The sequence below is a fragment of the Urocitellus parryii genome, chromosome 8, assembly GCF_045843805.1.
Source record: "Urocitellus parryii isolate mUroPar1 chromosome 8, mUroPar1.hap1, whole genome shotgun sequence".
Taxonomy (NCBI): domain Eukaryota; kingdom Metazoa; phylum Chordata; class Mammalia; order Rodentia; family Sciuridae; genus Urocitellus; species Urocitellus parryii.
The window spans coordinates 78,067,603-78,139,691 of NC_135538.1; the positions used below are offsets into that span (position 1 = coordinate 78,067,603).

Consider the following 72,089-nt stretch of genomic DNA (forward strand, 5'->3'; position numbering starts at 1 on the left):
TAGTGCTACTTGACCTTTTCCCAAGACCAGATCGAAGACAACTATTTGAGTTCTTTTGAGAATGGGGAGGAAAGAGTGGTTGGAAAACAAGAAGGAAAAAGCTGATCATGATATAATTTCTCAGACCATCATGGGCCCCTGCTTAAAGCATATGTTGCCTTCCTAGTAACTTAGATGGGAAGCCATTTGCCCTACCAAAGTAACTCAGGCACTTTTAAATTCTCTAGGCCCATCTCATTCCACTTTCTCTTTATTCACTAAGCTCTAGCTCACTGGCCTCCACTCAGTTCCTTGAACACAATGAAATTTTTCCTGCCTAAGGGCCCTTCATTTTTGTCATCTCTGCCTGGAACACTCAATGCCAAGTCTTTAGCGGTTGTCTTTTTTCCACTTTTAATAACCTGTTCGAATGTCACCTCTTCAAGGAGGCCTTGCGTAACTACCTTACCTAGGTAATCTCCAATTTCCTTCTATTGTTCTTCATCATATTGCCATGCTTTATTCCCTTCATAGTATTTATCAGTAGTTATTTTGTTCACTTATTTATTTATGTATTTGTTATATGTCTCCCCTTACCATGAGATCCTTGCTTACTTGTTCATTGTTATGCCTAAGACATGGAATGGCATCTAGCATATTGTAGGTAGCTAATACAAATTGTTGAATGAATGAATTAGTTTGTATGTCTGTTCACCAGGCTCTGAGTTCTGTAAGAACTGGCTGAAGTTCTATTTGCTCATTACTACATGGAGGATGTACTAATGAACATGTGAGTAAAAATTAAGGAAAAAATAAGTCAAGTTACAAAGCAAGAAACACTGTAAAAAACTAAAAAGATCAGACCCTTTTGACCAGATAGTAATTAATTTTCTCAACATTGTTCATGTGTGGATTCAATAAGCATTCATCTAACTTTTTTAATGCACATTTTTAAAATATCTTTATTTTATTTATTTATTTATTTATTTATTTTTAATGTGGTGCTGAGGATCTAACCCAGGGCCTCGAACGTGCTAGGTGAGCGCTCTACCGCTGAGAGAGAATCCCAGTCCCGCCTGCATCTAACTTTGAGGGACCTAGGAAACACTAGTAAATTGCAAGTTGTCTGAGATCTCACCAACCTGTAGGTGTGTTCAAGGTCATGTGAAGTCTATTCAGGTTTCAGAACTTATTTTTCCTCTCTTCCCTGAGCCCCGGAGATGTTCCCATTTAGCATATGGGAGAGTCCCTAGGGAGTTACCCTTACTAATGCTTCCACTGCCTTGTAGACATCCCCTTCTCCTCAAGGGTCACCACCGCTCCTCAGGTCTGATTCTTCCAAGCATCTCATTCTTTAGCAAAACCTGTTGCCACTCCACTGTCTATGAAGAACTTTGCCACATTTCACGTGTGTCTTAAGGGTTCATAGTAACAAAGTTTGGTGATCTGTGGTAAATTGGAGGTTACCTCTGTTAAACTAAATTTAACTTAAACATGTCTCCATATTTGGGTGATAAAATTTGCCCCATAGCAGCTTCCACATGCAAGGAACTGAAATGTTGCTTAATGTGCACACAAATGAAATAACTGAGTCTCAGTCAACTGAGCACCAACTGATCACAGGCCAACAGATCATACTGTGTCCAGAGGAGGAAAACATTAAATGCAGCCAATTATGTTGCTTCTCCACATCATATCCTTTTCTCTGAGTGTAAATATGACCTATACATGTGGTAGGGTGGGGCATTCTGAACCATATTTGGTCCAGAATGTTGTACTGTTCTAGAACATTTTCCTTGCTCAATTATACTTTGTTAAGTTGAACTGGTCCGAGTTCTTCTTTTAACACCTCTCTCCCCTTTGCAATCTTAGATCTGAGGGCTTGAAAACAATGCAGGATGCATGTACATGTGTCTTAATGTTTTCTAGAGTGCTCAGTGAATGCTCTTTCCATTTTTACTTGCAGCCCTCACTTTGCCTGGTACTCAGACATGAATATATGGGCTGGGCTGGGAACAGATGGAGTGGCCATCACAAAGTTATACTCAGAAGCTGTTTTTCCTCTGATGGCTAGAGGGTGTTACTGAGGAGCCTATGCCTCCCTCCTTTTGTCCTTGATGAGCTCTCTCCCATCACACTCTTTAATCAACTTGGGTCAGATTATCTCACAATTTATGCAAAATGCCTAGAAGCCCAAGCAGGAGACAAAGCTCAAGCTCTTTCCCATGGGCTCTTCAAGCCTCAGAAAAACATGCTGGTTTCACAAAATTTCCCAGACATGCTGAGACAGGCCTCTACCTGCAGGAGCTTTAGTCTAGACTCAAACTGAAACTGTGCTATCCTGATGCACAAGAAAGTCTTCAAATGAACTCAGCAGTGACAAGCTTCAAATCACATAAAGCCTCCCCACACCCTTAGCAATAAAGACACCAGCGGCAACAGAGGCCATGAGGTGGCAGTATGTGAAACTTAAAGGCCACAGAAGCCAATCACCCCACAGGATATTCTACTAAGATCAGGAAGAAATTTGGACTTCCATCAATTCTGCTGAATTTAAGATACTCCTTGAATTGGGAACACAGGTTAATCATTAATGTAAAAGATAATAGATTAGAAGAATATATACCTCATTAAAATAGTTGCTAAGTTTTGATGATAGGATTGTTACTTTTTCTAAATAAAAATTTATTTATATATTTAATTCACAGTTAAAGGACAAGGGAAAGCAATGAAAATGGCCGTTAAGTATTTGTGATATAATTGTCCTAGGATCATCAGCATAGCAATATTCTCTGCTTCAAACCACAAATTAATAATTAATTCTAATACCTGACTCAGTGAATTGTGTGTTAAAAGTCATTACATAGAAATAGCAGGCTTCCTTGTGTGCTATAGCATGCATCTGTAGTTGTGGCTATGAGGGAGGCAGAAGTAGGAGGATCGCTTGAGGCCAGGAGTTCAGAGCCAGCCTGGTCAACATAGCAAGACTCTGTTCAAAAAAACAAAGAAATAGCAGATCAACAGTTCACAAATTCAAAAGTACAAGAATTATATTTGTTTATAACCTATAAATCACTTGAAATCCAGCTCCCCATTCTAATAAGTTGCTGGGAAATTCAGTAACTCCACCCATGCAAGCTATTCCTTCACTTTGTGATCACTAAGATTTGGGAGGGCCCCAGCCACCAGTTCTTTGCTCACCTTGGTTTAAGTTGAAGTGCCAGGACATCTCCAGGGGCTCTGCTACTGCTGTCTACATTCAGTGCACTGAAATCATCAGTACCTGGAGTGAGGGTATGGCCTTCTAAAAGCCCTCAGAAAGAAAATTATCTTTCATTGTGTCTTCTATGAGAGTCCTGAACTAACTTGATATTTGAAAACATAAGGCCCAAAAAGCCTTTCCTCACTTAGCTATTAAAAAACTATATTCTTTTATTCTAACATATTGGAGCCTGAAGTTTCCTTTTTATATATTGAAATGTGCAGATTTTAATCATAGGAGAACTGTCCTAATGCTTTCATATTTTTTTAAAAATTTTAAAGTTGCATATGGATTTACTTCACTATGAGTACACAGCTACGGGAAGTCATTCCTCTAGGGTGGAGGACAGAAGTTATCCACACACAGCCTCTTGCACAACACAGGTCTGATTAGAGCTCCACTTGCACCACAGAGACCCAGGATAGTGAGTGAGGCACCTGTCAGAGGCTCACTCCCTGCTTTATCTGATAGGGCAAGGTTGTGCAGGGAGTGTCCAGCAGCCTGACTAGTCCTGTCAGAATCCACAGATGCTTCTAAAAACCAAGAGGCTCCTTCCCCACCAACATAATAGATGAGTGCAGGATGGGGGTGTACAGAAGAAAAGCAGGCACCAGTAAAATGCTAACATTTATTTTGACATCATAGTTCTCTTACAGAAATAAAACATTATTTTTGAAAAGCAAAAGAGAAGGGCCAGGTCAGTGGTGCATGCATCAAATCCCAGCGTCTTGGGGGCTGAGGCAGGAGGATCACCAGTTCAAATCCAACCTCAGCAACTTAGTGAGGCCTTAAGTAATTCAGTTTGTCTCTAAATGAAACATAAAAAAGGGTTAGAGATGTGTGGCAGTGGATAAGCATTCTTGGGTTCAATTCCTGGTGCAAAAAAAAAAAACTAAAAAATAAAAACCACAGAGAAGGGTAAGAGGATTTCAAAAGAAAAACACAGCATCCCTATGAATGAGTTAAACTGATGAGATTTCTTTAAAAAGGAAGTTCTCTGGAATAGTACTTTAATTGTTTTGATATATTTGATTTTGGTGATTCAGAATCTGAATTGTAGTCATTTGAAAAAGAAATTTAACATTATATAATCACATCAAATAAACCATGTCAATGCAAAATGATAATAGTAATTTCTGAAAGAAATACTACAGATTGAAACAAAAATGACAATATTTTATATTTCCAAACCACTTGACAGTGTTCAGAGTGTTTTCATGTAAATGGTTTCATTCTATCTTCATACAGGTTTATGAGATAGGCAGTACAGTTCTCCCCGCACCCCCATCGTTTTGCAGGTAGGAGACTGAAACCTAGACCAGTTTAATGACTTGCTTTGGACTGTATAGTGAGGAATAGAGTTCTGGACTTTTGCTTCTCAGTCCATTTTTATTTCTGATAGAAAGATCATCCATAGCTCTTCAGATGCTATCACTGAAAATAGCTGTTAATTTCCAGAGATGAATAAAGCTTGTCCATAGACAGATGTCATTCACAGTACTATCCATGCTGGATTGATGTATTTTATGGCAGTTCTTTTTTTTATGTACTGTTAAAATAATATGTGAATCAATCTAATAAACGACTCAGCTCACAATTTTCTTTTGGATTCTCCAAGATACTTACTCCATAATCATAGTTTAGTTGCCAGATGTACCTTTTGAGAAGCATCATTTCTATCTACTCCACCCTTTGACCCAGTTTCTACCAACAGTTGGCATCACTGCTGTTATATTGCACATACTGCAGAAGCTTTGGGCTTGCTTTAAATCTGCCCTAGCAATTTCCCAACAGATTATGTAGTTCATCCTAGAAAGGGCAGAAGGAGGGAAACATGCAAAGACATTGTCAGGCTTATTCTCTTGCCCACTTATTTCCTAGATTCATGCCTTTATACTGAGGCCCAGGAGTAAATATGCAGATGATCCAGGCTAGAGACTCTGGTTTGGTTTGCATAGACCTTGAAAGGCCATGCAAACATTGTCAGCTCTGAAGTATCCCCAGAAGCCATGGAAGCTTCAAATGTGATGCAACTCCATGAAGAATATCTTATTTAGTTAAGAACTTTCTGGTTATCCTGAGTCTCCTTTATGATCAGGAGCTAATATTTGTGGAGAACCAGGGTGAGATTATAAATAGAGACCCACATACCATTTGTTTCAATGTTTAAATGTCAGACTAACAAGTTGTAAGATAAAATAAAATATGTTCTCCTTTCTTACTGAAACAAGAGTGCATCCAAAATAACAAAATATACATTTAAAGCTATGGTTTTATATTACTGATATATGGTGAAATATAAAAGACATTATTAATTATTATTTTACACTTGTGGGTTTTGTTAATGAGTCAGTGATGTTTGCATGAATAAAAACATGAAAGTACATAAATTATGTTATTTATAAATTGATTTATTCTATAAATTTGTTCTCATTTTCATTAGAAAAAGATCACTTGTTGCTCTAAGGTTTTAACACAATTTACACTCTCTTGGCAGTAACGAACTAATAAATCAAAAAAATCAATCCCAATTATATACAAAGAGCACAAAATTTGAACACATTTTTAGCAAAAATTAAAACATAAAATAATTTTACATGCATGTTTCCTGAGTGATTTTTTCTTTTAAAATATTAAAAATTATCTATTAAAATTAAAAATCAAAATACAAACTCTAATGAAAATGAAAAATTATTGAAATAAACTTTTAAATTCCATTTTTTAAAAATTTAAATAAATCATTAGGTTTATTCATAAAAATAAAACTTGTCATAATTCTAGCAATGAATGTCCATTAGCTATCAATATAAAAATCAGCATCATATATTGTTATGTCTAAATCAGTGATGTTCAATACAAATTTAGTGAAACCCACATTTGTAACTTTTAATTTTTATGTTTAGTCCTATTAGAAAAATTATAAAGTAAGCATTTCAAATATTGTTAAAGTTAATTTTAATCTTTTAGTTATTCCAATATGACTAAAATATCATTTCAACATGTATTCAACATGCAAACAATTAATAAAGGCTTTTATAATATTTTATACTATCTTCAAAATTAATAAATACACAAAAGTGTATTTTACACCATCACACTTCTCAGTTGGACTGAGATGCCCAATTACCACAAGTGGCTAAGGTTAATATATTGTACAGCAATGTGAATTATTTAATATGGCAAGTATTCCTCAGTTGTCATGTGCAACTGATGTAAAAACCACATTAACTGGTGAGGATCTTCAGACCCATAAATTAACACACAAAGAGAACAAGAAAATGAACATTCCATCGTACTGGGAATGACAGTGAGAGGAAGAGCTAGACCTGTTAATTTGTCTTTTCTTTTACCTTGGCACTCTTGCCACTCTAATCTTCTGAAGCACTATCCATCTCTAGATTTAGCAGTGGTACAGTTCATAAGCCTTCACAGATGCAGGTGGTTTTTGTTTCAAAAGACACAAAGTTGTTTGGAAAAGTATTTCAATGGATCCTGAATGGAGTTAGCCATGATAGAGTATATTTAAGAATTTTAGGCCACACTATAGTGCAGCACTGAGCACCAGATAATGAGTAATAGAACTGCCAATGTGTTTGCAATTTATTTGTCAGTATGTTTCTGTTAATCAGGGCCTACAAAAGGGGCTGCACTTTCCCAGGTATGAGGGAGGTCCAAGGGCAGACCCAAGTCTAGACTGATTTTCTAGAAGCTCATTAGAACAGGAAGGGATCAAGATGGGCAGGCCTCACAGAATTATGCTGGATAAGTATAGATGGGCTGGAATGTGAATCTTCAGGAGGAATAATAACATACAAAGAATGAAATAAATGGATAGGCTAGGTCTAAGACCATGAGTATATAACAGCACAGTTAACAAACACTGACGACTTGGAAAGTGCATACTAATCTCCTAATATTTTCAAAGTAGTTAAAATATCCAGTTATAAGATAAAAATTCTTTCAGAGATAACTCTGATTCTACATAAGTCTATTGTGTCCTCGTGTTCACCCATCTACCCATTCATTCAACATCTGTCCTCTATATTGAACATTACCATTAGCAGGCACTGTTCTTAGGACCACAGATATAAAGAGGAATAGGATACAATCTCTACAATCCCTACCCTTCAACAACTCTTACTACTGCATAGGAACTGATCCTCCTCTAAGTCCTATTTTCCTTCCTTACCTAGTAATTTCCTCCAAAATGTGAATACCTGTTTATGTTGTTATTCTTAATGATGGTGCAGACGGATCCTTTGTGGAGGTGTTGTCCATGTCAAATTTTTCTGGGAGCTGAAAATTGTTGTGCCCCCTTGGGCTTTCCTTTTAAGATACTTCTTGTCATTCTTTGAAAAAATAAATAAAGTCAATAAACACTTAGCCAAGATAACAAAGAGAAAAAGGGAGAGAAAACTCAAATTACTAAAATTTGTGATGCAAAAGGAAATATCCCAACTGACACTACTGGAATACAGACAATAATCAGAAAATACTTTGAAAATTTATACTCTAATAAAATAGGAAATCTAGAAGACATTGACAAATTTCTAGAAACATACGACCTACTCAAATTGAATCAGGAGGACATAGAAAATTTATTTATTTATTTATTTAAAATATTTATTCTTAAGTTTTAGATGGACACAATATCCTTATTTTATATTTATGTGGTGCTGAGGATCGAACCCAGTGCCTCGTACATGCTAGGTGAGCGCTCTACCACTGAGCCACAACCCCAGCCCCTGACATAGAAAATTTAAACACATCAAATTCAAGCAATGAAATTGAAGACACCGTCAAAAGCTGACCAACAAAGAAAAGCCCAGGACCAGATGGATTCTCAACAGAGTTCTACCAGACTTTCAAAGAAGAACTAACACCAATCCTCCTCAAATTTTCCCATGTAATAGAAAAGGAGGAAACCCTTCCAAACTCATTCTATGAAGCTAGTATCAATCTGATGCCAAAACCAAAGACACATCAAGGAAAGAAAACTTCAGACTAATAACCCTAATGAACATGGATGCAAAAATCCATAACAAAATACTGGCAAATCACATACAAAAACATATTAAAAAGATAGTGCAAGTGGGGTTCACCCAGGGATGCAAGGTTGGTTCAATAGATGGAAATCAATAACCATAATTCATCACACATCAATAGACTTAAGATACAAGAATCACATGGTTATCTCAACAGATGCAGAAAAAGGATTCAAATATAGCATCCATTCATGCTCAAAAACTAGGGATAGTAGGAACATATCTCAACATTGTAAAAGCTGTATATGCTAAAGCCAACATCATTTTAAATGGAGAAATATTGAAACCATTCCCCCTAAAAATTTTAACAAGACAAGGATGCCCTCTCACCACTTCTATTTAATATAGTACTTAAAACTCTAGCCAGAACAGTTAGAAGAAATTAAAGGGATACAAATAGGAAAAGAAGAACTCAAACTAGCCCTATTTGCCAGAGACATGATTTGATATCTAGAAGGCCCCATAAAACTACACCAGAAACCTTATAGAACTCATAATTGAATTCAGCAAAAATTAATACCCATAAGTCAAATTGCATTCCTACATCAATGATGAATCAACTCAAAGAGAAATTAAAGAAAACTATCCCATTCACCATAGCCTCAAAAAAAAAATATTTGGGAATCAATCTAACAAAAGAGGTGAAGTACCTCTACAATGAAAACCACAGAACACTAAAGACAGAAATTGAAGAAGACCTTAGAAGACAGAAAGATCTCCCATGTTCTCGGATATTGTCAAAATGGCAATATGACTAAAAGCGCTATACAGATTTAATGCAATTCCTATAAAAATTCCAATGGCCTTCTTCATATAAATGTAAAAAGCAGTCACGAAATTCATTTGGAAAAATAAGAGGCCCAGAATAGCCAAAGTAATCCTTAGTGAGAAAAGTGAAGCCAGAATTTCAATATACCAGAACTTAAATTATATTACCGAGTTCTAGGACAAAAACCCTGCATGGTATTGGCACCAAAACAGACATGAAGACCAATGGTACAGAATAAAAGACACAGAGACAAACCCACATAAATATAGTTTTCTCATACTAGACAAAGGCACCCAAAACATACACAGGAGAAAAGAGAGCCTATTCAACAAATGGTGCTGGTAAAACTGTAAATACATATGTAGCAAAATGAAATTAGACTCCTAGCTTTTACATGCACAATACTCAATTCAATGTGGATCAAGGACCTAGGCATTAGATCAGAGACCCTGCACCTACTAGAAGAAAAAGTAGGCCCAACTCTCCATCATGTTGGCTTAGGGATGGTGTTCCTCAACAAGACTCCTATAGTGCAAGAAGTAAAATCAAGAATCAATAAATGATGGTATCAAACTAAAAAGCTTCTTTATAGCAAAGGAAACAATCAATAATGTGAAGTGAGAGCCCACAGAATGGGAGAAAAGCTTTACCACCTGCACTTCAGATAGAACATTAATCTACAGGATATATAAAGAACTCAAAAACCTTAACCCCCCCAAACTAATAGCCCAATTATTAAATGGGCAAAGGAACCAAACAGACACTTCACTGAAGAAAGAATATGATTGGTCAACAAATATATGAAAAAAAATGTTCAACATCTTTAGCAACAAGAGAAATGCAAATTAAAACTACTTTGAGATTCCACCTCACTCCAGTCAGAATGGCAATTATCAAGAATACAATTAATGATAAATGTTAGCAAAGATATGGGGGAAAAGATAGACACATACATTGCTGGTGGGACTGCAAATTGGTGCAACCACTCTGGAAAGCAGTATAGAGATTCCTTAGAAAACTTGTAATGGTACTACCATTTGACCCACTTATAGCACTCCTCAGTATATACCCAAAGGACTTAAAATCAACATAGTATAGTGGATAACAGCCACTTTACTGTTTATAGCAGGTCAATTCACAAAAGCTAAGCTATGGACCAACCTAGGTGCTCTTTGACAGAAGAATGGATAAAGAAAATGTGGTACATATACACATGGAATATTACTCAGCCTTAAAGAAAAATGAAATCATGGCATTTGCCAGTAAATAGATAGAACTGGAGACTATCGTGCCAAATGAAATATGCCAATTCCAAAAAACCAAGGGCTGAATGTTCTCCCTGATATGTCGATGCTATCTCAAAATAAACAGGGATTTGGGGGAGGGAAGAATATAAATTCACTGGATTAGATAAAGGGGAATGAACGGAGGGATGGGGGATGGGAATCGGAAAGATAATAGAATGAATCAGACATAATTTCCTACGTTCTTATATGAATACATGACCAGTATAACTCCACATCATGTTCAACCACAAAAAAGGTAAGTTATATTCCATGTATGTATGATGTGTCCAAATATATTTTACTGTCATGTATAATTAAAAAGAACAAATAAAAAATTTAAAAAGACTACTTGTTGGAGGACCTATACATTTTCCTCACCTGCTCCAAGATGTCTGAATAGAAAACATGATATAGGAACAAGAGGGAGAAGCATTTGTTGTCAAGGGACTGACTAAATTTCTAAGCCAAAGTTATATTCTTCTTTCCCAGTGTACCCCTTGATAACTCTATGTAAGGGAAAAAATGTTAATCCAATATCTAATCAAAGATTAGATAATAGAGCTCAACTTGTTTTTTTGAAGAACCATAAAAACAACAGACAATTCTAAATTATCTAAGTTAAATTTGTGGTGGCCAAATGTATACAATCCCTTTATATTATCTTGGTATTGGGGGAAGTTTTTAAAAAATGAGAATGTATTGTAAAATACATAGATGACTGTTTTTCCCCATGAAAAGAAATAGTTATCAAATAGCTATTTCCCTTTTGTGCTAAGTAAATTTAAAATAGTATATTGTTATTTAATTGAATTGATAACAAAGAGAAATCATATCTTTTAAGGATTTATTGGTAGTGAACTATTTCAGTAATAAAAATACCATGCATTAACTATCCATTATCTCATTGACCCATCCAACAATTCATGAAGTAGACAGGGAATGCATCATCTTCATTTATCAGATAAGGTGATTGAGACTAGTAACTTGCCCATGTCTACATACATTAGGGCCAGAGATAAAAACAAAACTGAGGTCCCTCCTGATTCCTGGCCCAAGATGCTTTCTATTATAATACAGTACTTTTCTAGTTTCTCTTCATAAAAATCTATGATCTGCTTCAGATAAAATGCTAAAGGAAAATCCTATGTGTAAAATAAGGAGCCTACTAAGTAGGGTCTTATAAAATGTGCTCAAAATATGTTGCTTTTTTATTAGCTTTCTGTTGCTGTGGTGAAACATCTAAGAAAACCAACTTCAAAGGATGAAAGATTTATTTTGGCTCACAGTTCAGAGGATTCATCCCATAGGTGCTGGCACCATTGCTTTGGGTCTCTGGCAAAGTTGAATATCATGTTGTGAAGTGTATGGTGGAGCAAAGCTGCTCACATTGTAATTAGAGAGAGAAGAAGGGCCAGGTCCCATCATACCCTTCAAGAACACAACTCCAGTTACCTACTTCCTCCAACAAGACCCAAACTCACAAATTTTCTACCACCTCCCAATAGCACCATCAGCTGGGGACCAAGCCTTCAAGGCATGAGCTTTGGGGGCACATTAACATCCAAAATACAACATTTTCCTTTAGGCTTACTTTTACTTATTCAAATAAAAAGGAATAAATAAATGCACACCACCACCAAAATTTACTAAGAGATCAATTCTTACACAATTTTGTGCCAAACATTAACTCATATGTCATTCCTTATATAGAAATCTTTTTAATTATTCTGGACCCAAATCTTACTTATAACAAAAGAATATTGCTGGATCTAATTCATCCTTGGTAGTAAAAATGTGTGACTGGGATCTCATTACTTACAGAATTGATTACGTTTTTCATTCAGATAGTATTCTCAGTAAGAAATAAGGGCATAATATTTCTTTTGTTTTCTATTTTGGTTTCATAATTAAGAAAAATTTCATGATCATTTAGGTACAATTTCATTGTCAAACCAATGAAATTTAATTCTATGTGTCCCCTGGCCAGGACAACACTTTCCAATCTATAAACAATTTCTTTCCTCCAAAGAATACTCACTGATCTCAGATATAAAATTGACTGATGTCACTGATATCAAACAAAAAGTAAAAGTTGTATAAGTAAGATTTTATTTGTAAAAATAAAAAGACAGCTATGTGGTAGAGAAATCACTCTTGACTAATTTTCAGAAAATGTTGGAGTTGTAGGAAATAGGTAATGATAGGAGCAGGCGTTGTATCTGGGAACTATACATGCAAGTAGAAAAGAGACCTGACTTAGACAGTATATATACTAAGGTATTTCTAGTGAAAAAAATCACTATTAGATCTATAATAGGTTATAAGACATTTAGATCATTTTCTTCCTTTTAATTTCCTTGAATATAGTAATATAGATAGCAACATATATAGAATAAAGCAAATCCTTTCATTGAAATTTTATATTTCAACTTTTGAATATATTTAATGTTCCTTGGACATAATCAAAAGTTTCCACAATTGTTAAAATAGGTTTTTTACCCAAGTAGCTGGTAAGACAGGTTTCAAAATTATTAAGGATATAAGTTTTCAGTACAATATAAAATCTACTTACTAATTTTACAGTGGAAAAATGAAAAAATTCCAATTATATAATTAAATAGTCAAATCTGAAGGATAACCGTACTTATCAGTTCTATCTCTTCCTCCTTTTGTTCTCAGCTCAAAACTATATTTGGCTATCATAAAAATCATGATACTCTCAATTAAAATATCCCTGAGAGACAAAATGTTAGTATATATGATATAGTATATGAAAATTGATATGAATACAAATTTAGTATGATAGACTCTTTACCTGAATAGTCCTAAGAGAATGAAATCTTTGCAAGCTCTAAACTCAGTTGTCTTCTTCCATTCTCTGCTTCAGTTGGTTATATCTCTATCTATCCATCATCCAAGTTACTACCCATAAATATGATTTATTCTTTCATTCTTTAAATGTTTGCTGAGCTCCAATGATGTCTTGGATGGTACTAGGCACAGGAGAACTGGAGGAGTTACAGACAAGGAGATTTCCATTCCAGTTAGATAATTTTTAGCTAATTATAAGTACCATGGAGGAAATAAACTGAGTGATGACAGAGTTCACTCTTAATAGGCCTTTCTGAGTAGACACCTGAGCTGAAACCATAAGAGCTTGGAGCAAAACATTTCAGGAAGAGGGGATGATGAATTAAAGACCCCAAGGAGGGAAAAGCTAAGTGTGTTTGAAGAATATCCTAGGGAGAGACTTTGTATTAACAGGCAAGACCCAATATATGCATGCACAGTCCAGCTGGTAACAGAGAGGATTTTATCCTAAAAATATTGGGAAGTCATCTGCAGCATATAAGTATGGCATTGGCTTGATCTGATTGCTCTGGTGAAGGGAAGCAAGATTGAGCAGAAAGACTCATCCGGGCAAGAGTTGATGATTCTTGTTACAGAAGTGCAAGAGATGTGACACATATTGAAGGTGTAATTGGTAGAACTGAGTAATATACTGGATGGGGTCATATCAGTGCTGTGCTGTAACATACTCTCACTAACTCATGTGGATTGATCGTGAGCATCTCCTTCCAACTCTGCAATCAGAGATGAAAGATCACCAGGCTTAATCAGTCATGGAGGGAGTATTTGCATCATGGAAGTTGGCAAATGCTATATATAAGGGCTTCTATCCCTTCTATCCCCAGACGTATTTAAACATTTGTCAGAACATATATGGAGAATAATTAACAGGGACATTTTGGACACACGTTTGAGCTGCCTGTTGAGTCCTCCTTCTTCCTCCTTCTTCAAATTCTGCCTCTTCCTTATAAAATCTGTCTCTTCTTCATTTCAACATCTGCTGCCACTCTTCTCAAACTCATCATTTTTTTCTTATGCTACTGCAAAACTGGTTTATTTGTGAAGAGCTTTGATCCCTAAAATTCATCTTTCAAACATCAAATCAAGAAAATTATCTAAAATATAATCTGATTACTTCATCTTTATAACCCTTTACACTGATTGCATATAGGAAAACTCCAAGCTCCTTAACATGATGTCCCAAGGCCTTTGTCCTTGAATTCCTTCATCTGAAACTCCCTGTCTTGAACTCAATACTTAAACATCATTCAGTTACTTCTTATTTTGTACATACATCGTGGTATTTCTCATATGTAAGATTTGCTCTGAACCTGTCCACCATGTGAACTACCAATCTGTCCTGAGTTGGTACACACCAATCATCTCTTTGGGGAAGACCTCCATGGTTCCTCCTCCTCCATACACTGGCTAGACTGTGAAGAGTAATGTCTAAGCTCTTAGCTAATCATTGCACTTATTCCATTGTGTTGAAATTATTGTACTATTGTTATGTCTATCTTTCCCCCTAAACTGTGGAAATCTTCAAGACAAAGACAGTGTCTAACAAACACAGAAACTCAATGAATCTTTGTTGAATGAACAGATTCATTAGTTAAGATTTTTTTTCATGACATACACTTTAGCAAATACCTTTTCTAGTAAATCATAGACAGCCCCAAAGTTGGGAGATTCTTTCATTTCATATCATCATACCTCTTCATGCTTCTGTCTTCATCTTGTCATCAGTGTTATTGAGGTTAATATCATCAATATCATCATTATTGCTACATTGGCTGGAGGCTGATACAGCGGGCTTAACTCATTATGCAAGGTCACACATTAAATAAAGAGCTGCTTATCATCAATTACTACATTCTATTATGCTCACCTTTTTACTTATGTCTACTACATTGTCAGTTCTTTGAGGATTGTGCCTAATTCAGTTTTGAATAATTAAAAGAACAGTAGTTACTGACAATTATTGAATACTCATACTACTATGAATGACCTCATTTAAGCAGCATAATATGCTAATACCATAGGTATTATCATCAAACCTGATTTAAAACAAACTGAACTGTAGGTGCTATTATCAAACTTACTTTATATCTTCAATTCCTAAAATTGAAATTACTAAAGAGCTTATAATTTTTTACTTTAAAATTATTATTTATGATTTTTAAAATCTTCATCTATTAGAACAGTTTAAGATATACATAGAATTGGCAAAGATAATACAGAGTTCCCATATCCCACATTAAGTTCCCTTATTAACATCTTTCCCATTAGTATGGTACATTTGTCACAATGACAGAACCAATATGGAGTCTGTACTTTATGAAGATTTCCTTAGTTTTTACCTAATGTTCCTTTTTTTGTTCCAGCACTCCATCCAGGATACCACATTCTTTTAGTTTTCATGTCTTTTAGGTTCTTCTTGAAGCTATGACAGTTTGTCAGACTTTCCTTGTTTTTGATGACCTTGACACTTTTGAGGAGTTCCAGTTAGATATTTTATAGAATGTCACTTGATTGGAACCTGTCTGATATTTTTCACATGTAGAGTTTGGGGGAGCAAGACCATAGAGGTAAACTGTCATTTTCATTGCATTAGAGCAAAGATATATATTATCAACATTTCTTGTCACCATCAATGTTGATCTTGGTTACCTGGTTGAGGAAGTGTTTGTGAGGTTTATCCATTGTGAAGCTATTCTTCTTTTCCTCTATTATGTACTTTTTTTGGAAAGAAGTCACTATGTGTGGCACACATTTAATGAATTGGGTGTTATGCTTTTCTTCCTTAAAGGCAGAGATTTACATAAAATATTTGGGATTTGTCTTCAAAGATTATTTATTTATTTACTTTAGTACAGACTCGTGGTTATTTATTTTATAATTTGGTGATAAATGTATATGTATGTATGTATACACACACACACACACACACACACACACATTTATGTATGTATTTTGTTGCTGTTATTGGTACTGAGAATTAAACCCAGGGATGCTTTACCACTAAACTACATTCAAGCCTTTTTAAATTTTTTTTTTAAATCTTGAGACAGGGTCTCACTAAAGTTGTTTTAGGCCTCACTAAGTGGCTGAGGATGACCTTGAAGCTGCAATTATCCAGCCTTAGCCTCCCATGGTGCTGGGATTATAGGTGTATGTCACTGTAACTGGCTATGCTTTAGTTATAATACAATAGTATTTATCTAACATGTTACTGAAAAATGTTACAGCTTTAGGCACTGGGATCTCTTTCAGTTGGCTCTTGTGTCCCTCTGCCATGCCCATACAAGGATTTTCTTGCTACGGGCTCATCATACACATATTCTATCCCTGTTCTAGAACCAATCTTTTTTTTTTTTTTTTTTTTTTTTTTTTTAAGGATCTTTGGTTACTTTGGAAAATGGCCTTAGAAACCCAAATCTGGGCACTAGATGTGCTTGCTGCTAGAAGAGTGCCACTGTTTCTAAGCCCTCTCAACCCACAGAGCAGGAAATAATGTGAGTATACTAACCTGTGAATACATACATATTTATAAATACATCTATACGAAACCATTAGTATTGACATTAAGCCAAAAATAAGTTCATACTGGTATATCCAACTCTGTCACCACATGGACCATTCTAGCCTCTCCTCTTTTCCTACCTACGAACTTACACTTCCAACAGTAAGAAACTGGCTTCTACCATCTGCCATCTGTTTACTTAATGTTCAATTTCAGCGCACACACATAGCAGTATCAGAACTGTTGATTCATTCCACCGAGGGAAATAATCCTGTGGACCACAGTACATTGCCGATGTATAGTTCATGGTGCCTTAATCTTAGAGATTACTCATTTTCAAATGCATTTAGGTCAGCAAATTTTACCTCAACCCCCTTCCGTGAGGTTTTGTATGTTTTTGAAATACAATTAGATTCTTTAGTGACAGTCTGTATTCTATCTTGGGATCTCCATCCTAAGTTATTTTTAAAAATTTACATATGTCAGTGTTTACTCTTTGCTTGTAAAGTTTTATGCATTGTGAAGAATGCGCAAATGTAATTTATCCACTATTACAGTATCATATGAAATGGTTTCAGTATTCTAAAAAATCATCTTTACTTCACATGTTCAACCTGCTCTCCCTCGGAGAACCTGACAGCCATAGATATTTTTATTATCTTTATAGTTTTGCCTTTCTAGAAATGTCAAATAATTAGAACCATATGGTATGTGGCTTTTTCAGATTGGTTTCTTTCACTTAGAAATATGTATTTGTTTTTAAAATATTTTTAGTTGTAGATGGACACAATAACTAACCCACCCTTCCTTCCTTCCTTCCTTCCTTCCTTCCTTCCTTCCTTCCTTCCTTCCTTCCTTCCTTCCTTGTGTGGTGCTGAGCATTGAACCCAGTGCCTCATACATTCTAGGCAAGATCTCTACCACTGAGCCAAACCCCAACCCAGAATTCTGAATTTATGCTTTTCAATGTCATCCAAGTCTTTTCATGGCTTGATAGTTCAATTTTTAAATTTTGGAATAATTTTCCATTATACAATATGCAACAATATAGTCATCCATTCACCTGATGTAGGACATCTTGGTTGCTTCCAGTTTTGGGTGACTATGAATTAAGATGCTATAAACATCCATGTGCAGTTAAAAGAAATCCAAGAAGATAAATTCATTTTTATTTATTTTTCATTAATTTAAATCCTGGAGAATGCAGTTATCACACAGATTTTGTGTCCAGTGATCTTAGCACAAAGGTTGCTTTGTGATTTGGCACAAATCATGCCACTGTTTTCATGGATACAAGCTAACCTTTCTCCAGATTACTCTAGTTTTATATGGTTTGCTTCCAGGAGGCACTGTGCCACTGTGTCATTCATTGTATACATAACCACATCTCCTACTCATAAGAATGCAGTTTCATCTTGGGAATAAACATCTTCAATTTTAAGAAGAGTTGCGTGCTTCTTTTGGTTCCAGAGACCTTGTTTATCACCAGTAAAAATGACCTTGTACTACAGCCTTCCAGAAACATTTGCCTTTTAGAAGTCTTACTTCTAGCAAGCAATCGCAGGTTCCAAAATGGAAGAAAGAGCCATGTGCTGGTTTGGGTATGGACACAAGTATTTAAGTCAGAGCAAGGTTTTCAAATATCTCCCCTTGCATCTTACTGTATGCATTTAAAAGTATTTGGCCCTTTCACTATTTGTCTTAGAAATTTCTTTTATCAGATATCCTAGTTCCTTGCTCTTAAATTCTGCCTTTCATGAAGCCCTTGGACATGGACACAATTCAGTCAAGTTCTTTGCCACCTTGTAACAAAGGGTGGTCTTTACCCCAGTTGCCAATACTCTGTGCCTCATTTCTATTAGAGGCACAATCAGAATGGACTTCACTGTCCATATTTCTAATAACATTCTGGTTGTGATGACTTAAGCAATCCTTAAGAAGATTTGGATCCTCTCACCCCCCAACTCAATTTTCTCCTGAGCCTTCATCACTCCTGCCTTTATCAATTAATTCAGGGCAATCTAGGCTTTTTATAGTCTATGTTCTGAGACACATTAAGTCTCTACTTATTACCCAGTTCCAAAGCTTCTTCCACATTTTCAAATATTTGTTATAGCAACAGCCCCACTTCTCAATACCCATTTTCCTCTCTTAGTCTGTTTTGTGCTTAGGCATCTTAGGAATGCCCAAGATTGGATGATTTATAAAGAACAGATTTATTTCTTACAGCTCTGAAGGTCAGGAATTCCAGAATCAAGGAGCTACATCTAGTGAGGGCTTTCTTGCTGCATCATCCTCTGGTAAAAAGTGGATAGGTAAAAGAGTGTACACCCATGAGAAGCCAAACTCACAGCTTCATGTTCTTTTATAATTGGCATTAATCTATTCATGAGGGTGGAGCCCTTGTGACCTAAAAAATTCCCATTAGACCCCAACTTCCAACCTGTTGCACTGGGGATTAAGTTTCCAACACATGAACTTTGGGGGGCACATTAAAACCCAGCAGGTGTTGGTTCTGGACTGTCATTAGTATTTGTAAACTACTTGTGAATTGAATACTGGATTGTAGACTTCATGCCAGGTAATATGAACTCTAGAGTTGCTGGGCTCTTTTTCCTTTAAATTTTTTTTTTAATTTTTGGTGCACTTCAATTATACATAATATGTGGTTTCATTGTGGCATATTTGCACATATGTAAACAACACAATTTAATAAATTTTACTCCCCAACGCAACCTTCCCCTTTCCATTCTCCTTCCCCCTTTTCTCCTTCCTCTATGATACTGGCCACCCTTCTAATTTCATGGCATCCCCTCCCCCCATTTTCCCCCTCTAGCTTACACATAAGAGGATAAATATAAAATACTTTTCTCTCTGAGTCTAATTTAATTTGCTCAAAATTATGGTTTCCAGTTCTATCTATTTTCCTGCAGAGGACATAATTTTGTTCTTTATTGCTGAATAAAACCCCCAGAGTGGGTAAATTCTGTGGCCCTGGTTCTTGGTGTATGTTTGGACAGCTCATAAATGTAAATAACAGTACTATGTTTTCAGGTAGAGTGTGCACAAGGAGATACAGGTAGAACTGCCATTCTCTATATTTACCATCTCTTGTCTATGATTTTGTTGTATGTGACTGGCGCCCCCTAGTGAATAAGGAATTTAGACTGGTCCCTACTGCAGAAGACAGGCCAAGTAAAACTGGTTTAACAATTTTACATCGCATTAAATAAGATAAAGAGGTTTTGTTTGTGTGAATGGCCATGAGGGTAGGAATCGGTTCTCCCTAAAAATCATGCAGTGTTCTACAATATAGAAGTAGCAATCAATTTTGTTCAAAAAGTTCAAACTATCCTGTACTTTGTTAAATCATCAAATTAAATGAGTCAATCTTTACTCTCTAAATGGAGAAACTTGACTAGAATTTTTCTATAGCTACTAGAATCAGTCACATAACTTAAGGTTAAGGTCAATCCACAAAACTATATATATTTGACAAATTAATAAATTACATCTTGGATGATTTGGTGAATTTCAAGAATAAAACATTTAAAGAAGACTATGGTTGCTTGAGTTATACAATAAATCAATTACTTTTAATTACCTTATCTCCCTAAAGCTCCTGCCATTTAATCCCCATTATGCTCTGAAAGAAGTGTAAGTTATAATATGTCGTTATCGATATTTTGATACTTACAGCACAGGATTACGGGCTCATCAGGTAACCAAAAAGAACTGTTATCCTTTAGGATGCTTCTAATATGAAATAAAGATGAAAAATATATAATCGGGTCAACTGGGAAATAAATAAAATAAATGTGATAAAAGCTACTATTCACATTATTTTAACAATGTCAGAAGGCTGAAGAAATCACAGTTGACTCAGTGTCCTTTAAACTGACACATCCTAAATCAACAAGTAGAGAAAAGGTTAAACAAAATGTAGGTGACACATTTAAATATCAAGCAGATGAGTTGGTTGTTGCATGATTCTCAAAGATGTTTTTATGTCAGTTACTATCAAATTACTAATTGTAATGTAGTGTATTTTTGCTATGTTTCAGAGGTAGCCTCTTTTATTGACTCCTACTTTCTTAACAAGTTTTAAAAAATAATAATTTGTTTTCCTCTGTTGAATAGATTACCCTGTCTCCTAAGCATTTTCCTTAAGATTCACCTCAATTCCTTAAGATCCCAGAAAACTTCTCTAACCTTAAGTCTCTTCTCCATTCTCCCTCTTCTCTGAACTGCTACTGGCCTAATTTAGCAGGATCCTATTACTTTGATCATTTCAGGTACAATAAAAAAGTATACGGAGCACACGCAAGCATTCATTCAATTGTTTGTTCATTTGCAAATAAGTAGACCATAAAGCCTATAGTCCATCGCTGTAGCATGAAAAACAAATATCCCTTCACTTATTTAGAGGGAAAATTCATGCATTTCCCTTGTCAGGGTGACGAACATGTGCTGGGGAAGGAGAAGGAAACAATAACACAAGTGAAATCGAGGTGAGCGACAGGTACCTCGCCTACCTCACCTTGCTCACAAAACACCCATTTTTTTTCCCGTCCTCTTTGCCAGGACGCATCCGGGGAGGATACGAGGTCACCCGTGGAAAGGCGACATACTCCTCTGCAGGAGCCTGATGCCCTCGAGGTAGGCGGGGGAGGAGGATGGAGACACTGAGGAGGGGTGGGGGTGGGTGCAACAGAAAGCAGGACCCAGGTGTCTCGCTCTGGAGGGCAAGGGAAAAGGAGGGGGGCGAGGCAGAAGGACTGCGCGCGCCTGCGCGAGCGTGACACTCGCCACCCGCCGACCGCAGCACCCCTGCGCAATTGACTCCCAGAGCGCGGGCGGGAGGAGGGGCGCTCCAGCCCCCCGCCCCCGCGCGCGGCCACGTGACGCCCGCGGAGGAGATTGGAGCTGCGGCGACGCGAGGCAGCAGAGTGGTGCAGCACCAGCGCTCGCGGCGGGACCTCCTCCTCCTCCTCCTCCTCCACCTCCTCTTGGGAACCTTGACGACACCTTCTGCTGTGCCCAGCTCGCTGACTCCGCTGTCGCCGCGTCCCTACCGCAGCGGCGCCGGGAGGAGGAGGAGAGACGCAGCTGGGCCCCGCCGTTAGAAGGGTCCCCAGAGCCGCTCGCCCCCTCGGCCTTAGCCTCCGAGGTCAATCCTTTAGCGGGGTCTCCGCTTTTCTCCTGCCGCCTCCAGCTCCCTCTTATCGCCTCGATGGGGCTTCTGGACTCGGAGCCAGGTAGTGTCCTGAACGTGGTGTCCACGGCGCTCAACGACACCGTGGAGTTCTACCGCTGGACCTGGTCCATCGCAGGTAAAAGCACTGTCTTCCCCATCTTCGTTTGGTCTTGCGGGCCGCTGCCTGTCTTGGCTCCTCCCTCTGAGCCGCCAGCCCAGATCTCAGGTCCCTGTTCCTGCAACCCCCACTACCCTGTGGCTGTTAGGGGTGCCCCAGATCAGCGCAGGTGCAGGGGCGCGGGCACTACGGTTGTGCTTTGGTTAATCTGATCCGAACGTTAGGGCCTCCCCCACCCCCCTAACCCTCCCAGACGCTTGCTCGATTTTCTTCAGAGCCTCCACCATCTCTATCAGCTCCTCGGATGCGGGAGCTGACATTAGATGGAGCCTGTGCGTCCAAGAGCTCCTCGCAGGAACCGCCCCACCCTACACTCCCAAATCTCTCAACCTCATCTCACAGTTCTGCCCTATACACAGCATTGTTTTAACCTTTAGGAATATTCGTGTGGAGAGAGGGCTGGAGAGGGAGGAGGGCTCCAACTGTAGCTTTGACAACCCCTTGCAGATATTCTCTTCTATCTAGCTCATCCATTTATAGTATAACTTAGACTTAAAAGTAAAATAGCATTATTTGACTCTTTGAAGAGTGTTTCAGTAGCAAATCTATCTGAAGTGATTGTCTAGAATGGCTTTGCGCACTGCAGTGTTGTCAGGGGGAGGGGGAGGCCGAAACACCGGGAAGGAAATGAGTCTTTAGGAAGAGGGTCTCCACAGCAGCACCTAGAGGTTGTCCCAGACACATACATACACACGGTTTTCTTAGCAAACTTCCTTTAGCTGGTTAGCTTATTTGACAGAAGTGTCATTTGGTTAATTTCTGCTTTCCTAGCAGAAGCTATTGTGATAGTAGGCATTTTTCCATTTCACCGTTTCTTCATTCGCTTTGTTGCTTTTGGTATTAGAGCACTGACTTCTTAGAAAAGTGTTTCTTTTCAGATCTCACTGGAGAAGTGAGCCATTTGGTGAGCTGTTGCAACTATAAATGGTTAAAAGGCAGGTTTTAATGAAGCGTTTCTTGAAATCTTTCTTCAATGTATTATCATATTGACCTTATGTTGTACCTGCCAAAACTGGGGAGGCAGACCCTTTCCTTCATCTCTGTGATTTAGCTTCTTTTAACATTGCATCAAGGCTTCCCATTACACAGTTGAATATCAGACAAGCTCTTGGCAGGCAATTGTGCTTTGCATATTTGGAGTTAGACATTGTTGAGTTTATCCGATGTCCTTACAGCCAGACCACACCTAAGAGTTCTCATTCCCTTCCTATCCTGGAGCTTTCTCATCTCCTGAGACTCAGAAATAAAAATTGAGAACAAAGATAGGATACAGCTTTCTGTGATGGTTAATTCCTTTCTGTACTCATGGAAAGAAAGAGACCATGAGTGGAATAGGAAGTTTAGTGTACTCACCTGCTGAAAGCTTGCCACTGAGCTTTGAAGGGCATGTAGAATAATATAATGTGGTGCACCAAAAGTGAGAAGTGGTAGCCACTGGAACACAGTGGGAGTTCAAAGGGAAGATATTTGTCACTGCTGTTGACTATCTACTTACGAAACCTGAGACTGCTTCCTGGCCTTCTGTAATGAGCTACCTTGTGTAGGTATAGGTATTTTTTAACCAACAGAGAGGCTTAGTGGCTACAGTCTGTTCTACCTTGCTGCTGTGTACCAAGGAGCATTTTTTCAGGTTTAGGCAGAACATATGTCAAGCCCTTGGAGCCCCTGTCCTCCCACTCACCTCCTTTCTCTGCTCTTGGTGTGCCTTTTGTGGGACCCCATCAGTGTTTTGATACCAAGGGCGTTTCTCTTTGGCAAAATTTCATGAAAATATGGGTAAGGGGGCTTCAAAATAGAAAAGGAGGCTTCTTTTATGACGTTTAAGAAAAGTTGGTGAGTCAGATGTTTGGAAAGAGGGAAATAAAAATGGGTGGTAGAGAAAGATGGTCTTGAGAAATAGTGATTGAGTGTGATGAAAGGATGTTATTCAGGAGGAGCAAGAAATGAGCAGGCCCCTGCCCTGTAGCGCCTCCTTCCCGACCGTGGTTATGTGCTTCTTTCCCTTTTATTACCTCATTAAATGTCTCTCCATTGAGGTTTCTACCAAAGCTCAAATAAACTTATCTACTTTGCATTATCATAACAGGAATAATTACAGATTTATGGAGTCATTTGATGGTCCAAGAGATTTTTTTCCCTAGGGCAAACATTTTCTGGAAAAATCTCATTTTCATCTTTTATATCAAATACTGCTATTTAATAAAGCATATCAAAAGCAACATATAGAAACTGGACATTTCAAAGGCATATATTTAGCAATACATGTGGTTGTTAACATGTTAACACTGAAAATGTTACTTTTAGTAAATCATTGACATTTTATACATTGGAGTTGAAACTTTGAGAGAACAGTTTTAGAAAACAATAAAAATAATTTTCCACTTCCTATATTATATGTTTAGATACTAGGATAAGGAAGTTAATGTTGGTTTACAGTAGAAAAAAGTGTAGACTGGTATGGAACTTTGTATCAGTTGATGGTGTTGGAGAAGGCATTCTCATGACATTTTTTTTTCTATTCCTTTACTTTTATGAGTTCATTAGAATGATAGGACTGGTATCCTAGGCTCAAAGGTATATCTAACTAAGGAAAGTTATATATAAATTTTAATAAGTGAGGAATTTAAATATTTCCCATTATACAAATACTTAAAAAGTTCTCGAATTCACTTTGGAAGGATTAGAAGGGAGAAGGGTGAGTAGTACAGAAGGAGGGAGGACTCTCATAAGATGATGACAAAACTTGGAAGCCAGGTTTATATTATCATTCATTCTTTCCATAGGTGCTTGCTATGTGCAGGCACAGTTCTAGGTTCTGGAGAGAGGCGGGGAACACTTGTCATTGTATGTTGCAGCATACAGTCATTCTGGTTCACTATCATTCACCTTTCCTAGATATCATTACTCTGACAGCCATGTGATCGGACAGAGTAAGGCCTAGCTGGGCCTGAAGAAGGTCAAAATTGTCTTCTCTACGCTGCTTATTCACCACCACCTCAGTCTTGAGTTGTGGAAACAATGGACAGCCCTGTTTTTAGAATGTTTATCAGTTATCCCAAAGATTCCTTACTCCTGTTCGATTGAAAGGAACAATCAGAAGAAGTTTGCATGTGTAAACTAGGGCAGAGGGTATCAAAGACAAGGAGAACAGTGACTAAAACTAGGGAACCTGGGATTGTGTGAAAGGCTCAGTGAATTTTCCAGGTTTGATGTAGGAGGGGACGTTCAACTCTAATAAGATGGAATAAAAACAGATTTATCCTCCAGATCACTAGGCCTTGAGAAGCACGTGTTTTAAATATTGTGTAGCATGTTTATTATATTAGCTTTATTTGTCACAGTATTATTGTCTAAAATAAGCTTTGTTTGACTACGCCTGGGAACCCAGTTACCATTTTTAATGTTTCCTTGAGAAAGAGAGGTAAGTTCTAAACAGCTTATTAAAAACAAATTTGTGGAACATTACCCACTTCTAAGATGGTATCTCCCTTGGTCAGTGATTTCAGTGAGGTCTTATCTCATAACCAGCCACAATACCAATTTAGTTTTTTGGTGGTGGCTTTGGTTTTCTTCCTTCACCACAGTCTGAATTGAGATTGCAGACTCCTAGACTTGAATGACTAATGTGCTTATCTACTCTTCAACAGTAGAATAGATAGCAAAATATACTTTTGCCAGTGGAATTCTAGGAGGGTAAACAATGAAGATTCTAACTGGTGCCAGGACAGTTTATGCTGTTAAAATCTTTGGGTTCAGAAGGCAGAATTTTCAGAAGTGTTGCATACTTCAGACAATGCTTTTTGTGATCTGATGAGCCACAAAATGCTTGGTCAGTTTGTTTTATTTTCCCTCACATCACATGATAATGTCATCTGTGAATGATTTTACACTGTTAACATAAGTGTTATCCCTCATTGATTGACTACTTTTATTCTGAATCAGGTATATGTCAGCACACAGAGAAGAGTTGTGTAGTATGTTTTTTCTCATCCTGCATGCCTCTTTCTTCCATCTCATTATGAGGACATTATGCCTGTAACAAATCAAGGTGCTATAGTTTTATTTTCCCTCAGAATAAGAATGTATTAGAGTATATTATTTAACAACCATGTGAGTTTGGGCTTTTAGAAGATAGAAGGGAAGAAATACCTGGCTTTCAGAACCAGTTTTCAAATGAACTTTCTTAACTGGGTCATTTGGCATTCCCCTGCCCATAGTTCTGCTGCTCTTACCAGCTTGGGTAATTCACTGGCCCTTCAGCAAAATGTGTCCATGTCTACCTTTATGTGTCTCATTACACCATGGCCCTCGCCTTTACTGATTTTTGCCCCCATTTACCTCTCTCCAGATACCCCTCATCCTTGCCTCATAAAACCATTTCTCTGATTATGGCAACCTGAAATAGTTGGTTCCCTTGAATGAGCACATTGTCTTTATTTATTGTTGTTAGCACATTATTTTAGACATAAGAGTTCGATTCATTGAGCCACATTTGTTCTTAAATAACAAAATCTGGTCAGTCTTATTCCCCAGTACCTTTCCTTTCGCTTCCTTCCTCTCTCCCCCATCTATTTGCTCTAGTCTTCTGATTTGCCTACTCTTATTATTTCAATTACTGTGCTTAAATATATATACATATATATCTCTATATTAATAAATGCATTATGTAAAAAATAAAAAACCTGGGATTCATTGTGATATGTTCATATATGGACATGCACTACCCGTGCCCTCCTTTCCTTTCCTCTTTCAATCCCCCTTTTTTTTTTAACTCTGTTGATTTCCCTTCTATTTTCATGAGAGCCCCCCACCCCCATCTCCTTTTCAATCCTCTATTTCTCTGTTGCTTCTGCAATTGAGAGAAAACATTTGACCTTGACTTTCTGAGTTTGGCTTATTTCACTTACCATGATGTTCTTCAGTTCCATTCATTTTCCACTGAATGACATAATTCATTCTTCTATGTAGATGAATAAAATGTCATTGTGTATTATACCACATTTTCTTTATCAGTTCATCTGTTGATGGACACGTAGGCTGGTTCCATAGCTTGGGTATTGTGGGTTATCCTGCTATAAACATTGGTGTGCATGTATCACTGTAGTATGCTGATTTTAGTTCTGATAACTATCAAGGAATGGGAAAGCTGGATCATAGGATGAATTCATTCTTAGTCTTTTAAGAAATCTCTTTAGTGCTTTTCATAGTGGTTGTGCTAATTTGAAGCCCCAAGAACAATGTACTAAGTTTATCTTTTTCCCCACATCCTTGCTGGCATTTATTATTTGTATTCTTGATGGTGGCCTTTCTGACTGGAGATGAAATCTCAGTGTACTTTTGATTTGCTTTTTCCTGATTGCTAAGGGTGTTGAGCATTTTTTTATGTGTCTGTTGGCCATTTGTAGTTCTTGTTTTGACATGTGTGTTTAGTTAATTTGCCCGTTCACTGATTGGTTATTTGTTGAACACATTGATTTTAGAAATTACTTGTTCATTTGCTTGTGCCATTCCTCCTGTGGCTCTAGTTCTGAACTCTTTACACACCTTCATTATAATTTACTCCTTCACTTCTATATATTTTTCTTCCCAACATATACCCCTTAATCTAGCATAATTTTGCATGGTGATATTTTGTGGTTGCTAAATGCTAATAAAATTTTAGACCCCTGTAAGAACAAGTTGTTTTTTTTTTAATGATCGCTATCAGCTGTCAGTCATAAATTCAATTGATGTTGACTAAATCTAATGAATGGTTGAACCATTAAGTCATTTAGTACCACAAAGCATATAAAATCAGATATGATTATTCCTTTCTCTTCATTTTCTATGCAGAAGCATTGTGATTTGTGTGGAAGTGAGGAGAGCAGCATGGTGTAGTCAATGGAAAGACTCTGGACTGAGGTTTAGATGGCCCAAGCTTTAGTGGTGGGGCTGCTGCTAATTAGCTGTAAAAGTTTGGACAAGTCCCTTTGCTTCTCCAATCTTTAACGTTTTCATCTGTAAATTAATAGGGTTGAATAGATAATCTCTAAGGTCCTGCCTGGCTCTAAAGTTCTGGATGTAGATGTCATTTCTTTGTTCTTTAAATAGGCAAAGCGATTTCAGGTGAACGCTTTGGTCAGAAATTCAAAAGCTTCATTCATAATTTTCAACAACGGTCTGTTATCAGACTCCCCAAATAGTAAGAATAACAGATTTTTATTTAGTTCTTTTTGCTTTCTCTTATTGTTGCACCTGCTTTGAAACAGCACTTGTTGCTACATCACTATACCTGTCATCTCAATATTGCTTGAATTACCAAGAGTTAACTGTTCTGTCAAAACCAGGAACAATAACAGGAAAGTATAAAGTTGTCTCAATTAACATGCAACATTTATTATTTGACAGACAACTTCTGAGGTTGGCTTATTATGCGGTCTTGGGCAAGTTACTAATGTTTCTTTGGGTCTCCTACCTGTACCATAAGAGATTTGAACTGATAATCCTTAAAACCACTCTATCGAATTTTCATACTTCCTAAAACAAACGTTGTCAATGTAAACTAAATCTTAACTTTATTTCTTTATAAAAATGTAAATTTTAAAAAATGTTTTAGTTGTAGTTGGACATAATACCTTTATTTTTATGTGGTACTGAGGATCGAACCCAGGGCCTTGCATGTATTAGGGAATGCTCTACTGCTGAGCCACAACTCCAGCCCCCCCCAAAATGTTAAATTTTATTATGGATCATTACCAAAAGTTTTCAACTATAGGCACTTTATATTTTATTATTTCTTATTTAAGTTTGAAAATGTGGCTTAAAATTTTTGTAAAATTGCTAAAAATATATGTTTTTACAGTAAGGAGAAAACAGAATAAATTATTTTTATATAAGTATGTTCCTTAATTAATCAATATATCAATTTCTTAAATCCACTATCATTTTTTTCATGGAATATTTTCATTCTTAAAACATCTTAGTATGGCACTTTATGATTACAGATTTATTAGAATGTAAGTCTTGGGATTGCAATACAAATATATTAATCTCCTGAAGGAATCTCTGACTCACTGTTGGATGTAATCACATAAAAGCCTTTGTGATTTTGAAATGGAGCATTTGAAGGAATAAGTTTTTCTCTTTTCATTTTTATTTATCAAATTAAAATTTGGGCAGAGATGTATATTGAAGAATTTCATATTTTATACTCATGTTTGTAGCAGCATTTCACAGTATTCAAGAGGTAGAAAAATTGAAATGTCCTTTGATGAATGAAGAGTAAAACAATGTGGTATATATATATATATATATACAAACTATATTCCATTTATGTATGATGTAACAAAATGCATTTTACTGTCATGTATAACTAATTAGAACAAATAAAAAGGGATAAAAACGTTACCTGATACAGAATTGCTAGAAACTGATTTTGTCAATCTGATAAAGCATTTTGCCCCAACCATCCATATAGATAGATGCTCACTTACTTTCATCATCTGCAAATTGAAAAAAACAATTAAACTTTATTGAAATGTAAAAAAAGGAAAGAAATTTTGACATATGCCACAATGTACATAAATTTTGTGGACATTACGCTGAGTGAAATCAATTGATCACAAGAAGATAAATAATGTGTTATTTTACTTATATGGGCTTTCTTAGATAGTTAAATTCATAGAAACCAGAGAATAAAATAGTGGTTGCCAGGGCTGAAGAGACAGAGAATTGAACTGGGGAATTGTTTAATGGATATGAAGTTTCAATTTTGTAAGACAAAAAAACTCTTGAGATTGCACAACATTTAAATATACTTAATACGACTGGAATGTATACTTAGGAAATGATTAAGATGGTAAATTTTGCTATTTACCACAATTAAAAAATAATTCCACATATTGTACAATTAATATAATAGAACTTCTATAAATGATCTTTCTTCATGGTCAGTTGCAAGATAGTTGATTTTTTTTCTTTTTTTTTTTTTTGTTTTCATCTTAAAATGGCTCTTTAAAGAGAATCCAAGGTGTTGACTTAAAAAAAACTCCACATGACTAGAAAATAGCAAACAACAAGGAAGACAGCTTTGGCATTGTATTTTGCTTAACAGTTTTACAGCAGCCCTGGGAGACAGGCCTGAAATAATGTTAGTTTCCTATATTTAGGTGTCCCTGAGACTGATAGATGTTAAATATTTGAAAATGATTGCGTGGTTTCTAGCCCAGTACTCTTGTCTTTCCTTCATACTAGCCAAACAGGAAGCAGCTAGGCCTCTGACCTGTGCAGCTACCTTAGTATATTTTTTCTTATGTTGCTACCTTATTTAATAGTCCTTTTAGAATACTAAATATGAACAAAGTTATACCAATAGATAAAAGGGCATCTAAAATGCTCAGAAGTGCAGGATGGCTGGAGTGTCAGATAAAGGTAAAAACTGATGTTTAAATTAATTTATACTATGTGTATGAATATACACTATAAAATATAAGAAATGATATTTAGTTTGAGAAGATAAAATTCACTTCCATGTGATAAAGTAGTAGGATCATAAAAAATTGTATTCATGTCTGGTGTACGCTTATAATCCCAGCTACTTGGGAGGCTGATACAGGAGAATTGCAAATTCAAGGCAAGCCTCAGCTACTTAGCAAAACCTTGTCTCAAAATAAAAACAAAAAAATAAAAAGGGCTAGGGGTATCGCACAGTGGTAGAGCACCCCTTGGTTCAGTCCCCAGTACTGGAGTGGAGGGAGTATATTCAAAGTGAATTTTGAAAGTATTTTCCCACAGCATGAAACAAGACCTAGAAAATATGATTAATTAGTGAAAGGACAATCAATTCAGGACTGACAATATCTCACCCAATAAATATTCAACTTATGGAACTGCTAAAGACAAGAGATTTTAACTACAGCTCTCATTCTCTCTTCCTGTCCACTTCACACACATATACACAATTGGTATCGTAAGTCTTTTATTTAGATAAAGGGAAACAGCATTTCAATTTTCTTAAAGCTTTGAGATAGGTGACAGCACTGAATTCATGTTTGGACTTGGAACTTCCATATTATTACCAGGAGAAGCCTCAAAAATGTAGAAACAGGGAAGGGAAACTGCTTACCTGCCATTCTCATCTTGGCTTTCAGAATATGAGACATAATTCTTCAAATTTCTTTCTAGATATGTATTTCTCCTATTCTCATGTTTCCCTTTCCACTGTGAGTTGGCTTTAACAAATGTCCCTGTCCCCTTTTAATCATGATTCAGTTACTCTCTGCACAAGGTGAAGCTCACTGCCATCTGTGAAACTTCTTGATAGGCCTATTATAGACTATATGTCGCTGTAGTAATACATTTTGTACATCTTATATTTAGTCTTCCTAGCATCCCTTCAAGTTAAGTATTATTTAACCATCCATAGATGAATAAATAGACCGCTAGAAAGTCACAGAGCTAGGATAGAACCATGAACTTTCTCCTTCCTAAAACAATTAACCTGTTTATAATGCAGCACAGCCCACCTATTTACTCCGCATGAGTAATACTCAATATTTTGGTGCTTACTAGGTGCCATGCACATTATGCCGTGCTTTATATTTATTACCATGTCTAATCATCATATCCTATGAGGTTGGTACTGTTATTAGCCCCATTTTCCAGATGAGTAGACTGAAAAATGGATCTTATCCATCTTAATAACTTAACTTTCCCAAGTTAAAACTCATAGTAAGCAACCTTCAGGTTGAATCATGATCATGCACAGATTCATTCTCCTCTTTGTTGCTATCTTTCAATTCCATTTTACTTTCTATTGGAAATTTTATATTTTTTTCTCTGATTTTGCCTTTTTATGATCTCTGTGCAAGCAAGCTTGCAACCAGAATTCTCTTTTTTTTTTTTTTTTTTTTTTTGTGGTGCTGGGGATTGAATGCAGGGCCTTGTGCATGTGAGGCAAGCACTCTTCCAACTGAGCTATATCCCCAGTCCTTCCTGCAACCAGAATTCTTATTTCCTCTGCTTTTAACCCTTTTCTCCATTCTTTTTTTCTTGGGTGACTATTACACAGCTAACATCTTTGCAGTCTTGTTCTGTTGAGCGAATTGTAACATTGAACTCCTACCTCAGGCATCTACTTGACTCTCCCTTGCTTATCAAAGTTTCCCTTCCCTCCCTTCTGACCATCCCACTCTGACCTCTTTTGTCAGTTTTTAGCCTACCTTCTGCCTCATCCACTTCTGCATTCCACAAAAGCTACTCTTTCCTTAACTAATCCACCCACGTGCTTTTCCATCCTCTTTCCAGAGTATGTGGAGGTTAGAACAGAAATTTCCCCTGCTAAGTAGAAAGGCTGTCAGACTGTCCTTGACCTACCATACTCAGAATCAGTGCTTTATTTCTAAAGTATATCTCAGCTTGTTACTGGTCCTATTTTGTCCAGTATTTGAAAGTGCTTCTTCATTAGTTCTGTCTTTTTCAACTCACCGGTATACATGTTCTTCCTTGGCTTGAGGAATATGTCTAGCATCACATTTTAGATTAAAACCCAGAAGAAGTCTTAGGTGGTATATAGTTTACTCCCTGTCATAGAAATAAGATCTTTCTCAGACTCTTGTTTACAACAGTTGTCTGTATTTTTCATTAAATTATTCTTCTTATTTATTTTTATTTTTTGACAAAAAAGAGGAGTACTCTTATATACCAGGCATTGTTATAAAGATACAACAGGGAATGAAGACTGTGGCCTTGACCATCATAACATTTGTAATGCATAGAGGAAGATATTGACTGGTTCCTTAAGAAAAAGACAGCTTTCCTATGAGGTACCTTTGATATACAATGTGACATTTTACTACCAATGGGTAAACTTTATTTTTGTGTAATCAGTAAAATCAAATGAACTTTTAATAATACCCCTTTAAAAGGAGTTGATTTAGAGAGAAAGGGAGGGGGTATGGGGGTAAAAAATATGGTAGAATGAAGTTGACATCATTACCCTAAGTGTATGTATGAAGACACAAATGGTGTGACTCTACTTTGTGTACAACCAGAGATATGAAAAGTTGTGTTCTATATGTGTAATATGAATTATAATGCATTCTGCTGTCATATATAACAAATTAGAATAAAAAATATTTTTTTTTAAAAAAAGGAGTTGATTCATAACTATTGGCTTTAACTTATTAAAGAAGAATGGAGAGTTTTGGAGAGTATTATATAGTACATACTTCTTGATGCCCGAATATACTTCTGAAGCTGTTTAGTACCTAGTGAGTATTAGACTTGTTTTTTTCTTTTGTTACTGGTCGATTAAACAGATATAAATGCTGTTAGAAAAAAAAGGTGGCTGATTTATTCAGGTAGAATTTGATTACATGATATATAATGTAGGCTCATATTCTTGAATCGGCTAGAGCAGTTCTTCTTAGATTTTGATATGTAAATTATCTTGCAGTCTGATTAAAATAAGGATTCTGGCTGAGTAGTTCTGGGATGAGGCCTGGAATTCTGTATTTCTTTGAAGCTTCTAAGTGATAATTTAACTACTGATACAAGAACTACACTTTCAATAGCAAGAGAATGGAGTATTCTTAGTTTCTTTTGCCATCTAGTTTTATGTGCTATTAGGAAAAAAGAAAGAATTTAAATGTGCTGAAATTGTTAATCTAAAAAACAAAAGATGTGATGTATTTTTATTGAATATTTCATTGTACTTAGCAGGGACTTTGTATAATGCCTAGAACCATGTTATATTGATCAGTAACTGTGGACCATTTTACCTGAATCAGAAGGGCAGTGATTTGGATAAACCTGTGGTCACCCCCATTTACATAAGACAAAACGGTGGCCCAGAGAGTTCAGGTTCATAGCCACAGGACTAGATGCAGAGCTAGAATCTAGTTCTTAATTCAGTTCTTGTCCCTTGCCCTTGTACCAAGCTGCTTTTGCTCCTAGTGACTTCCTGAGCTATCATGTAAGATTATTTCCTACTGCAACATGTGTTCCTTCTTTTTAATTTTTCTAGTATTTTAATTCTATATTATAACTCTTCTTGTATATTCTAATTTTTAAAAATTTATTAAAATTAAATTAGTGATTTTTTCTTTTGGGCCATGATAGTAAATTTTACTAGATTAGACTTTTTTGAGAGGAAAGCGCATTTTGACAGTGAAAATCCTAGATTACCAAAAGCTTGAAAAGATACCAGTTTTTCCCAAAAAAGTAGGCCTATTTGTCACTTTTAAGGAAGTTGCTTTAATATACAAAGGTAATTTATTGTATGAATTACAGTTGCTTGTATATAAGTAGAAGTTACTAGGACTACTTAAAAACCATTTGATTACAAGTATTTGATTCTTTATTAAAATATAACATTTTATATTATCTTTTAAAGAGAAGTATTAAAAACAGCCATTGTACATAATTAAAAATTCAATTTGTGGGAATTTTATGACCAAGTCATAAAATTTTTGTCATTTTAGTGTATAAATTATGAAGTGTTCTGTCTTCTCAGTGTAAACTCTTCAAAGTTCAAATACTGATTTAGTTGTTTAATTTGGTTTAGCTCTTCACATTGACTCACTCCTGAGGTTTATTCAGCTGATAGGTAAAGATTCTAATGCTGGTAGTCCAATTTGAGAGTTCATGTTCAAAGACCTAGAAAAGTCTATAATCAGGAAGAAGTGGTGCAGGAGATACAGGGGGTGTGCCCTTGAAGGGGCGGGGTTCACATTATTCCTGACTTGAGCATCCAGTGTGAGGGAGAGAAAAGGTAAGGTGCAGAAGGAGGGAGGGGAGGGAGTGGTGTCCATGATGGGCTGGGAACTCTACATACTTTAGTTCATTTAATCTTCACATATCAACCCTCATTAAAATGGAAAAAGTGGAGAACAGTTGATTCCCTCCCTGTCGATCCCATTGCCTGCCCTGTCCTTTTGGAAGCTTCTTGCTGACCTGGTCTCTGAAACATCCTTTCCCCTCTTCCTGCCTCCCTGGCTGATTTGCTGCCGTTTTCACCCCCTCTCTCCATCAAGGGTCCCCACGTTTAATCTTTTCCATTTTTATTCTTTCCCTCTGTGTGCTCTTTACCTGTGACCTCAAACTCTGGTACAGTTTCGTGGCCAATAACTCCTTTCTAGGTGTGCTGCCCTGGCAGTTCCTTTGCAGCTCCAGAGCCTGATGATACCACCTCCTCCTAGGTGTCCCAGGAGTACCTTAAACAAGACATGTGTAACATTCACCTGGTCATTTCCTCCAAGATCTGCTTCTCTTCTGTTGTACTCTTGTCCTGAATCATGACTTCCCCATCTGTGCTAGGTTGGAAATCTGAGAGTAATCTTAAACTTTTACTTTCACCTGTCACACCTGTAATAGTGAGACTCTAGATTTGACCCTTGTAATATCCATACCTGCCTGCCCTGTCCATCACCACTGCAGTCCCTGTGTCATATCCTGCATAGTGGTCTCTGTATCTGCCCTGCCTATCGCAATCACCATAGTAGATCATGGTGTTGGGCCCCGCCTGCAGAGATATTGATTCATTGAATCTGGGGTGGGGCCTGGGAACCTATATTTTAACAAGCATGCACATTTTATGTGTGCAATCTAGCAAAGACAAGCATTTGGGAACCATACATCTGATTGGTCTCCCTGCCTCTTGACACATCCCCTTTCCCTCCAGTCTCTCACTGCCTCTACATGATCTTTTAAAAGCTAAAACAAAGCACATATCTCTCTATGATCCATGTGATGAAATCCAGCCTCCTGGAATTCTTACAACCTGTGGGTTGTGAGACCTTCAAAAGGATCACTGACGCTACTTCCCTTGTGGATACCTTCTGTTCCAAAATAAATGTTTAATTTTTTGTTTCTGGGCTGCTTTTATACATTCTGTTCTCTGTGGTATTCAGATATTTTCATTTGAGTATCCCTTGTCATTCTACTGATGGAACTTGTGTAATTTTCTCTAATTTTGCCCACTGAAAAAAAGACCTTTCTTCCTATCTGGTGGCAAATGTCTTTTGAGAAAAAGTTCAAATGTCTGCTCTTGAAGCCTGTCTTGTCCTCTTTCCGTGCTACCATGTACTTAAAACATTCCTCAGATACTCATTCTGTTGCATCGCTGTTGAGTTATCACATCTGTCTCTTCCTAAGATGGATAATGAACTTTAAAAGGCCAAGAACAAAGTAACTTGCCCCAAACCACTTAGCTCTGAAGGGATAGAGCTGTCTGACTTCACTGCTCTGTGATCTTAAGATACAAATCAGATTAGAAATAGAAATGTGTTGGTGGAGGGCATTGAAGGAAAGTCCCATTTCAGGTGGACCAGTTTGTCCACATCTTTTATAAACATTATAATATTCATAGAGTAAATTAACTCCTTTTAGGAGACACTTTGCCATTTCTGACAAATACAGTTGTGTAACTATTATGTGACCTTTTAATATAGATAAAATTATGATTGCTGACCAAATGAATGTTTGTAAACAGATCAGTTTAACGTGCGTGTCATAAGCTTTTTATGAAACAGTCAAATTATTCTCACTGGAAACTATTTCCTGAGAGAGAGTTAACCCTTAAGGATTTGGAAGAGTAAAAGACAATATTTCTTAGTAATTTTCATTATTTTTATTATGTCTTTTATTTTGGAAGTTGATATGTTGTAATATTTGGCTTTTGTTTACTTAAATTTAATTTACAGTTAGGATGGGGAACCTACTACCAAAGAAGACAATTCCTTCTACATATGAAAGATCCAGTGATTTGAAATTTATTACCGTATGATTCTCACTGGTACCAGTTCTGTCCTCTGAAAGTAGATTATAATTTTTGTTTGTTTCAAGGCTTAGGGGACCTGTCACTGTATGGCACTGTCCTTTTGTTGTTGTTGTTTTTTGCTTTTTTTAAAAAATATTTTTATTATTGATGGATCTTTATTTTATTTGTATACTTATTTATTTATTTACATGTGGTGCTGGGAATCAAACCTGATGCCCCACACATTCTAGACATACACTCTACCATTGAGCCACAACCCCAGTCCAGGCATTGCCTTTTTAATCCAAAAATACATAGCAGTCATGTAGGACATGTGAATCTCAGCAGAAACACTAAAGGAAATATTCGAGTAAGTACAGAAAAACACATATGACTTGTATAATAACATGTAAAGACTTGGGGAAAATTCATGCAAACATTTGGATGGGCATTGTTACATTTGTGGTTTCGTGCTGAGAATTACTCCCATGTCCATAGTAATGGTAGGAGGTGGAATTTTTGAGAGTTCTCTGACTCTTGTGAACTGAAGGGCTACTTGGAGAAGGGTATGGTGTCACATGTAGCATTTTATAGGCTGAAAACGGATTTGTTAAGCGGTTGCTGAATGAATAAATGGCTTGCGTTGATGAGCAAAGCAGTCCAGGCATTGCTTTTTCTCTGTGGAGTAAGCAATGGTGTAAAGGGCACTGAGCCGTATATCGTGACATACTCACCAGATACTGGGATGCAGTGTTTGAGGTTCAAGTTGTGCTGCCACAGAAGAGGGTCAGAGAGGTGTTGCAGGAAAGGGTTGCTGGACACTGAAGAAACTGTAAGAATTCAGTGTATATACTGCTGGATTTGACAGGAGGGATGGAACCTAAAGGACTACTGTGAAAAAATTATCCATTCTTTATTTTTTTAAATCCAGTAAATGTTTAGGCTCCTTGATAGGCCTTGCAACACAGAACAAAGTTCCCAGCCCCTGTCTTTAGAGAGGTTACAGCTTGAAGGAGGGTCTCAGGGTAACGTGGTGAGTGCCATAATGGAACAGAAGCACGTGTGGGTTCCTTGTCAGTGTAGAATGGGTCCCTAACTAAGGAAAATTTCCTTTCTATAATTTTTCTCACCTTAAAGTCATTCTTCTTCCTACTTACTGTTTTTAAAGTTAAATGGAACTGAAAGGAACATCTAGTTTGTTACTGTTTAAATTGTGATCCATGGATAGTGGCATAGCCTCAATTGGAGCTTCCCAGAAAATATACTCTCTTAGAAATGTGCTGCCTCCCAGACCTACTGTATCAGAACCTGCATTTCAACTATTCTTTGTAGATGATTCTTTGTCTCATTTAAGCTAGAGAAGCACCAGTCTAACCCCTTCAGTGTTTGTAGATGAAGGAGAGGAAGAGCGATTGCATCCCTAAGGTCCTACCGACACTCAGTAGCAGGGCCAGTGTTAGAGCCCAGCCAGTCTGCCCACTGGTAGTGCCTTTTCCTGTCTATTCCCCGCCGGCCCTGTCTCACCTTTCTACTCTTCTGTTGGCCTCCCTTAACATTTCTTATTGTAAGATCTTCAGCTTCTCACTCATGCTCTATCCTTCTCTTTGGAAGTTCTCTCTCTATTTCTCTGATGAATGAGAGGATGATACAGTGTGCGGCACCAATATAAAAAAGGTAGAATATTTTTATCTACCCTTAATTCCCAGAAAAATTTTAAACCTTTTTCTCTATATTTTTTTTTTCCTACTTGCTGCTCAGAACTTTCTTTGTCAATAGGACTCCTCTGAGTAGTAAAGGTGAGAAATAATCCATGATGTTAGAAAGTAATATCTCCTTACAGATTAATTTATCTCCCTTCCTTTGTTACCCGCATTATACCATTAGTAGTACTTTTGCTGTTCGCATCAGTCCATTTGAAAGCAGTACTTGCCTTAGTGTTTGTGGAAAAGACATCACAGCAGTTCCTGTTCTAGGGACCCAAACCAGGGCATTTAGACATTATGAGTTTGTCTAATTCAACAGAGACCTATGCAGATAGACAGTCTGTGTTTTATGGGGGGCCTTAGGCATGGCAACATATGGCCATAGAAGGATAATTAGCATAGAAGGATAAAATAGTATTTAAAAAGTGAATAATCACAGAAAGGTCATAGTGGCCTTTTGACAGAAGCCAGCTACACCACCTTTTAAGTCATTTTCTCCTTGTGAGGTGTGTTCTCTCTCCTGTCTTTCAGAGACTTCAGTTCATTTTGAACTCTGGAGTGGGTTTGATGTGAGTGATACAGCCAAGACTCCCTGGGTAGTAGACTCCCTCGTGAACTGTGTCTTTCATCATCTTTTCAGCTCAGGCTCTTCTCCTGTATTTTAATGAACTTTGTTATTCAAGTTCTCTATAAAACTTAATGTATAACATAAAGCAATCAATGATTTTCAAAAGCTACTGCAGAAATCAGTCTTGTTTCTTGGGTTTTTATACCAGGTATTTTCACTGGGACTCAAAAGACAGGGACATGTTTTTTTTTTTTTGGTCAAACTAGGAAATTAAGGTGAAACATTTTAATTCCTAAAAGTTTTATTTTGTAAAGCACCTATGGTTTAGTGGATTTTGTTATGTGTTCTCTCTGTAGATAAACGCGTGGAAGATTGGCCTCTGATGCAGTCCCCATGGCCCACACTAAGCATAAGCACTCTTTATCTCCTGTTCGTGTGGTTGGGTCCAAAGTGGATGAAGGACCGGGAGCCATTTCAGATGCGCTTAGTGCTCATTCTCTATAATTTTGGGATGGTTTTGCTTAACCTTTTCATCTTCAGAGAGGTAGGTTTATTAAGATCATTCTATAATAATTCTTCAGAATTATAGAGAATTAAGAAATGAGACTGCATAAACCCATCATTGAAATCTTGTACCTCAAGGTAGCTACTCTACAAGTAAATTTTTTTACACTTAGAAAAATGTTGGACAATAAAATATTAAACATGAAGTACAGGACAGTGGTTTAAAATGGAACTTTGAACCAGAGAGTTAATTCTAAGCTTTCTGTTTGTTATCAACAGTTTTGACACTGGAAGTTGTTTAACCCCCTTCTTTTGGCTCCTCTATTTCTAACATGAACGAAATACTTCCCTTTTGGGGTTAGTATCAGAGTTAAGTGAGATAACCTTTTCATAGTGTTTGATACATGTTAGGTACTCAGTAAATATTTACTTAAATTATTATTCATTAGTTTCAGGTTTTGTAACTGATCAAAATAGATATAAGTACCAACTTGAAGTTCAGTCCTATCATATAATGTATTTTGGGTTAGAACTGAAATGTGTTACCTGGAATACAACTGTTCCTACTAATCATTTTGTACATTTCTGGGCATCAGCAAATTCTCCATGAACTTTTGAAAGGAAATCCTGAAAACTGATTGACACATTTGTTTTTTTATAAAGTTGCAAGAGTGTAAGGAATTTGTTTCCTAAGAGACTCATGAAACTCTGTTATCCCAGAGAACTGACTAGTGATGCTACAACAACAAACAGTAATTCTTCTACAAAAAAGAATCTTTCTTCATTGTCAGTTTAGCCTACAGAGTCTCAGCTTCATAAAAACTTTCATTTGGTTTACTTGGATACTTTTACCTAATTTGTTAGCTGCAAACAAACATATCCAGGATAGAAACCCATTAAGACAGGACTACTCTTGGATCCAAGTTTGGCTTTAAAACTTCTTAATATTACAAAGTAGATAGAGTTGATGTTTCAGTCTAGAGGTTACATTTCTTTTTTTAACTTAAACTGCAGTATTTAATATAATTTAAATTTTTAAAGAAAATGTTGCTTTTAAATTAATTTGATAAGTTATATATCAGATTTTTAATTTTTTATTTGTAGTTAAATTTTTTAGTAGTTTTTAAAACTTATTTTTTATTTATATATGACAGCAGAATGTATTACAATTCTTATTATACATATAGAACACACTTGTTCATATCTCTGGTTGTATACACAGTATATTCACACCAATTCGTGTCTTTATACCTGTACTGTAATGTACTTCATACCTGTGCTATAATGATCATCACATTCTACCATCATTAATAACCCCATGCCCTCTCCCTTCCCCTCCAACCCCTTTGCCCTATCTAGAGTTCGTCTGTTCCTCAAATTTTTTATTTTTGTTGCTGAATCTACTAAAACTTTCCTTCAAATATTATTTCATTTTTTCCAGTTATTCATGGGATCATATAATGCAGGATATAGCTATATTTGCCAGACTGTGGATTATTCTAATAACGTTAATGAAGTCAGGGTAAGTACATTAAAAATACTTAAAATTAATAAAAGTGGCTTAGTTTCATAGGCCCTCATCAGTGAAAAATGTACTGTGGCTTGGTAGTGAAATTAGACTGGGTGCTAAGTCAATAATGCTATGCTTTTACTTACAAGCACATAATTGAAAATTGGTTTTCATACCTCTAGTATGTTTTTTTTTTTAATTTGGTTGCGTGAGAGTGAATAAGAATTGGATTACTAGACTGCAGTATTAAAAAAGGAAAAAAGGTACCATTTTATGTAAAGATATTATTTTAGATTTTAGTTATTTTTGATTAAGAATTAGAAACTCTTTATGAAAGCCTGATTCATTTGTTAAAAAGTCTGAGGAAAAGAAAATGTTTTATGAACTATATAGTATTTAGGAAAACAAGCACAACACAATTTATACAGATGTGAATTCATTTTTTATTACATCTGTAGAAAAATAAACCACTAGTAATATGTTATATTTTATTTTTCAATCATCTACATTAATCAAATTACTATTTAATTTAAGTGGGAGAAACAACAAATTATTAAGTATTTAATGAACTATTTTATATACTGTGGCTTATATGAAAAATTACATATAACATAAAATTTATATAGCATCTGTTTTCTGTTTTACCTTATATGTAATATATATAGAAATAGTATATAACCTATAGTAGCTTCCTTTAAGAAAAGCAGCTTTCTGTCATGGGAGTTTGGACAACATAAACCTCAATATTCACGAAGACTCAAGACCAAATTGCTTTAATGTGCAATTTATGTTCATATATTACCATTTTAGTCCATATATTTGTTTCCTTAGTAAAAGGCTTATGGATTAATAAAAAATCACCCCTTTGGTTGTCATGTGGTTTTACTCATTCAGAAAATACATGCTAAGCATCCCCTGTATGCAGATACTGTGGGGGGCACTGGGACCACATGTGGAGACAGGTGAGGTCTCTCCCTTAGTGGAGCTGGCAGTCTAGTGAGGGTAGGGAAGCTGACAGTCAGCATGTAAATAAGTGGTTAAAAGAAAAGAAGACTTGTGATGTAGCTGAGAATTTCCTGGCCAGGAAAAAAATTCCTTCTGATAACCACATGACCAGATGCTGTCCTCAGTAGACAGCTACCATTGAGGTGGCAATGTCTGGCTTTTTCCTGGAAGTACACTTGGCAAAACCCTTTAAGTGGCACGACTTATAAATATTTTTAGGAGAGAGTTTCAAAATTACCACTCTTAATTGTGAACCTGCCCTCTTGACATGCATTAACTTCAGTTCTTAAAAAAATATGGCCATTGTGAGAATTGTAATATGGGAGAAAGAACCTGAGATTTATACAGATTGCATTGTGAATCTTTCCCCTACTGCTCTCCTCTAGTGTTTGGGTGCAGTATAATGAATATTTCACTCATTTTTATATACCTTGTTATGTAGCCAAGAAGTATTACTTTTCACTTTGGTGTAATCAAAGATACCTAATGCAGTTTATAAACTAAGGAAAATAATTATTTATTATTTTGTGGCAAATTTAGAGACCCATATTGAGGAAAAATAAGACATTATTTCCTCCTGAAGTTCACTATGTCATAATGATTATAGTTACTTTAAAGTACTACCGTGATCATGAATAGTAAATGTAGCATTGCTATGAGCAGAGCATGTCAAGCCTATTTTAACCAATTTTATCATTTTCCACAATATGTTCAAGCCAATTCAATAAATTCTCAATCTATAATCACAAGATATTTTTAATGGATCTTTCTCTTTCCTCTTTCCCTACATTTTAAAGTTGTTATTTGGGGGCTGTGGTTATAATTCAGTGGTAAAGCAGTGTGCTTGTATGTGCCAGGCCCTAGGTTTGATCCCTAGCACCAGAAAAAGGAAAAAACAAAAACAGAACCCACACATATACACATACAAAAGCAAAAAAAAAAAAAAACAACAACAACAAACACCATGACATCCTCTAGATACAATTCTAAAATTTCTAAGCCTATTTATGAATCAATCTGTCAAGCCTCTAACACAAAAGTTTATCAATTTTAGTTATGTTCTACACAAAGGTCATTGTGGTTATCATTATAGAATTTTTCTAAAATGTTTTAAAACTTGTATACAGAGGTCACCTCTTACCGGATCCTTAATCTCAGCCCATAATGTAATCTTTCCACACCATCTGGTGTCTTAATTAGAGCCTAGGAAAACACAAGACTTATTCATGTAAGCAGGATTATATTTATAACCTAGGAAATATTTGTTTTTGGTTTTTCACTTCAGTTTATCATTTTTAAGATTTTACTATCTTATAAGAAGCCGCCATGATTGGACACTTTCTTTATTGTACATATTAAAATGAGAGAGCCACAATACAATAGACACTAGTATGGCCCTATGTATAAACGTGTCTGTATAACCAATGGGATCCTGCAATCTATACACGTGGAAAAATAAGATTAAGATTACGTACCCCATTTGAATCAAATGTATGATATGTCAAGATTATTGTAATGTTTTGAGCAACTAATAAAAAATTTAAAAAAAAATGAGAGAGCCAGACACTGACAGAGACCAGTTGGTGCATAAACTTACTGCAGGTTTATTGGGAGTGTGGCAGACGCTATGTAAAAAACCTAAGGGTCTTTACAAAGTAAACATCTCAGTTTCTCTACCAAGTTGAAAAGCATAGCAGTGTGAATATGTTTACAGCTCTATATTCAGCAGTTTAACACTGTGTGATGATACCTAGTTGTATAAATTATTTCATACCTTGTACATGTGGTGTAATATATTTGAAGTTTATTTGCATTGAATCGAAACCCACACAATAGTATCATTTGTTATTTACAACATGCTTTTCCTTTCTTTTTACAGATAGCTGCTGCTTTGTGGTGGTACTTTATATCTAAAGGAGTTGAGTATTTGGACACAGTGTTTTTTATCCTAAGGAAGAAAAACAATCAGGTTTCTTTCCTTCATGTGTATCACCACTGTACCATGTTTACCTTGTGGTGGATTGGAATTAAATGGGTCGCAGGGGGACAAGGTGAGCATTTTCAGGAGTAGATCTTCATGTGTTAAGTGATGTATAAATGTGTTGGGTGGAAAGTACCAAGAACTGGTGATTTTATCTGGCATATCATTTCACTACCTTGAATGGTTAGTCATCTCTGTGTTCATTTTTTTTTTTAAATGGAAGAAAGTAAAGCTATAGTTTCTTATCTGTGACTCTTTGACACCTAAAGATTTATCCCAGGGATGAGCCTAAAACAAGCCTGAATTCAGAAAATAATATTTTGATGTGGAACAGTTCTAGTAGTTCTGATCCTAAAGACACGAAAACAGAATTCTTAGTCTGACGATTTCATCTGCAAAACAAGCCCATCACTCATTCTTGCTCTAATGTAGGCCTTAAATGACCTTTTTGGTTATTATTTAAGTGAAATTTTAATATGGCCTCCTTAATGCTAAGGAGGATATGAATTTAGTTTGGTGGAGATCTGTTTCCAGTCTTTGCAAATGCCTGGAATGTAAGGATAATTCACATCTTTAAACTGGAAAGAGAGCATTTCTCTAATGAGGACCATGGTACAAGTCGCTGTAGTACAGTTCACCATGCAGCTTTCTTTCCATGACCACATGGAGATTGGCAACTTAGAAGTTCATACTTATAATTTATTGTTGGGGGGGGCCCATTTAATAAAATAATACAGTTTAAGTCCAGCTTTGTTGTTTAAAAAGAAAATTAGTAACTGCACTGAGCCCATAAGTCACTGATATAGTTAATATTTTGAAAAGAAAGAATGCCATTGATTTAGACCAACTGGAATATCTTTGTAGAGTTAAATAAACTAAACAGTTTATTCAATGTGTGTAGTGCTGTCATGTTTAAAATTATATAGAAACCTAAGACATACTATTTTGTTGTTGAGATGTACATTGGCACATCTAAAGACAACAAAATGGAACAGTTATAAGTCCACATAAACTTTCATATGTACCATAACCTTTTATTTAATTGAGAATATTAGAATTAAAAGGACTAAAGGCAATAGTGTTGTGTCAGGACTTTCAAAAGAGGTAAGTTTTAACTGGAGTACCTCTTTAAAAGTCCTTTGCATCTGAGCAGCACATATTTTCCTTTATATGATAAAAACTTAAATCTAAACTTTAAAAATGTCTACCTTAATTTGAGATAAGGAGTTTTTGTTAGTATTACTTTGTCTTTTAATCCTTGGCTGTCCCCCAAAATTAAATGTTAGAAAATAACGTGGAATCATTTATTTTTTTATCTCAATGGTTTATTGTCTAGTAACATTTTCTGTATCTTGGAATTACCTTTTATTTCCTATAGCGTTTTTCGGAGCCCAGATGAATTCCTTCATCCATGTGATTATGTACTCATACTATGGGTTAACCGCCTTTGGCCCGTGGATTCAGAAGTATCTTTGGTGGAAACGATACCTAACCATGTTGCAGCTGGTGAGTTAAATACTTTTACAGTTTCTTCTGCTGAAATACTTAACTGAGTTTGAATATTATTCATTGTAAAGTGCTAAGTCATCTTAGGCAATTTTCTACTGTAAAATTAACTTCATCCTCTAGCTATAGTATTGAGACTGCTTGGTTCTAACCTACCTATTCATAGGTTTATTGGCCATGGCTACTACTTGCCTATTTTATAGAGTCCTTAAAGGCTCCATCTAGCACTTATCCTCTAAGAGAAACATTCTTTAAAAATACCTGTGAAATGGATGGTTAAAGATCTTAGTATACCACAATGTACATAAATTCATGTATGACTAGAAAAGTTATAGTATTTTTTTTCCTTGAGTAATTTTTATTTTTATTTTTTTGTTTTGGAGGATTGAACCCAGGCACCTAACCACTGAGCAACATCCCCATCCTTTTTTATATTTTATGTAGAGACAGGATCTAAGTTTCTTAGGGCCTCAGTAAGTTGCTGAGGTTGGCTTTAAACTTGCAAACTTCCTGCCTCAGCCTCCCAAGCTGCTGGGGTTATAGACATGCACCACCATACCTTGCTCTTAAGTGACTTTTTATTTTTTAATTTTTTTTTAGTTCTGGTTGGACACAATACCTTTATTTTATTTATTTATTTTTATGTGGTACTGAGGATCGAACTCAGCGTCTTGCACGTGCGTTGTACCACTAAGCCACAATCCCAGCCCTTGAATGACTTTTTAATTTAAAAATTTATTACCTCTCTTCATCTTGTCCTGCTTAAATTTTCATATTTTTAAAAAAAAAATATATATATATATATATATATATATATATATATATATATATATATTTAGTTGTAGATGACACAATACTTTTATTTTTTTTTAGTTCTACATGGTGTTGGGGATTTAACTTAGTGCCTCACACATGCAAGGCAATAGCTCTACCACTGAGCTACAATCCCAACTCCAAATTGTCTTATTTTTATACCACTTTTTAGTTCTTGTTAACAAATCTCATATACTTTGAATGTAAAATTGTAAGGAAGACACAGAGCCAAGGAATGGAATAAGAACCAGGGAACACCTCTTAATTCTCTTAAAATCCTGTCTTTAGAGAACAGAGACAGGCATTTCAAATGCTAGTCTTCAGAAGAGTTTTCAGCACTTTCCCAGTAGGACTTCTTATAGCATCTGAGTACACGCATAGAGCATCATCCAGAGCTTCGCACTGGCCTATAATCAAACTAAGAACCCAAACCAAAGTGGTAGTTAATCTCCAAGCTTTAGAATTTATTATAATTTGCTTTAATCATAGAGTGTACACAATTTTATCAGTGGAATCACATTTTGGAAACATTACCATCTCTGCTTTAAGTTGCTAAACAGCTACCTAACCAAACAGGAAGCACAACCTTTGGGGAATGCTGGGTGTAAAGAATTCATGTGTAACCAAAATGCTATAGGAAGCTTCCTCGAGTTTTTGTGTAAGCTGTTTATACAGTTTGTATAGTTCATTTTTCTCAGCAATTTGTAAATTGTCTTTAGAAAATGAAGAGATGACCAAAATCATGTGAAGTATTTTATCTATTTGGCTGGAGCCTGGCCCTGCTCTCCTTGAGTAATGCCAGACTCAGTTCACGCCCTTTTACACACCCTTTTTCTGTAGTGCAGGTTCTAAGAATCATTATGAAACCAAGAGTTTGTAAAATTTGGATTTTTGCCATGGGAAACTAGAAAAGGTTGTTTGATTGATACAAATTTCTGGCTTATGTGGAATAAATTATTTTAATAATATTTAACATAACAGTATTGGTCATGCTGTTCTTAAAAAAGAAGCCATACTAGCCCATTCCAACTAGAATGTTCAATTTGTATTTCCAAGCCAGAAGTTCTCATAACAGTTAATTAAGTTAATCTTATAAAAAGTTAATACCATAGAATTTCTAACTCGTACGTCACAAACCACTCACCTATTAATATACCAGAATTCAAAATTATTTTAAGCATCTAAGTTTTGGCTTTTCTCTTTTGAAGAACTATTAAAATGAAGTTAATTATTTTTATGTTTACTTCAGGTAATACCAAATTTTATCAGAACATTCGATTTTAAAGAATAGTATTCATATAGATAGAAATTTTTTCTTTCTACTCTGTAAGAGATAAATGATGAGCCATTTGATAAGTTCATTTTTCAAATAGACGTTCCTGCTTGCTGATGCTTTGGCAGACAAAAGTCAGTCTGAAATGTGGGGGGGGGGGGACAAAGAGCCTCTGATACTACAGCTTCACTCTTTTAGGCCATTGATTTCCTCTTATAACATTATTCAACAAATATTCAAATAATCCAAACACTGCAGTCTTTGGCAAGAACTCAAGAATCATCCTTGAACAAGGCAGAGCCCCACCTTCTGGAATTATATTCCGATGGAAAGGTAGACAGTAAAGAAGTCAGCAGAGACAGAAGACAGCTTCAAATGGTTACCATTCTTCTCTAAACACACACACACACACACACACACCCTGTGGGTAACAGGATTTAGAGACCTCAGGCTGCGGAGATGGTATTTGAGCTATAATCTGAATGAGATGGAACTACAGTACTATTAAACATTTTGAGCAGTGTGGAATATTTGGGCCAATAGTAGCTACGTAGAAAATTCTGATGTTGTTGTTAAAAGTTGTTTACCATTCAGATTAAATACATCGCTCACTGTTTTTGCTTTTCAGGTTCAGTTCCATGTGACCATTGGGCACACAGCTCTGTCTCTTTACACTGACTGCCCCTTCCCCAAATGGATGCACTGGGCTCTAATTGCCTATGCAATCAGCTTCATATTTCTCTTTCTCAACTTCTACGTTCGGACATACAATGAACCTAAGAAACAAAAAGCTGGAAAAACAACCATGAATGGTATTTCAGCAAATGGTGTGAACAAATCAGAAAAGCAGCTAGTGATAGAAAATGGAAAAAATCAGAAAAATGGAAAAGCAAAAGGAGAGTAAATTGAACTGGGCCTTAACTGTTGTTGACAGTGAGGAAAATCTAATGTCATATAAAATTTCAGGGAAAACAGAAGCAAAGGAGAGTCGGGGGTGGGGAGAAAAGGCAAATGTACTTTATGTACAAGTAATCTTTAGACTGAGTAAAGTGTTAAATACAATACCCGGATGTTTTATTTATGAAGTTTTTATTTTAAACCTTCTTTTTTATTAGCCTTGATGTTGTCCAGACCAAAGCAGTCCTAATGTGACTTTGGACACTCTCCCTCTGTTCACATCCACTTGTCTAAGGAGGGAAATTTTCTTGTATCCGACATTCATTCGTCCTTCAGTCTGAATTTTAGACAATCACAGAGTTTTTATGAAATTTTTATTTGTCTCAATTACCAGTTACCAATTGATTAAAATCAGTTACCTTACATTTTCTTGTCCAAAGCTGGAAATCTGGATACATTTAAATTTGTGCATTTGAATTCATTGGTTGACCAGAATGGTCAAATCTCTCCACCTCTAGTCAGAATATACCTTTTTGGTTGTAATTAAATTTAAAAAAAAAGCTGCTGATCTCTGTAGAATCTTAGAGGCTTGATGATGATGGTGTTGGTGAAAATAAGAAAGAATTACAGTAAAATCCTGTCTAGTGACCCAAAAGTCTCCATGACTCTCAGCACAAATCACTGTGGGAAACAATTTTTGTAATGAAAAGGCAGCCTTTGAGTACTCCAATTACTAGCAGAAGCATATTATGAAAACTAATATTATTGTATGATTGAAACATGAAGCAACTCATGTCCTTAGTAACATCACAAGATAGTTCATTTGTGTGCTGTTAGCTGAGAGTATATTGATTTTTATCAAGCTTTCCTTGTTTTGATTTGTAGCTGTTAACTGATTTTTCATATGTGGAAATATACCTACCTCTTCTGTTGGAAAGAACACTTAAATAAATTTTAATTAACAAATCAAGGAGTCCTCTAATGTAAATTTTAATTTTAACTTTTGAATCCACTAGTATTGTTTGTTTTTTAACAAATAGCATACACCGACATTTCTGTGAAACTCTCCTTCTCTCTCAATGTGTTTAATTTTGGAGTGATATTTCCCTTGTGACTAAGTTGCAAAATCTTATTTATTAACAAAAATATGAAGTGTAAACCCATTTTGGTGCAATATCCTTGACTCCTTGGTGCTAAAGATCGTTAAATTCAGTGGTTAAATTCATTGTGTGATGTTATAAAGTATTAATTGTTAAAACACAAAATGAGTAACAGTGAGAGTTGTCAGAGCTATCAAGTTAAATTTGCTATTTACAAATGAAGTATTTCATACAGTAGAAATGAAAAAAAAACTAGAAATAAAGTGGGAAAGAAAACTTGTACCATGTTTCATTACATAGGTTAAATTGTTAGAGGATGTCACAGAGGGATCGTTATAGAAAAGAGAAAATGTGACAAATATAGCATGAATATTTCTAAGTATTTCAACATGTCAAAACTGCATGTGTAGGATGTATGCTGTTTGTACAAACGATTTCAGAATATTTTGTAAACTATAAAATATTTATTGTGCATTAAAATTATATACCTTCCCCCAAAGGCATGCAGTTATGAGAATTACAGAAAATATGCAGCACACATAGTTTGGTCTACGAGGATTCAACACCTTTGTTTTTGCTCCTCAGTGTGTAATGACTAGAGATTTGTAAATCTTTGTGAACATTCTGTACTGGTTCCCCAGAGCTATCCATTCCCTGCCTCCTGATTTCAGCACAATAAATATACTACTGCTATGGGAAAAGTGATTTTTTGTTAGTTTATTATAATTAAATTATCTGTTAGATGTTTATTTATATGACTAATATCGATTAATATTGGTTAATATTCTTAATTATTTTCTGCTACTAATGTCTTACATAGGAAATAAAACTAGAACTTGATTGTAGTTTCTAGTAAAAATGGCAGCATATTTTTACTTAATATCAGTAGCTTTGAATAGTATTTTCTTCTAAATTATTTTCACATAAATAGAGAGCTCTTGTGTTCTTCTGTTTATATCATTCAGTCCTTACTCTTAAATTTCTTTATCAAAGTTGATATTAAAATGCGATAAGTACAGCCTTTTTCGATACCTTTCATAATATCTCTAAGACTTATATCTAGGACTTGTATCTAAGATTCAGTGATAAAGATTGCATTTCCTTTGCAATAAAACTTGGTTACTAACTAAATATTTTATTAAACAGAAATCAGGAATTTATTAAATATTTGCATATGTACCTTTAGGCTAGAAATAGCTGTGATCTGGAACAGCAAGTTTCCCAATAATATCAGTGACTACAGCTCTTCTTTCTCTTCTCTGTTATCTTGACTTTGTTTTGCTGATGGATACTGACTGACGACTGGTTTTGATTTTAACATTATTAGTTTATTTATTCTTTTTTCTTCATTCTACATTCTAGGCATTCATATATTTTTCTATGCATTATGATGTTCATATGAAGTCAAGTAGTGTTTAGTTTATTAGGAATATCTTAATGTACAGGTTTGTTTCATATATTCAACTCAGTTGCCCTCTGCCTTCCTGAGGTAGAAGTGCTTTTTCAGTGTGTTATCTGTTAATACAACAATTTAGGCACTGTGTAGTGACTACTGGGGCAGAATTTTTGAATCTCATCCACATTAGGATGCGACACCAGACTGAGTTGTTCACACTGTCTCAACTCTTTCCTTGTTATAGCCATAATCCCAGCCAGCTGTATTCACAACACTATCCATATTGAGGAAAAGATGACAACAGATAACCAGATATAAGCTGGCATGCTCAGCTTAGACCTGGGTGAGTTAGATTAAAGCATCCCACAGGGTGGTAAATGGATTTGCAGAGTTGAGAGGCACCACGAGGCTGAGCTGTCTACACCTGAGCAATAACCATAGACCATCTGAAGGACATCCGTCACCTGCTACTCATCATGTAAGTAATTTTGGCACTCGAACTTGGAAAGCAATTGTTTAAGCACTACATTGTAGAATCCATGCTTTATCTTTGGTATTCTAGACAGATAACTTCTGAATGGCAAGAATCATTGTGGAAAAGAAAAGCAGAAGAAACAGATTTCTTGTTTCAAAACATTACGAATCATATAAGTGTTAGAAGTTGGCTTTCTGAATATCAGTTGGCAGAGGGAAGGCACAGCTGTGAAAAGAAAGGCACATGTTTTAAAAACTTTGTATTTGATAGCATGTTTTGAATCCTGAAGGAGATTAAAATAATTAAAATTAATTAATATATAGAACCACTTCCATTTGATGATCGTTCAGATTCTAGAATATATCACCAGAAGAACCTTGTGACTGAAGAAGGTGGCCCATAGCTGACTTCAAATGCTGAAGTGACAGAATTTTTAGGTGGGCAAGAGGTGATTGAGTTACCCTAAGAGTCCTATTTGATCTTAAATAGAAACTCACTTTGGAGTTATTGATTTTTTTTTTCCCCATTCTCAGGTGCAAGGTTTTCCCTGGGAGTGTGTCTTAAACTAGTATCTCCGTTGAGATTAAATGCACACTATGTGGTACAGCTATCAGAAGGTACCCTTATATCTAAACATCTACACAGAGAATGTGTCCAAATTAAAAGACATCCTAAATTTAAAAAATCCCTGGAAGGTTTAAATAATAAAGACATTTCTGAAAAGGTAGGATCTCAACATTATTATTTCTCAATTTAAATACAATGCTATGACTCATAAATAATAAGTGTATCATTAGTCCATAAGCATATTTCGGGTACTTTGTCAGTCTCGGGTATCCTTGAATCCATTTTGTTGTTGTTGTTGTTGGCAATGTTAGCCAAGTAAGGGGGTGCTTCTTTTCGAAGTTTACAAAAAACATTTTTTTTGTTTTAATTTTGGGAAAAGGAAAGTATCCAGTTGAAATTCCTTATCACCCATTATATTTAAACTGAGTTTCCCCTCCCTATGAGGAGGATAACTTAAGAACCAGTCTTTCAAGAATAATGACTACCAAGCTGTGTGGCAATGAGCAAGTGGGTAGATTATGAGTCTAGGTAACATTATGTTACCAACAGTCTTGCCTCACTTTTGAGCACAGTTTATGTTCTAATCTCCTTAACCTGGAAATCCTATGCAACATTTGCATTTTTATAAGAATATGATAGAGTGCCAGCTCTTTACATATAGTTGAATTTCAAATGTATTCAAATTTCAATTCTTGTCAGAAAAATTTAATAAAGACATTACATGGTTACAAAAGAACAAATGACTGCTCTTCAAAGCTATATTTAGTCAATAACATTTAAGTGTTTTCATTTTGTTAGAATTATTATGGTCAGCCCTAGTAAAAGTGGTATCTAATATTTCTTCCATAAAGCAAAGTAGTGTATGAACCTGTGAGGCAAAAGAGCAGTCAGATGAATTTGGAGAACACATTTTTAATACATAATTTTAGTTGAGATTTGAAGTATACATTCTAGAGGTCTACCCAGAATGTTTACTACTTAAAAAATCCAGCACCATCTTCAAGCTAATGTGCTAGAAGTTTATAGGTGTGAAGAATTACTTACCATTCTTCTAGTATGTTTTCTCTCTCTTTTCTCCTTCAGTATTAGAATCTGGAGAACTAAAAATTACATTTCTCAGATTTCCTTGCATGCTTGTGATTCTCTTGCAAAATCCAGTTTTTGTCAACATGAGGTAATCATAAATAAAATTTGAAGAAGGCAGAATAGGTGGTTGTCGTCTTCTGTAGTAGTGCAATCAATAAATATGTTCCTACAGGTAAAAATGTTGGTTGGCAACAGCTGGACTGCATGTACTACTGTCATTTCACCAATTTTGTGAATGCATTCATTGATAATTGTGATACCAATTGTGCCACATGTGGGAATAGCATTTGAAGTCTAAGTGTACTTTTTGACTTTTATTTTTTCAAGTGACCTATAATTTTATAAGCATCTAATCCTGAGAATTAGAAATTTTACTGCTTGAAATACCTTGAGTGGCAAACTATTCCATTCCTTAAACTTTGCTTAATGCAGCATTTAGCACTGAAGTTTGATGAAACAGATTCCTAAAATAATATGGGATTGGCTGTCTGACTTAATTGAGTTTATGGACAGTGACAACTTCATGTTCAGTGTAAAATGGAATTCTGTTTTCTATGAAGCAAATAGCTAAATTATCACCTATAGTCACCTGGAATGGAATGGCTGTGAAAGGCAAGCCTTTGGCAGACAAGTGACACTATTATGATGCAAATGAGGAATGTAAAGACTGGAGTGGCAAGGCTACTTCTAATAGCACTGCAGAGCCTACAGAAAGAAAATTAGTTCATGTTTTAAATTCTTGACTCAGGGCAAGGAGGTGTTTGTGTCCTTCTATGACTGTAAGAGGCCTTCCCTAAGAGAAGGGAGCTTCTGTGACTACCCTGTGAAACCCCATGTATCTCATAGCTGCAGACCTAAAATGTCTTAAAACTAAGATCTAAAGCTTGACCTGTGAGTTTCAAAACTGAAACTTTAGTTCACAGCCTCCGTCCAGTTGTTTGTTGAGAATGTGGTGGCATTGACTATGGAAGGATTGAGACCCAAAGAGTTGGAATAGAGATATTCAGGTAGATTCCGATGACTCTGAGAACATGGATCCCTTTGAACATCCTCGATTTCAGGTGATATTAGTCCTGTGTTGCTTAAGATCCTGTAATGACCTCAACCAAAGTAGTTCCCTTCCAAGGAATTTCTGGTCTTTCCTAAACCTGCTTTCTCCTCTTTCAATGTCGTAGGATCCATATGGAGAATTATTTCTTTTTTTAATCATTTATTTGGGGACCAGTTTTCACTATGATGACCAGACTGGACCCAAACTCCTGGGTTCAAATGATTGTCCTGTCTTAGTCACCAGAGTGTACTGCTGGGCCTACAGGTACATGCCATTGCAGTCAGTTTCTATAAGGAGAAATATCTCATAACCCGCCCCAGAGATGGACAAATACATAACTCTATCCTGGAAGGAGATTTTAGAATGATAGGATTTGGCTAATTCTCATCTGCAGAAATGCATAGGAATAGATTCTCAGAGTACTAAAAAAAAAAAAAAAAAAAAAAAAAAAAACGAGAAGAAACATATCATTGGAGTGCACCAAAATTATTGACATAGGCGCACTTACTAGAAATTCTTAATTTTGGGCCAGAGCTCAACAGTGAAGAATGGTTTTAATGGTTTGTCGGTTATTTAATTAAAACCTGGACTCTCAAGGATAGCCTACATGAAAATGAGATGCATGTTAGAAATTCAGAATTGGAAAAAAAAAGATTCAGAATTGGAAAAATGTGGAAGGAATCAAAGGTTTATGGAGCTAGTAATACTGGAGACTTATTGTGTATTATCCACTTGACTATTCCCTCACTATGTCTGAGAAATATATTGGTAAGGACCAACATCTTTGAGAAATTCTGTAATGACTGTTTCCTAATAGAGAAAGGAAGGAGGTTGTCTCTGAAATGGTACCTAACTTCAGCAGAAATGGTAGCATCACAGATTGGAGAAGATAACTGCAGTAATTAAATGTCAGAGACAATGTGGCCATGATTTTAGTCATGCTTAGCAGAGCCACAGTGATTATTAGAATGGCTTAGCCTGTGGATATCTATGGTAGATGGCATCATATTATGATTATACCTAAGTCTGAAATAGATGGGCAACCTAGGAAAGTCCTATGTAATAAGTAAATAACTCTGAATCTGGTGAACACAGGCTTGACTTGATTTGTCACAATGGAAAGACACAGCCCCTAACAAATTCCCATATGAGATCCAGTGTATAGACCCAGGGTAAAGGAAGCATCAGGTTCCCTTAAGAAAATTTCATTTAAGGAAGTTCCCTGCAACGCTGTTACAAGAAATATAAATATAAATCTTCTTCCTAACTTTCACCAAAAGAGAAGAGAAACAGTGTGGGGGTCATTACTAAGACACTGATTCAGCTGCTGATGATTATCAGGCACCAAAATTACTACTTTGGTCATCAGTCAAAATGGGGGCTTACAATGACACAGTGAGTCCCCAAACCCAGTTCCTGTAATTATAGGTAAATCAGACACCCTCTGGCTGACATTGCCCCCACCTCGAGGTCTCATTAAATGAGGGTTATTATGATATCAAGGACAAAGTTAAAGCTCCTAAAATGTCTCTTCCTCATTAAACCAATGACCAAAGGTAATGCCACATTTCTGAGTGAATGCCACCTTTCAAGGCCTAAAAGATTCAGGGATGATGACATTTAGTTATACTTTCATGTAACTCTCCCATTTAACCTAAATAGAAATTGGAGAGACTTGGAGTATAACATTTATTATCATTATTAACCTAACCATGTAACTCCAAGCTCAATAGCTGTTTCACATGTAGTCAGCTAATTGAAGCAAATCAACAAAATTTTGGAGCGAATATTTAGCTAAAATCCATTAAATGGGTTTTTTCTCCTTTTAAGTAGAGATAAGTAAATTGTTTTCAATGCTCAGTGTAATCCTTACTATCTTTGCCATCTAACTTTAGAACCCTGTCAATCACACAGTTTTCTGTAAGAATCTACTTCATGGTATTCTCGTTTGTCTTAATGCCTGAAGACATTACTTTGGTCCTCTGTATGGATAACATCAAAGTGATTTGATGGGAGCAGAAGGTAGCAAGTATAATGAATTCCTTGATAAAGGAAATTATGTGCAAGAGGTGTTAGGAAAATAAATGGTGTAATTCAATAAAATTTATGACAATCCAGTGGTCTATAGTAGGTTGACGTATTTCCTCCTTAGTGAAAGAAAATTGTTAAGAGTTTACCACCTAGCATTATTAAACAGACTCAGTGATTGCTACCATCTTGATGACTTTCAAAACAACATATACACATTTGAGGGTGTTGCTTTGACTCATTTATCAAGTAACCCATCAAACTACTGGTTTAGAATTAGGTCCAGAGTAAGAGAATTGTTTGTGACTACTATGAGTCACAATGCAAGCTCCTCTGCTATTTGAGAGATAAAATCCATCAGATGGAATGGTTCTTGAAGTGTTTGGCACAAAGCAATTCTGTAGGCAGCATCTGACAACGTTTTATTTAGAAGTTCAGTGAAATCCTTTAGGGTTTTAGAGAAAAGTCATGGCATTGTCCCCAAATAGCCATTAAGAAACAGATCCTGTGGGCCAGATTGTTTGTGGGCCATGCTAGAGATTGTATATCTGACCTCAGAATAAAAAATGATCTTGTAAACTGAGCTGCCCACCATGGACTGGGTGTATCTGACCCTGTGTGACAAACTAGGGCATAAACAACAGTGATCCCTCCTGGAGTTATGAAGACACAGGTAAATGGCAAGAGCAGCTCTCAGATGACCGTCACATCTGCTCTTGGTGCATTGCCACTTTACTGTCAGCTCACATATTTAACTTCATGAATGTTGTATGTTGGTGACTGTTTGCACACCTCTGACCTATTTTTCCTTGTTTTTTGACCTGAAATGCTGAACCATCTGGACAAAATTGTCCTGGCTCCTTCTATAGTTTGAATGTGTTCCCAAAATTCATGTGTTGGAAACTTAATCCCCAAAGTCATGTGTTAATTGTGTTTGCAGGTGGGACCTTAAGAGGTGAATTGTATGGGGGGCATCCCTAATGAACGGATTCATCTATCTGTGAATTAGTGAATTATCTCAAGAGTGGCTTCATTATACAAAGGACCTCTCCACCTGGCTTGCTCTGTCTCACCCTGTAATGCCCTCTGCCATATCTTGACCTCACCAGATGCCAAGTAGATGCCGATCCCATGCTCTTGGACTTCCAGAATCTTTTCTTTATAAAATACCAGCTAGTACTATTTAGTTGTAGCAACAGAAAGTGGACTAAACCAGCTCCCTTTAACTGGCCTATAATTGATCAAACCATTAAGAGATAGCAGCAAGAGATCAAAAGTTCCAGAATGGTTAGGATGTTTCCATGCTCTTTCCCAGCCTTGGTGTTGCGTTGCCAAATCTAGCTCGCTCCCTCCACAACCACAGCCTCAGCTGGGAAGCCACTTCATGGTTCTAATTGTCATTGAGCTCACAAAGAGTTTTCTTTCCTGGTTCCTTGACCCTAAGGATGATAACATCAGCATACTCTTGCCAGTTTCTTCACCACCCCTTGTTTGTATTGATCACCGTCTGCACTTTATTTTCAGTCCCTCCATCAAAGCGTCTTTAAAGTCTTGGATGACTTCTAATGTATGCTGGGCCTCTCATGAGAAACTGAAAAAGGAAACAATTTAACTTGGTTTATAACTTTTTCCATATAATATGCAGACACCAGCTGGAAGTTACTGGGGCAGCATTACAGCTTCACTTAAGAGTGGCCCCAAAAGATGTGTGGAAGGAAAAATAGTCCCTATGAGAGGACTTTAGGCAGTACATCTGATGGCTGAATTTTCCTAGAAGGAAAACTGACAAAGTTATGGATTTGGAAATGATTTGGCCAAAAGATCAAAGACTTGGGATAATATTTAAGAGTGGCGACAAAGAATTCTGAAAAGTTCTGAGTGACATTTGTTGTGTTCATGTAAATACCCACCAAAGACATCCCTGCTGAAAAGGCCAGGATGATCCATTATATGGAAATTAGTCTCTTTCCCTGAATGTACCATGATTGATTAATGGTTCATTAAAAAACAACAAACAAAAAAAGGCAAGGTACAGTGCACTGGACTGGATGGTGGCTCCAAAGAGATCAAGGCCTTATTTCTAAAACCTGTGAACATCACCCTATTTGAAAGGAGGGACTTACAGATGTATTAAGTGAAGGGTCCTGAAATGTGACTACTCTGAATTATCTGGGCGAGCCCTGCATACCATTCCAAGTGTTTTTATAAAAGCAAGATGCTACACATGCAGAGAGGAGGAGGAGGTGGTGAAAAGACAGGCAGCAATGCAGTGGTGCAGCTCAGGAATGTTGGCAACCATCAGAAGCTGGGAGAGGAGGGACGAAGGAGTTCTCTGCTAGAGCATCCAGAAAGCATCCAGACGAGTACTTCTTATTTCAGACTTATGGACTCCAGGACTGTGAGAGAACAAATTTTTCTTGTTTTAAGTCACCAGGTTTGTAGTGATTTGTTACAGCAGCCACAGAAAAACAATATATACAAGGAGGGAAGCTATATATAGTCTCAAACAGAATGGATTTCTTAGCAAGGCTGATCTGACTAGCACCTCTCCTGCCCGCCGCAGAGTCCAGTGCTGACCTTGTGATATAAGACCCACACTTGAAATAACAGCCACTTGGTGGCTTCCATCATGGGAGAGTGCATCAGATTCATTCTTAATAGAACGCTCATTCTGGTATGGATTTTTTGGCAACATCATCCTTTTGTGAACTCACTGAATGGTTTGGTTAGTGATAGTATTCTACAGAACATTGTTTCATATACAAAAAGTTATTTTATAATAGAAGAAATAATGCAATAGGCTCAGACCTATTGCAGTTAGTTGTCTTCACGTGTATTACTCAGGTTAGGATAACTACTGTGATAGGGTCTGGGATAGTGTTGCATATTTCCCCTGTTTTATATTCATATTTATATATTCAGCCACAAGTTGTTACTGCCTTCTCTCTTTTCTCATTTGATAAAAAGCATATTAATGATAGTAAAATCTGTAATGTAGTCTTTTTTTTTTAAACTAAAGAGAGAGGGGAGAGAGAGAGAGAGACAGAGACAGAGACAGAGACAGAGAATTTTCAATATTTTCTAGTTCTCGGCGGACACAACATTCTTGTTGGTATGTGGTGCTGAGGATCGAACCCAGGCCGCACGCATGCCAGGCGAGCGCACTACCACTTGAGCCACATCCCCAGCCCCTGTAATGTAGTCTTTAGTATAAAATATTAATGTAGGATTTAACTCAATTAGAAGTGAAATGAGTATCACTAGATGATACAATAAACAGACTTTGAACCTCTGAATATACTTTTTTTTTTTTTTAAAGGAGAGAGAAAGCTTGTTTTTGTTTATGTGAGAACCCATTGTATTATGTGAGGTTGGATGGAGGTACTGGGATTGAATTACTGAACCAAATCCCAACCTTTTCTTTTTTATTTAGAGACAGGGTCTCCATAAGTTGATAACTGCTTTGCTAATCTGTTGAGTCTGGCTTTGAACTCATGATCCTCCTGCCTCAGCCTCCCGAGTTACTGGGATTACTGTCATGTGCCACAACCTGCCTGGCTGGGATTTTTGGGGGTATTTTTTGGCATTTAAACATGGGCAGCAGATTATGGATGCTGGGTAGCTGCTCATCAGACTGTGTTCAGTATTATCTATTGCACCTGGCATCCATTTCCATTGCTTATACCTTCCTTCATATGATCTATTGCAAGAGTTAGTGTGCTAAAAACCACAATTTCTGGCTTTCTTGAGGATAGAGTCCTGGATCTTCAGTACTTCTGGGTCTTCTACCAGTGAAATGCATTTGAGTGAGTTTTTCAGAGGGAAAAGAGCCAAAACAGCTCAGACTTAACATTGACAGTACCTGAATCCCATGCCTATAATTTATCATCATCCTCATTAACATGGAGCAGCTAGTATATCATTGGTGGTGGTAGTGATGGTAACAACAGTTACCTGACCTCTGGCTTCAGTCAAAATAGTGGTACCATGGATTCCAACATGTAGTGGTAGTCCCTTGACTTCTCCCAACTTAACACTATTATGTAAGCACACAATTTCCTCTATTAAACCCTCTCTGATTGAAAACATTAGTTTCCTTCTTTCCTGCACTGAATTCTGAATATTACAGAAGAATAATAAAAACCTCATAGGCACTTAAATTAAGTACATTATAATATAAAACATGCCATTCTAAGAATGTAATCACAATGAAATATTGCATGGCTCTAGGATTCTAAAATGGACATAACTTTTGTTATAAATTTTCCCCTCTTGGTGCCCCAGAATTTTTCTAAAATGCTGAAGAGAAATATTTCTCAGTAGTTGAAGGAGTGCCAAATAAATGGTCTTACTCAGGCACCCATGTATCTTAGCATTAGCCCTGATTCCTAAACCTCTAATGTGTTATTTTGGGTTTTCTTTAAGAGCCTAAGACAAGGTTTTGGATGCAGATACGTTTGTTGATTCAAGCAATGTGGAGTAAATGTATGAAGAAAATAAATAGGGAAAGAAGGAAAGCTAATGAAGGGGAATCTTTTAGGTTGGTTACCAGCAGGAACTACTCAAATACAAATCTACTAGGGATTCTTGGAAGGGCCATAAAGAAATCCTTTTAGAGGGGCTGGGATATAGCTCAGAGTGCTTACTCACATCCATGCACAAGGCCCTGAGTTCAATCCTCAGTACCAAAAAAAAAAAAAAAAAAAAGGAATCCTTTAAGAATCTTGTATCTGGAGTATGAGAAGCTGGGCATAGATTACAGGCTTCTGTATTTCATCATTACCCTGGGGGCGCTGGCTTTTGAGATGAATGTGCCAATTCTCAGGCTAAGCAGATGTGAGGCAGCAAACACAGAGAAGTAGCCAAAATTACCTTCAGATGAGACGTTGTCATTGGTGGCGTAGCTATCCATCATGGTACTGAAATAAGAGGCCGAGAGTATGTGGTTCTGAACCCCATGCCTCACACTTCTACACCTGATTTGACTCTTAAGAACATTCCCCCCATTTATTATTATTTTAAAAGTTTACTCTTACTCTCTGGTTTGTAGTGTAATCTCTAGTACAGACAGTCATTTAGAATAATTCTCTATACACAAAACTCATGTTGTACTGTTTCTTAGGAGTCATCCAGGTGGTTTTAGCAGATGACTTATTTTTAGAAGACTTGACTTCTTTGTCACCAGGAATAGACTTATAGGATTCAGTACCTTAAAGACTTCCAGGATACAAATGTACACACATACACATACACACAAAAAAAGGGTTACAGGATCTTGTAATAGACATCAACAGTCTCTCACTCCATTCCTCTCCATCTTCAGTTATTTCTCAGAAGCAACCGTTTCTTTTTCTACTTGTACTTCTTATGGTTGTCTCTAATTTATATTCCAAATATACTTGATTCCCTGGTAGTCTATTATTTATATTCCTAAATGATAAATTTGTGTTCCATGTTATTCCATGATTAGCCAACTTGAGACATTATAAGAGTTCCTATCATCATCATGGATAAGGATTCAGATCAGTTATTCTCACCCACCTTCCTTAGGTATGAATGACATATTTAAACCTGTGTTCCCCCCCCCCCCACCCCATGAACTATAGACATATCTTTTGGTCTCATACTCTGTAAGATGTAAATGTAAATGCTTGTATGTTTTCTTTACTTTTTCTTCCCCCTTCCAATTTCTATGCTATAATTTTATTTTTTAAAAATAAAATTTTTAGTTGTTGATTTATTTATTTATATGTGATGCTGAGAATTGTGGCAGCAATAGAGAGTGTTAGGTAGTTTGCTGAGTGAATATTCTTTCCACAATCATAAAAAGAAAGAAAATTACTGCTCTAAGCTATTTTTGATTACTTATGATTATAAGAGACCCACAACCTGGGGGTTACATCCTCTCACCCAGCAAGAAACAAATTATTCATTACTTAAGTCCGTATCATAATTTTTCTTGTTTTTTATTCATAGCTTAAAGGATAGTTCTAAGAGCTTTGCTATCTTATTGTACAACCTTTCTTGTGAATTGATTGTATTAAGCATTTTTAAGGAAACATGATACATTGTTCATATTATGTACTTTGTAAAAGATTCCATGTATTGTTATTCATGCAGCATAGCTAGCATATTATAACATCACCAACTCGTAAGTTACAGTGATGCTATGAATTTGGAGCCCCTTTGGAAAATGTTCATAATGAGTTGCAAATAATAAAGTCTTTTCTGCAAAGGGGAACTTTTCAATTAGGAAATAATTAGGACATTAATTGTAACTCTGCTGTCCTGATATTGTTGATTGTGGATTAATAGATGATAATTTGAATTCAGGCAAAGAAAATAGCTGGGGAAAATAACACGATTTCTTAATCAACTTCTAAAGTATTCCAAAGTTTAATAGCAAAACAAATTTTTAAAAGTTTTAAAACTCTATTAGCTCTTATGATTAGCTTTATATTAGGAGTTATTATCTTTATATTAGGAGTTAGTTTGTACTTGATAAAAGACAGAGGTGGAATAGGTTTGGTTAGACTAGCAGGAGAGATAATCAGATTAAGGGCTCTTGGTCAGGCATTGTGACAATAATAGAAATTAATGACTTTAAATCCAGAGGGGCCTGCCATGGATCCCTGGCTTAAGTAACATTTACTAATAGCATCTCCAAATATCCTACAATTTGAATACAAATGCTTAAAAATATGTATTTTCTGGACATGGCGGCACACACCTATAGTCCCAGCTACTCAGGAGGCTGAGGCAGGAGGATCACTTGAGCCCAGGAATTGAGGCCAACTTGGGCAACACAGTGAAACCCTGCCTCAAAAAATATTTATCAATCATTTAAGCAAAGTTAAAAATCATTGTGTTATTGTTGCTGTTGCTGATGTACTGTCTGTGAAGCCACATTTTAAAATTTCACTATAAATCATATTTTTAAAAAATAGACTATTTTTAAAGCAATTTAGTTTCACATCAAAATGAACAGAAAATATAGAGGTTTTCACATTCTCACTCCACGTCCACTGATTTTAACAAATCAATAATCACTCAAAACTCAGGGTTTGCATTATCATTCACTCTTGGCGTGGTATATATGCTATAGATTTTGACAAATTTATAATGACATGTATCTGCCATTATTGTATCCTAGAGAAAGGTTTTCACTGCTCTAAATATCCTTTGTGGTCTGCCTCTTCATCTCTCTCACCTCCCTCAAACTTTGGCCACCACTGATCTTTTTGCTATTTTCATAGTTACACCTTTTCCGGAGTATCATATAGTTGGAATCATACAGTATGTAGCCTTTTCAGATTAGATTCTTTCACTTAGTAATATGCAATTATGATTCTTCCATATCTTTTCATGGCTTGATAACTCATTCCTCTTTATCACTGAATAATATCCCATTGTTTAGATGTACCAAGTCATTTACCTACACGAAGACTTTTTGCTTGATTCCAAGTATTGATCATTATGAATTAAGATGCTGTAAACATCTTTGTTGAGGTTTTTGCATGGACATAAATTTTCGACTCGTTTGTGTAAATGTCAGGAAGCACCACTGTTGGTAAGAGTATTATTTAGATTTGTAAGAAACTGCCAAACCAACTTCCATGGTGAATATACCATTTTGCATTTCTACCAGTAACGAAGGAGAGTCCCTGTCGCTCTGAATTCTCAGCATCATTTAGTGTTGTAAGTGTTTTATTTGTCAGTTTCATAGGCATATAGTATTATTTAATTTTTGTTTTAATTTGCATTTTCCTGACGACATATGTTGTGAAGCATCTTTTCTTTTGCTTATGCGCCATCTGCATCTCTTCTCTAGTGATGTATGCACTTGGGTATTTTGCCCATTTTTCAGTTGTGTTGTTCATTTTTCTTATTGTTGAATTTTAAGAGTTCTCTATGAATTTTGGATAACAGGGCTTAATCAGGCATATCATTTTACAAATGTTTCCTTCCAGTTTGACTTGTTTTCTCATTCTCTTGATAAGTCATATTATTAATTATTTAATCTTTCTTTAGGATACACAAACTGAATCAAATATATATATTTTTAAAATTTGTTCTTTTTAGATATAAATGACAACAGAGTGTATTTTGACATGTTATACATACATTGACTGTAACTTATTCCAATTAGAATCCCATTCTTGTGGTTATATATGATGTGGAGTTACTCAGGTGGTGTATTCATATATAAACATAGGAAAGTTAGGTCCAGTTCATTCCATTGTTTTTCCTATTCCAATACTCCTCTCTTTCCTTCATTCCCCTTCTCCAATCCACTGAGCTTATGTTCTTTCCCTCCTCCCTCTCTTGTTGTGTGTTAGCATCTGGGTATCAGAGAGAATATTAGATCTCTGGTTTTTTGGGGATTGGCTTATTTCACTTAGCATGATAGTCTCCAGATCCATCAATTTACTGGTAAAAGTCATAAAATCATTCTTTTTTATGACTGAATTATATTTCATTGTGGATATATACCACATTTTCTTTTCCATTCATCTGTTGAAAGGTACCTAGATTGGTTCCATAGCTTGACTATTGTGAATTGAGCTGCTATAAACATTGATGTGGCTGTGTCACTGTAGTATGCTGATTTTAAGTCCTTTGGATATAAACCAAAGAGTGAGATAACTGGGTCAAATGGTGGTTCCATTCCAAGTTTTCTGAGGAATCTCCATAGTGCTTTCCAGAGTGGTTGTACCAATTTGCAGTCCCATCAGCAATGTATGTACTTTTCCCCCACATCTTTGCCAGCATTTATTGGTGCTTGTTTCTTGATATTTGCCATTTTGACTGGAGTGAGATGGAATCTCGGTGTTGTTTTAATTTGCATTCCTCTAATCGCTAGAAATATTGAACATTTTTTTCATATATTTTTTGATCATTTATATTTCTTCTTCTGTAAAGTACTTGTTGAGTTCCTTTGCCCATTTATTAATTGCATTATTTGGGTTTATTTATTCATTTATTTTGGGGGGTTGTAGATAGATTTTTATTTTATTTATTTATATATGGTGCTGAAAAATGAACCCAGTGCCTCACACATGCCAGGCAAGTGCACTACTGCTGAGCCCCAGCCCCAGCACCTGTTTTTTTTTAATATTTATTTTTTAGCTGTAATTGGACACCAACCTTTATTTTATTTGTTTGTTTTTATGTGGTGCTGAGGATCCAACCCAGGGCCTCACACATGCTAGGCGAGTGCTCTACCACTGAGCCACAACTCCAGCCCCTGGTGTTTTTTGATGAACAAAATATATTCTAAAATTATAGCATTCTTGTTTGTAAAAGGTTAATTTTCATCTTATAAATATATTAAGTCATAGCAATGCTGGACTGTTTTTAAGACAATAGCTTTTAAAATAATCAGAGACATTTAGAATTAGTCACTTATGTTTCTTTTTTAAATTTATTTTTTGCATTACAATTCTTAATACACCTTTATACCACAATTTATCATATCTCTGATTGTATTTAAGGTATGTTGACACCAAATTCACATCTTCCTACATGTATTTTGTATAGTGATGAGGGTCTCCTTTCACCATTCATTGTATTCCCCTTCTTCCTCTCTTTCCTTCCCACCCCTCTTCCCTATCTAGAGGTAATCTTCCTCCCTTGCTCTCCCTCCCAACCCCATTTTGAGTCACCCCCCCCTTTTATCAGAGAAGACATTCAGCATTTGTTTTTTGGGGGATTGGCTAACTTCACTTAGCATAATCTTCTCTAATGCCATCCATTTCCCTGCAAATGCCATGATCTTATTCTTTTACTTGTTTCTTTCTTACTTTTTTCATTTAGATGTTGAATTAATCAGTATCTTTTATGTTACCAGTATGTTGTAGACTGGGCAAGGGCAAGAGAAGGAGGTATTTTTTTTTTTAATGGGAAATTGAGGTAGCTTATCTCACGTATTTCATTTTTTGTGTGTGTGTGTTTGAAATTCACATCAGTTTGCTCACTTCTCTAAGATAATTGAGTGCTGAGAGGTCAAGGTTATCGTTTTATGAGTATTCATCTAACTAGGTTTTAGTAGACGTGGAATAGTTCATTATAAATGGCAAAATATTTTAACTAGCACCTTCTTTAATTTTTACCTTAAAATATTTAATTATTAAATAGCAGAGCCCTGCACTAAGAAAATCCTCATCTACTCGAGGCCAGCGTGGCAAAGCTTGCTAATGTTAACCAATATCCATTTCCCCTTCTTTTTATTGGCCACACGTTTCCCAGCTCCCTTGCAGTGATTGAGGGCTGATCTTTAGTGTAACTGAAGCAACAGACCTTAGTTCATGAAACAACTTGATTCATGAAAATCTTCTATATGAATCTCTACTTTGTTTCCCTTCTAGAGATACATGTTACAGATATTGGCAAGTTAGCCAAGCACAGTGGCACATACCTGCAATCCCAGTGATTTGGGAGGCTGAGGCAGAAGGATCACTAGTTTGAGGCCAGCATGGTATTGGTGAGACCACGTCTCAAAAATGAAAAGACTGGGGATGTAGCTACTGAGTGCAAACTCCAGAAGCCACCCTCAAAAAAAAAAAAAAAAAAAAAAAAGAGAGAGAGAATTTGGCATGTTTACAGGGGTGGACTCTGTCATCATCTTTTGAAACAAAGCTGTCTGCTTTTCTGAACTAAACTGATTAGAGCAAGAAATAAGCTTTCATTGTGACATTTGCTAAAAGTGGAGATTTATTATTAATAAGAGTTGGCTTATTCTGATTAATAAAAAGTTGCAAAAGTCAAGTAGCACTGGAAATAACAGAGATGAAGTGTACACACAGAGTAAAAATGAAAACATGCACTTCCTGAAATTCAATGACCAGTGTTATAACATATTTTTGAATAATAGAGCTGACAACCTTCTCAATTATTTAGGTAAAAATAAGAATACTGTAGAAGACTACATGAGGATTCACATCTAATTAAAGAAAGCAAAGGGTCTTACATGCTGGAGTGTCCTTTTGGCAAAGATTGTAAATTTCTTTCTCATGAAGATACAGGTTCACCTGCAATGATTGAAGTGTACAAAGCAACCACTGTCAATCAATTTGAATAAAATTATATTTAAAATTTAATGGGAATGATGTCAAAAGTATAGATAAAATGCTGATGGCTACGTGCGTGGGCTCTGTATGGCCTGGGTACCAAAGGCTATACTCGCCCAAGCACTTGGATTTGCTCTTGCATAACTGAAGTTTGCATTTTGATTTTTCTCACCTCTGTGATAGGTATCTGCAAGGGGACTGATCATGTGAAGATGTTTGGTTTGTTAAGGAAAAATAGTAATCCAGTGTGGAACATTCCCAGACAATGGTGGTCATGTTGGAATATGCCACCCTTTCTCGTTCCACCCACTCAGTGACTGGCCCTGCTGTCTGTGATCAAGTGTTCTCTTGGAGGAAGGGGTATAAATCAACAATAAACAGAAACTACTTGAACATTTTCACAGATTGACTGCTGAGTTATTAACAGTACAGCTGTAGGGTCCTCATAGCAGGTGACAGTATTTAATGAACACCTCCCTGTTATCTGTGCTAAGTGATTAAGGAGTGTGGTGCTGGGATCAGCTGATCAGCTGACTGAGGTGTAAATCCTGGCTCTGACACCTATGGGCTATGCAAACTGGGGCAATGTCACTTACCTGGGCCTCAGTTCTGAGGACATCATGAGGATTCCAAGAGATAGTGCTTGAAAAGCAGTTAGCCTAAGGCCTAGTAAATATTAAATATTCAATAAATAGTAAACACTATCATAGGGTTTTAATAATATTATTAACCACATAATAATACTCAGTATTATTGTCACATAATTGTAACACTGTGTAGTAATTATTTTGACTGGTAACTTGTTCCATTTTCATTTAGTCAATAGTCATGGGAAACTACTTAACTGCTTTTGCATTCACAGTACGACAGAGCCAGTTCCGTTCAGTTCATTATTCACTGGACTGGGACCCTGTTTTAGGCAGGAGCCTTAGGGACAATTAATGAACATATCATGCACAACTGGAACAAAGGTCTGAATTTCCTATTCATGGAATTATAGAAAGTGGGTCATGCTGATCTAATGAGAATCCTTATTGTGGGTGTGGAATATTAACTGTTCTCTAGTAAGAGGAAACACACATGGTAGCATGAAGAGAAGTTAAAAAAAATCAGGCAGATGTGCAGATTTTTTAAGACTTTTTATCACAGATATAAAAAATGTTTAATACAAATTAATATATTGCTTTAATCATGGTCTGAAAAGTTCATTATGTACATAATTATGCTTTTTAGAATACCTAGACTTGGCTACAGAATTGCACTACCACCTGAAATGAACCACTTTTCAAAGATTCATTTTTGAACAGTTTTACTGGTGATTAAAATTACAACACTTTATGCCATATGCATCCTTTCATATTTAGATTTTACATCAGAGGTTTTCTAATTGGAACTGCAATTTATATAAACATTTAGGGGCAGTAGTGTAATTTTGGAAACAAGACATCTCTTCATCAGGAAGTAGTGTACTTGTGCCAAATCTAAATAATGTAAAAAAAGCTTTGCCAATCTTTTTTCTGGTAATTATACTTAATATCCTCAGATTACTGTTGAACATTTTCATTTGGCAAATATTTAATGCATTCTTTGCTTGTACCAATTATGGTGCTAGCTTCAGGAAGACAATGATATACAATCCCAAACCTTTGAAGAAGGCATTGTAGGGAAGATTGGCAAAGAAACTAATAATTATATTACAAAGGGTACTAAAATCAAAGTCTAGACAAAAGGTGAGAGAGAATTAAAAACCACTTCATAAAACCTGCATCTGTCTTGTATGGCTATGTACTTATAACAAATTATATATTAATTCATATTATATTAAAATAATACATTATATATTCACAGTAATAGACACACATATTTTTCTGCCAAAACAAGCCTAGATTTACATTTAATATTTATAATCTTTAACACAATCTCAGATATGACATGTATTAGAAACTTAATGTAATGTTAATGGAACATACTTCTCTATGAACAGACTGAAGAATTAATGTGTTTGTAAAAAAAAATCTGGGAAGATATTTAGCTAAAAATCACCTTATTTTGAGTATTTATATAAAAATTATTGGGGCCCAAGCTAGGAATAATTTTGCCAAATGTTTATAGCCAGTGAGTCTACTCTAGATCCCAGGTTTCCTTGTTCTTAACCTGTATTGTGTCCTTTAACTGTTAGAAACCAATTGCATCTGTAAAGAGACAGAATAATAAGCTCAAAGAAGTATGTAATTTGTCAGCTTGTTTCATACCTACCTGAAATGAGGTTATGACTTCATACAAGAATATAGCACAATTTTAAAAAACCATTTAAAATAAGTACAATGAATTTTACTATTAGTTACAAGTTTTTAGTTAATTTTGCTGATGTAAAATTGCTGACACAGTGCTGGAGAATGCAGTAAATTTTTAGTGCACACTAAAGTAGTTGTGATATAATGGTCAAATGCCCAACATGTCACTAAAGGAATGTAACAAATGCCTATGAACCTAAGGGAAAATTTTAAATATATTAAAAATAAGAGCTAATTGAGACCAAGTCAAGTCAAGATATGTTGTAATTATTAATTTATGTAGTAACCACTAACTAGATACATGTTTGCTCTCCACAAAAAATGATGACAGACTTTGCCCTGCTAAGCAAGTTTGGATTCATTGCTACTAGTTTAAATTGGTACTATGGGAATGTTCCTCAGCCATATTGTGATATTACACAATGCAACTAATATCTATGTAGGTAGTCTCCCAGTTATTGTTGGATTGTGTTCCACAAATTTGTTGATCATCTGTTTGGCGTTCAGGGGAAACAATGTCAGACATTGAGATTAAAACTCTGGTCTTCCCACTGGGCCTGTTCATCTGAAACAGAAATAAAAAGTTAGGTTTAACCATCAAGTAGAATCAACAGATTTTTTCAAGAAAAAGCTGTCAGTGTTCTAAATTGCAGTGTTAGTCCCATTGCTGGCGCCCCTACCATGATGGGAGTAGTATTAGGGAAATTTATACATATAATCTCCATTGCTGGCAGCTCTGACTGCCTGAAGTCTACCAAGTAGGACTAGGGATGGCAAGGTTGGGAGGAAACAGGCCAAAGGGAGATAGACTCCCTGCTGGGATCTCCCATCACATGGTAAATTCTTTGAAGGGTGATACAGTGTCGAATTTGTCTTCAGATTGATGTTTGAAGGCTTGGAGTTTGGCAAAAACAGTTTTTAAATGGCTGCTGTCAATGGCACAGTAGCAGCTAATGTCATTAATATATAATTCATCCTACAAGTAAATTGATAGCTTGGACTCTATCCGTGAACTAAAACAAATTCATGTGCTATGTTTGAAAAAGCTTCACATCTTAGGAATAAAATTGACATTCCAAAACAATGAATAGTTGGAAAGCACGAATCACTATTATCATGTCTGTTGACCAATACTTGTTATGGCCCTCTCAATACTGACTTACTATACTCTCTATCCCAGTAGTTTTGAATTTTCTCCACACTTCTAGGTATTTTATTTTCTAAGTGTCTTCAGTTCATGGAAAATTTATTTTAGATCAGTAAATATTTATTGTATACTTCCTTGGTATATGATGCAATCTAGGGGGCATGTTCAGCCAGTGAGATTCAAAATTATTGTTTTAGGTAAAAGAATATTTGGTGGCAAGTAACAGAAAAGAATTAATGGTTGTTTAAATGAATGGTTTGTTTATTTTCCCTACATAATCAGAAGTGAGGAAGCAGAGAGTACAGATTCAGCACAGTAGCCATGTTTAGCAGGTTGAAAATGTCATTCATGTAATTCTTCAAATAATTTTTATCCCTTTCCCATCTATTGATCCTATTTTTATTTAAAATTTTCATTTTTTCTAACATGGATTTTTAATGTAAATTTTCATTTTAAAATATTGCATTCAAAAATTCATCTTGATTACTATTTATTTATTTGGTGTCTGCTTATATTTTATGCCTGAGGCAAAGATCTTACTCCCCTCACCCTATTCTTGGCCCTTTTATTTCCAGTGATTAAAACAATCCTATTAAACATATATACAGCTGTCATTTTCTGAATCTGTCCCTTGAATTAGAATTCAAGGCTCTGAAACTTCAGAATGAGGGAGGAGTGTTAGAAATAAAAATGAATGGATTAGAGTTTGTGTTTTCAAACACTGGAAATGAAGGGTATCTATTATGTCCTAGAAGACCTGGTAGCAGCAGGGAGGAGGAGATACTTAGTAAAAGCATTGCTGTTGGTTCCTGCTTCAAGCTTTGGAATCTGTGAGCCAATGAGCATAAATCATAATCATAAATTCTATTAGCTTATATTTCTTCACCCCTAAAATGAAGGTGATAAAATCTACCTTACTATCCCTCAGAGTTAATACAAAGAATGAATAAGAACAGGAGTGTGAAAAGGCTCTTTTTGATCATAAAGCTATGAAAGAATTTGTAAACTGTAAGGCACACATTGAGGAACTCACCTGGGGACAGAAAAAGGGAATCCTAAAGAATCAGTGTCATGGATCCACAATCCCTAAAGATCCACAATCTGGGCCAGTCCTTTCATCCTGGTGAGAGTGAGGACAGGGAGCCTGCCCCTCTCACCTAAGCTCAGACAAGGGAGGGCAGAAATGGGATTGGATGTAGGCTTTAGGGGCTTGGGCTGAGACCAGGTTATTCCTCACTTGAATTGGGATCTCCAGAACATCACACTTAGGGTAGAATCAGGACAGGTTCT

General features: G+C 36.1%; 1 protein-coding gene across 1 annotated transcript; it reads left to right on the plus strand.

The window, feature by feature from the left end:
• Positions 1 to 21,678: 21,678 nt before the first annotated feature.
• On the plus strand, positions 21,679 to 50,330 carry Elovl4 (ELOVL fatty acid elongase 4). The gene is made up of 6 exons (XM_026410989.2): positions 21,679 to 22,047; positions 39,454 to 39,641; positions 41,043 to 41,123; positions 43,996 to 44,167; positions 45,476 to 45,603; positions 48,318 to 50,330. Exons 1-6 carry the CDS (start codon positions 21,948 to 21,950, stop codon positions 48,591 to 48,593), a joined length of 945 nt encoding a protein of 314 aa, XP_026266774.1. The 5' UTR covers positions 21,679 to 21,947; the 3' UTR covers positions 48,594 to 50,330.
• Positions 50,331 to 72,089: the final 21,759 nt, after the last annotated feature.

Coding starts and splice junctions, on each gene's coding strand:
- Elovl4 (XM_026410989.2), top strand. CDS start 21,948: ATGGGGCTTCTGGACTCGGAGCCAGGTAGTGTCCTGAACGTGGTGTCC. Junction 44,168..45,475: donor ATGGGTCGCAGGGGGACAAG/GTGAGCATTTTC, acceptor TATTTCCTATAG/CGTTTTTCGGAGCCCAGATG. Junction 45,604..48,317: donor ACCTAACCATGTTGCAGCTG/GTGAGTTAAATA, acceptor TTTGCTTTTCAG/GTTCAGTTCCATGTGACCAT.